This window comes from Eptesicus fuscus, chromosome 1 (genome assembly GCF_027574615.1).
Source record: "Eptesicus fuscus isolate TK198812 chromosome 1, DD_ASM_mEF_20220401, whole genome shotgun sequence".
NCBI classification, from domain to species: Eukaryota; Metazoa; Chordata; class Mammalia; order Chiroptera; family Vespertilionidae; genus Eptesicus; species Eptesicus fuscus.
Genome location: NC_072473.1, coordinates 53,557,112 through 53,624,457, shown reverse-complemented (window position 1 = coordinate 53,624,457; position 67,346 = coordinate 53,557,112). Strand labels below are relative to the sequence as shown.

At 43.0% G+C, this 67,346-nt stretch overlaps 3 protein-coding genes across 3 annotated transcripts; all 3 read right to left on the bottom strand.

Moving 5' to 3' along the window:
• Window positions 1–2,047: 2,047 nt before the first annotated feature.
• Window positions 2,048–2,717, bottom strand: LOC103300704 (ubiquitin-conjugating enzyme E2 K-like). Its single transcript, XM_054716555.1, is given in 2 exon segments — window positions 2,048–2,212; window positions 2,214–2,717. Coding segments are annotated over 2 exon segments (618 nt in total). The 5' UTR covers window positions 2,706–2,717; the 3' UTR covers window positions 2,048–2,086.
• Window positions 2,718–40,815: 38,098 nt separating this feature from the next.
• ITGB1BP2 (integrin subunit beta 1 binding protein 2) lies at window positions 40,816–44,933 on the bottom strand. The gene is made up of 11 exons (XM_008157601.3): window positions 44,868–44,933; window positions 44,394–44,443; window positions 44,250–44,306; window positions 44,032–44,174; window positions 43,049–43,143; window positions 42,657–42,715; window positions 42,447–42,517; window positions 42,231–42,330; window positions 41,859–41,972; window positions 41,549–41,611; window positions 40,816–41,194 (listed from the first exon to the last, which is right to left on the bottom strand). The coding sequence occupies exons 1-11, from the start codon at window positions 44,929–44,931 to the stop codon at window positions 40,970–40,972; spliced, it is 1,041 nt and encodes a 346-aa protein (XP_008155823.1). The 5' UTR covers window positions 44,932–44,933; the 3' UTR covers window positions 40,816–40,969.
• Window positions 44,934–45,521: 588 nt separating this feature from the next.
• Window positions 45,522–62,313, bottom strand: NONO (non-POU domain containing octamer binding). The gene is made up of 11 exons (XM_054717975.1): window positions 62,239–62,313; window positions 56,531–56,692; window positions 54,590–54,783; window positions 51,873–52,174; window positions 50,206–50,301; window positions 49,822–50,018; window positions 49,422–49,506; window positions 48,412–48,514; window positions 47,809–47,848; window positions 47,551–47,660; window positions 45,522–46,508 (listed from the first exon to the last, which is right to left on the bottom strand). The coding sequence occupies exons 2-11, from the start codon at window positions 56,679–56,681 to the stop codon at window positions 46,374–46,376; spliced, it is 1,413 nt and encodes a 470-aa protein (XP_054573950.1). The 5' UTR covers window positions 56,682–56,692; window positions 62,239–62,313; the 3' UTR covers window positions 45,522–46,373.
• Between the last annotated feature and the right edge of the window lie 5,033 nt (window positions 62,314–67,346).

Sequence of the window (67,346 nt, the reverse complement as noted above, 5' to 3'; positions counted from 1 at the left end):
GAGACCATGTATCCCTGGATCTGGGTGAGGCCTCGTGCACCTAGGCCCGGGTGAGGCCACGTACCCCTGGGTCTGGGAGAGGCCAAGCGTCCCTGGGTCCGGGCGAGACCATGCGTCCCTGGATCCGGGTGAGGCCTCGTGCACCTAGGCCCGGGTGAGCCCAAGTGGCCCTGGGTCTGGGAGAGGCCAAGCGTCCCTGGGTCCGGGTGAGACCATGTGTCCCTGGATCCGGGTGAGGCCTCGTGCACCTAGGCCCGGGTGAGCCCAAGTGGCCCTGGGTCTGGGAGAGCCCACACACCCCTGGGTCCGGGTGAGACCATGTGTCCCAGGATCCGGGTGAGGCCTCGTGCACCTAGGCCCGGGTGAGCCCAAGTGGCCCTGGGTCTGGGAGAGGCCAAGCATCCCTGGGTCCGGGTGAGACCATGTGTCCCTGGATCCGGGTGAGGCCTCGTGCACCTAGGCCCGGGTGAGCCCAAGTGGCCCTGGGTCGGGGAGAGGCCAAGCGTCCCTGGGTCCAGGTGAGACCATGTGTCCCTGGATCTGGGTGAGGCCTCGTGCACCTAGGCCCGGGTGAGCCCAAGTGGCCCTGGGTCTGGGAGTGGCCAAAAGTTCCTGGGTCTGGGTGAGACCATGTGTCCCTGGATCCGGGTGAGGCCTCGTGCACCTAGGCCCGGGTGAGCCCAAGTGGCCCTGGGTCTGGGAGAGGCCAAGCGTCCCTGGGTCCGGGTGAGACCATGTGTCCCTGGATCCGGGTGAGGCATCGTGCACCTAGGCCCGGGTGAGCCCAAGTGGCCCTGGGTCTGGGAGAGGCCAAGCGTCCCTGGGTCCGGGTGAGACCATGTGTCCCTGGATCCGGATGAGGCCTCGTGCACCTAGGCCCGGGTGAGGCCACGTGCCCCTGGGTCTGGGAGAGGCTAAGCGTCCCTGGGTCCGGGTGAGACCATGTGTCCTTGGATCTGGGTGAGTCCTCGTGCACCTAGGCCCGGGTGAGCCCAAGTGGCCCTGGGTCTGGGAATGGCCAAACGTTCCTGGGTCTGGGTGAGACCATGTGTCCCTGGATCCGGGTGAGGCCTCGTGAACCTAGGCCCGGGTGAGGCCACGTGCCCCTGGGTCTGGGAGAGGCCAAGCGTCCCTGGGTCCGGGTGAGACCATGCGTCCCTGGATCCGGATGAGGCCTCGTGCACCTAGGCCCGGGTGAGCCCAAGTGGCCCTGGGTCTGGGAGAGGCCAAGCGTCCCTGGGTCCGGGAGAGACCATGTGTCCCTGGATCCAGGTGAGGCCTTGTGCAACTAAGCCCGGGTGAGGCCACGTGCCCCTGGGTCTGGGAGAGGCCAAGCGTCCCTGGGTACGGGTGAAGCCAGATCCTGGATCCGGGTGAGGCCGTGCGCCCCTGGATCCATCCGGGTGAGGCTGGGTCCCAGGCCCGGGTGAGACCACGCACCCCTTGGGTATGGGTGAGGCCACGTGCCCCTTAGTCCGGGTGACGCCGTGCCCCTGGGTTCGGCTGAGACCAAACCAGAGGGAGTCAGACCTCCGTTACCACCATTTGTCCACCATCCAGAGCTGAGGGGTCAGTGCTGACATGTACACATAAGGAACTACTGGACATCGAAATTGTGTCTCAAAAGAACTGTTGGTCCAGGGGGAAGCTCGCTACAGATTGATTCATTTGCCTGTCAGCATAACTATTATTGCTCGTCTCACACTCAGTTCTTATTAGTATATATCTAGTGACATATGATCTCGTTCATCTAGAGGAAATGATGAACAACATAGACTGAGGAACAAGAACAGAACCAGAAGCAAGGAGGCATCGATCGGACTATCGGGCCTCAGAGGGAGGATAGGGGAGGGTAGGGGGAGGGTGGGGGGAGGGGGAGAGTTCAACCAAAGGACCTGTATGCATGCATATAAGCCTATCCAACGGTTAAGTTCAACAGGGGATTGGGGCATGCGTGGGGAGAGGGGTGGGATGGGAATGGGGGGATGAGGACAAATATGTGACACCTTAATCAATAAAGAAATTAAAAAAAAAAAAAAAAAAGAAGGGGCAAGCTTGACTATATCAGCAGCTCTCTCATTATGCCTCAGTTACTCAGAAGCAATTCTGTTGCAGTCTCTACATCCCATGATTTTGAAGACAAGGCCACTATTACAGCATTCCTATCAAAGCCCATAGCACATAGGTTTTCTATTTTTATTATTTTTTTTTTTTTTGGTGTATTCTGGACTAGAAACTGGTGCTCCAGCATACACATGTGCCCAGAGTCCAGCTGTCTGTTTGAACATTTCAGGATTTTGCTTGTACTGATTTGCTACTACTGCATCCTGTGGATCATCTGGTTCTGCAGCTGCCAATAGTGCTTGCAATGACAATAATACCGTATGGAGAGTCATTGCTGCTGCCCATTGATCTTTCAGGATATCCAAACAAATAGCCCCTGTGACAGAACTAATATTAGGATGCCATATTTTAGTGATAAACCGGACCTTAGGGGGATTAAATGGATATGTTTCTGGTATTTTTATCTCTAGTTGATATCTTCCTCCTTCATATGGTGTGTCTGAAGGTCCTGCTATTTCTCCTCTTAATTCTGTAAAATTCTCATCTACAAGATCTACTTTAATTTGATTTTTGCTCGTCTCCTCACTCTTCAGCACCTCCTTGAACTCCCGCTTGATTCGCTGCACCGAGATGTTGGCCATGTCTCCGCCTGCAGCTGATTCGTACCTGCCTCCTCCGCCACCGCTACAACCACCGCCACCTCTGCCACCTCTTCCTCCACTGCCTCCTCCCTCGGTGATTCACACCGGAGCACACGAACACTGCCACTGCCACCCCGGCCGGCCGCCGCGCTCTCTTCAGTAGGGAATCACCTCCGCCCGCTCCAGGCCACCAAAATGGCCCAGTCTATGAGTTTTAACAAATGTATTCCCCATTAGTATCATACAGAATAGTTTCCCTGCTCTAAAAATCCTGTGTTGCCTGGCCAGTGTGGCTCAGAGGTTGAGCCTTGACCTATGAACCATGAAGTCATGGTTGATTCCTGGTCAGGGCACATGCCTGGGTTGCGGGCTCCATCCCCAGTGTGGGGCGTGCAGGAGACAGCCAATCAATGATTCTCTCTCATCAATGATGTTTCTATCTCTCCCTCTCCCTTCTTCTCTGAAATCAATAAAAATATATTTAAAAAAATAAAAATCTCTGTGGTCTGCCTATTCATCCCTCCCTCCATACCCTGAGCAGCCATTTATCTTTTTACTGTCTCCATAGTTGTGCCATTTTAGAATTTTATATAATTGAAATCATACAATATGTAGTCTTTTCAGATTGACTTCTTTCATTTAGTAATATACATTTGAGGTTCTTCCATGTATTTCCTTTTTTTTATTGTTGACAGTATTACAGATGTCTTCCATTTCCCCCGCTTTACCCTCCTCTTCCCAGCCCCTACCCACCCACCCCCAGGTCTTCTTCACCATGAGCTATGCATATAAATATATAAGTTCTTTGGTTTATCTCTCCTCGACCCTCTGCCCCCCCCCATGTCTTTTCATGGTTTGATAATTCATTTCTTCTTTTTTTTTAACCCTCACCAATGATATGTTTTCATTGATTTTTAAAGAGGAAAGGAGGGAGAGAGAGAGAGAGAGAGAGAGAGAGAGAGAGAGAGAGAGAGAGGGAGAGAGAAAGAGAAGAGAAGAGAAGAGAAGAGAAGAGAAGAGAAGAGAAGAGAAGAGAAGAAGAAGAGAAGAGAAGAGAAACAAACATAGATCGGTTGCCTCCAGCATGTACCCCAAATGGGGATCAAATCCACTACCTGGATAAGTGCCCTAACCAGGAATCAAACCTGCAAACTTTTGGTATATGGATGACACTCCAACCAATCGAGCCACCCAGCCAGGGCTCTTCTTCTTTTTTTTTTTTAATGGAGCTTATTTTTTAGAGCAGTTTTAGGTTTATGGCAAATTTTAATTAAAAGTACAGAGAATTCCCATCTATTCCCTAACCCCTCACATGCACACCGCCCCCATAATCAACATTCACCAGAGTGGCAGCTGATGAACCTACAATGATACATCACAGTTTACATTAGGGTTCACTCTTGGTGTTGTACATTCTATGAATTTTGAGAAATATATAATGACATATATCCACTACTAGTGGCCCGGTGCATGAAATTCGTGCACATTAAAAGGGAATTCATTAGAGGAAATATTTTAATATTGCTATTTGCCCTTTCTCTATAATAGAAGTCTCAGAGATGAAAGAAAATTAGTAAAATGTGTATGAAAATCTTTCTCCTGTCAGAGTCTGGGTCATGCCATGGGAACCAGAGTCAAGTCCCTGCCCACCCACATGTGCCTTGAAATCGCACAAGACCCAGTCCTGGCCGGCCCCACCCCCATTGGGCTAGATCCAGACCGGACTGGCCCCACCCCCGTCAAGCCCCACTGGGTGGGTGGTGCGGCCTCAGGTCCCCTGGCCTGGCGCTGGGGTGGTGGATACAGCCTGAGGCCCCCAGCCTGGGGCAGGGGGCACACCTTGAGGTCCCCCATCAAGCCCCACTGGGTAGGGGGCGTGGCCTCAGATCCCCCGGCCCAGAGCCGGGTCAGGGTGTGCGGCCTGAGGTCTCCTTTCCCAGGTCAGGGCAGGGAGCACGCCTTGAGGTCCCCTGTCAAGCCCCGTGGGCGGGGGCACAGCCTGAGGTCCCCCGTCAAACCCCGTGGGTGGGGGGCACGGCCTGAGGTCCCCCATCAAGCCCCACATGGCGGGGTGTGTGGCCTCAGGTCCCTGGGCCTGGCACCCGGGCGAGGGGCATGGCCTCAGGTCCCCCGTCAAGCCCCGCTGGGAAGGGGGCATGGCCTGATGTCCCTCAGCCTGGTGCTGGTGTTAGGGGATGTGGCCTGAGGTTCCCTGTCAAGCCCCACCAGGTGGGGGGCGCAGCCTCAGGTCCCCTGCCCCTGCCCAGCACCACGCATCCTCAGGTACCTGCTGATTGCTCATTAAGGCTAAGGCTCGTTATGGGAACTCGGCCTCCGCTGTGGACACAGCCATCTTGTGTTACTGAATCCCTGCCTCCTCTGTTGCCACAGCCAATTTGCATATTCCCTCTTTATTAGATAGGATTATAATAGCATACAGAATCGTTTCACTGTCCTAAAAACCTTTTGTGGTCTGCCTATTCATCTCCCTCTTCTCTCTAATCCCTGGAAACCACTGATCTTTTACTGTCTCTGAAACAAGCCAGTAAGCCAGGACAAGTGAAACAGGGAAACTAAGATAGATAGGAAAACAAAATGACAGAGCAATTTACAGCATACAGAAGGTCACCTCCCTAGAAATAACATCTATGTATCAGTTGTATTTCAGCTCCAGGCCCAGAAAAGCAGCAAAACCAGGTGGGCAACACCAGGACCAGCTGCAATGACTAATGAAACCCTGCCCTGACACTAACCAATCAATGGAGATCACGACCCTGAAGGAGCACACCTAGAAAACTGATGAATATTCTGTTGAAACCCTCCCCTGAGACCTCCTCTAAGATTTCCACCTGCAAGAAAGAGATAAAGCCTCAAGAAAAAATAATCCAGTGGGTGCTCTCCCTCTGGGGAGCAGCCCCTGCCATTCCCTTTCTCCTCTTCTTCCCCCACAGGAATGCATCTTCTAAGCCCTAAAGGACCCCATGAGGTTTGCAACCAGAGGAGCAATGGGCAACAGCCCCTTGTCTCAGGCTAATCCCTTAACCTGAAGCCACAGCCCCCTTTTCTCTGACTTCCCAGAGAGCTAGGGCAGCCTAGCCTATCTAGGCTCTCCTGTTGCTTCTTCTATGCTAAGCCCTTTCTTGTTTTACTGTCCCCAGCTTTAATAAATGTTCCCTCATAGTCACCTGGGCTCATGTTGTGAAATTACCAGATAGAACTCAGGCGCCAGGACCCCATTCCAGTAACATTTCCACAGTTTTGCCTTTTCAAGAATATTATCTGATATGTAGCCTTTTCAGATTGATTTCTTTCACTTGGTAATATGAATTTGAGGTTTCTCCGTGTCTTTTCATGACTTAATAGCTAATTTCTTTTTAGCACTGACTAATATATCATTGTGTGGGTGTACCACAGTTTATCTGTTCACCTACTGAAGGATAGCTTGGTTGCTTCCAAGTTGGGGCAGTTATGAATAAAGCACTATAAACATTCAAGCACAGACTTTTATGTGTACATAAAGTTCTCAACTCTTTGGGTAAATACCAAGGAGTGTGATTGTTGGACCATATGGTCAATCACCAGCTGGGCTTAATTATCTTTTTAAAACAAGCTTTATTGCCCTGGCCGGTGTGGCTCGGTTGGGTGTCATCCCATGCACCAAGAAGTCACCAGTCAGGGTACATGCCCAGGTTGTGGGCTCGATCCCTGGTTGGGGGAGTGGTGTGGGGTATGAGAGAGGCAGCCAATCAATGTTTCTCTCTCCCTTTCTCTCTCTCTCTCTAAAATAAATAAAAACATATTTTGAAAAAACAAGCTTTGCCCGGTTGACCTGTGAACCAGGAGGTCATGGTTCGATTCCTGGTCAGGGCACATGCACAGGTTGCCGGCTCCATCCCCAGTGCGGGGTATGCAGGAGGCAGCCTATCAATGATTCTCTCATCATTGATGTTTCTCTCCTTCTCCCTTCCTCTCTGAAATCAATATATATATATATACATATATATATATATATATACACATATATATATATATATATATATATGTATATATATATACACACACATATATATATATATATTAAAACAAGCTTTACTGAGATATAATTTATATACCATGAATTCACTCATTTTAAATGTACAATGAAATGATTTTTAGTAACTTTACAATGTTGTGCTACTATCATCACAATCCAATTTTAGAACATTTATATCACCCAAAAAAGATCCCTCAAGCCCAGCTGTAGTCACTCCCTGTTCCCAACCCCCAGACAATCACTAATCTACTTATTGTCTCTATAAAGTTCTCTTTCCTGACTGTTTCACATAAATGGGATCACACATTGTATCTGTCATTTTTTTGTATCTGGCTTCTTTAACTTAGCATAATGTTTTTTAGTTTTCTCCATGTAGTAGCATGTATCAGTACTTCATCCTTTTTCATTGCAGAATTGTATTTTTTCTTTTGAAATCAAATTTATAGATGCATGACATTTAAAAAGCTCATTTTAAGTTTATAATTTGATGACTTTTGACAAAATGTATGCACCCATGTAATTGCTTTTGACAAAATGTATGCATCCATGTAATTACTACCATCACCCCTAAAAGTTCCCTTGTATCCCTTTGCAGTCAATCCCTACCACCTCTATCCCCAGAGGATACTGTTCTGCTTTCTATCACTAAAGATTAATTATGCCTTTCTAGAATTTCATATAGATTCATATAGCATGCACTCTTTTCTATTTCTTTTGCTCATCATAATGTTACTGAGATTTATTCTTGTTGTTGTGCATAACAGTTCATTCCTTTTTATTGCTTAGTAGTATTAAATTGCAAGGATATATAGCAATTTGTTTTCAGTTTGGGGCCATAATGGATAAAACTGCTATGAATGTTTGTATATAAGAATTTTTATGAACATATGTTTTCATTTCTCTTGAGGAATACCTAGGAGTGGAATTGTTGGATCTTTGGAAATTGAACCACTGAGCCATGCCAGTTGAGCTGGAATTTCTTTTTATAACATTTTCTACTTAGTTATTGCTTATATTTAGGAAAGTTATTGAGTTTGTTATTATCTATATTAATAAAAGGCCCATGGCCCTAACACCATAACGACCAAACAAGCAGCAGCTCTCGCAGCGGATGGGCAGAGAGGGGCGAGAGCTACTAGGGGTGGAGAGCTAAGAGCAGCAAAGGGCGGGGCATGAACTACCTGTGGCGATGGGCAGGGCGGCCAGCTGAGGCAAGCGGAAGCGACCAAACGACTGGTCACCAGGAGGTGCATGGAGCACCTCTCAGTCCCTCACCCCCCAGCCCACGAGCCGCTCCAGCTCACGGCAGCGGGGCGGGGCTCGCGCAACATGGTAGGGCTCGCACAGCGCGGTGGCTCTCAGTGGTGAGCTACTCATGCAGGAGTTCTTGTACGCTGGGCCTCTAGTATTTAATAAGTGGCCATTTTGCAATATAGATATGTGTGTGTGTGTTTTTGTTTAATCAACTTGTAAGTTGATTTCTTGGATTTTCATATTAACTAGAAACAATGACAGTTTTACCTTTACCTTGCAAATATTTATACCTCTTATTTTGTTTTGTTTTGGTTTTTTAATATATTTTTTCTTGATTTCAGAGAGGAAGGGAGACGGAGAGAGAGATAGAAACATCAATGATGAGAGAGAATCATTGATCGGATGCCTCCTGCACACCCCCTACTGGGGATCAAGCCCACAACCCAGACATGTGCTCTTGACTAGAATCGAACCTGGGATTCTTCAGTCTGCAGTCCGACACTCTATCCACTGAGCCAAGCCAGCTAGGGCTATACCTCTTATTTTGATTTCTCATTTCACTGTATTGGTTAAGACTTCCAGCATAATGCTAAATGTTAGCTATGTTACCTATGAAGATCAGGTAGACATTACATATTACTAAAAGGTTTGATCCAGCAAGAATATAGAATATATATTAACCTAACAACAGAGCCCTAAAATATATGAAGCAAAAATTAACAGTATTGAAGGGAGAATTAGACAGTTTTACAAGTTGGAACCTTTAACAATCCACTTCAAGAATGGATAATTAAGTCAGACAGATCAATGCAGAAAGAGAAGACTTGAACAAGAAATAAACCAGATGACTGGTGGGTAGGGGCTTCTGAATAGCTTCAGGAATTGGGAGGGGGGTGAGCCAGGGGAACCAACCCTGTGATTAGAGGATTGGAACTTTCAGCTCGATCCCTTGACCTCTGGGGAAGAGAGGGGCTGGAGATTGACTTAATCACCAATGGCATATGATTTAATCAATCATGTAGATGTAATGAAACTTCCATAAAAATTCTCATAGAAGGGGTTTGGAGAACTTACAGATTGGTGAATATGTGGAGGTGCTGAGAGGGTGGCTGCACACTCCTTCCCCCATGCCTTTGTGTACTTCTTCCATATCGTTATTCCCTTTTTTTTTTTTTTTTGGCATTTGTCATTTTTGACAAAAAGTTGCTCTTGCTGTACAGACTTTAAAGAAACAAAATGCCTTGAAGAAAAGTTGTAGTGAGGGGACCACAATCTCACTGGGGGTCAGTAAGGGCTAACTAACTTCAACCCCTGCCCCTTCTTTCCACAACACTTCACACAAGTTCCCAGGTCCCAAACAATCATTCTGCTCCCCCAATCCCAAAACTCAGGGATAAAAGGGGGAACTGTGCCTTCCAGACCCATATTGCTGTTTCTGAGCTTTATCCTTTTATAATAAACCAGTAATATAGTAAGTAAGGTAGATAGTGTCAGAATTGAGATAAATTGTAGACCACCCAGTTGGTATCTGCTGAGATCTGGAGAATTGCTTGGTGTGGGAAAAACATCCACACACTTGGAATACAAAAGTATTCTATGGATAAGCATGTCCCTTTCACACACAGTCTACCAAAACCAACCCAGGAAGAAATAGAAAATCTGAAAAGACCTATAACTAGCAAGGAGATTGGATCAGTAAACAAAGACTTCCCAATAAAGAATAGCTTAGGACCAGATGGCTTCATTGGTGAATTCAACCAAACATTTGAAGAATTAAAACCAATCCTTCTCAGACTCTTCCAAAAAAATTGAAGAGAAGGAAACACTTCCTAACTCATTATATGAAGCCAGCATCATCCTAATACCAAAGCCAGACAAAGACAGCACAAGAAAACTACAGGCCAAGATCTCTGATGAACATGGATGCAAAAATGCTAGAAAACTTATTTCAACAGAACATTAAAAGGATCATATACCACAAGCAAATAGTATTTGTCTCTTGGATGGTTCAACACATGCAAATCAATAAATGTAACATGCCATATCCTATCCTATATCATAAAAGTATAGTATGCAAATTGTCCCCTCCACCGGAGTTCTTCTGGGAGTTCAAACAGGGAGCCGGGTGGGGCCAGCGGGGGGAAGGGAGGGAGGCCCCGGCTGGCCGGCAGCGATTGCAGACAGCCAGGCAAGGGAGGTCCCGGCCAGCGGCAGGCAGCCAGGGGAAAGGAGGGAGTACCCGGTCGGCAGCCAGCAACCACTAGGGACACTACCAGTGCATGAATTTCGTGCACTGGGCCTCTAGTTAATATAATAAAGAATAAAAATCACATGATCATCTCAATAGACACAGAAAAAGCTTTTAATGAAATCCAAAACTCTTGCCCTAGCTGGTTTGGCTCAGTGAATAGAGTGTCAGCCTGTGGACTGAAGGGTCCCAGGTTCGATTCCAGACAAGGGCACATGCCCGGGGTTGCCAGCTCGATCCCCAGTAGGGGGCGTGCAGAAGGCAGCCAATCAATGATTCTCTTTCATCATTGATGTTTCTATCTCTCTTTCCCCTCTCCCTTCTTCTCTGAAATCAATAAAAATATAATTTTAAAAAAAAGAAAAAAAGAAATCCAAAACTCTTTCATGGTAAAAATACTCAATAAACTAGGAATAGAAGGACACTTCCTCAACATAATAAAGGACATATATGAAAAACCCACAACTAACATTACACACAATGGTGAAAGACTGAAACCTTTTTCTACAAGATCAGGAATATCTTCCTTTGCCATGTCTATCCTATATAATAAAGAGCTAATATGTTAATTAGTCTGGATGGCAGAACAACCTTCTGGAATGACCAGTGGGCAGGGAGTGGAGTTGCAGGGCCATGAGGCAGCTGGGGCAGCTGTGGGGGCCAAGGCAGCAGCCGGGGCTGAGAGGGCCTACCTTTGCATGAATTTCATGCATCAGGCCTCTAGTTTAATATAGTAGTGGAAGTTCTAACTAGCAATCAGGCAAGAAACAAGAAATAAAAGGCAACCAGGTTGGAAAGGAAGAAGTAAAAGTATTTCTGTTCACAGATGATGTGATCTTATATGCAGAAACCCTAAAGATTCCACAAAACTGCTTTGCTAATAAATTCAGCAAAGTTGTAGGATACTAAATCAACACACACACACAAATCAGTATATTTTCTATACACTAGCAATGAAAACCACAAAATATTGCTGAACTAAAAAAGACATTTTTTAAAAAATGAAAAGATTGCCTGGCTGGTGTGGCTCAATAGTTGAGTGTTGACCCATGAACCAAGAGGCAATGGTTGGATTCCTGGGCCAGGGCACATGCCTGGGTTTCGGGCTCAATCCCCAGTAGGGAGCATGCAGGATGCAGCCAATCAATTATTCTCTCTCATCATTTTTTTTTCATTTTAATTTCTTTATTGATTGAGGTATTGCATATGTGTCCTCATCCCCCCATTACCTTCCCAACCCCCCCCCCCACTCATGCCCTCACCCCCCTGGTGTCTGTGTCCACTGGTTAGGCTTATATGCATATATACAAGTCCTTTGGTTTATTTCTCCCCTTTACCCCCACCTTCCCCTACCTTCCCTCTGAGGTTTGACAGTTTGATCGAAGCTTCCCTGTCTCTGGATCTGCTTTTGTTCATCAGTTTATGTTGTTCATTATTTCCCATAGATGAGTGAGATAATGTGATATTTATCTTTCTCTGACTGGCTTATTTCACTTAGCATAATGCGCTCCAGTTCCATCCATGCTGCTGCAAATGGTAGGAATTCCTTCTTTTTTAGTGCAGCATAGTACTCCATTGTGTAGATATATCACAGTTGTTGTTGTTTTTGTGTGTTTTTTTTTGTTTTTTTTTAATTACTTTATTGATTAAGGTATCACATATTTGTCATCAAACCCCCCATTCTCTTCCCAAACCCCCCACACGCATGCCCCCCTCCCCGTGTTGTCCATGATCACTGGTTAGGCTCATATGCAAGCACACAAGTCCTTTGGTTGATCTATCTCCCTTGTCCCCACCCTCCCCTACCTTCCCTCTGAGGTCTGACAGTCTGATCAATGCTGTTCTTGTTCTTCAGTCTATGTTGTTCATCTTTTCCCCTAGATGAGTGAGCTCATGTGATACTAGGAATACACTTATAAGAACCGAAAATGAGACAAGCAATAATAGTTATGCTGAGAGGCAAATGAATCAGTCTATAGTGAGTTTCTTTCTGGGCCAACAGTTCTTTTGAGTCCCGGTTTCTATGTCCAACAGTTATTTATGTGTTCATAACAGCAATGATATTTCAGTTCTGGATGGTGGACAAATGGTGGTAATGCAGGTCCGACCCTCTCTGGTTTGGTCCTGGGCAATCTGCAGTGACGCACATCTGCTGACTGCTAGTATGGCAAGGCATGGTCAGCGTCTTCCATCTCTGGACTGTTTCTCTTTTGTCTTCATGGCTGGAGCACTCCTGTCAATTCCTCTCTGTTGCAAGAATCCACATGGTCTCGGAGTTGTTTTCTGAAAATATACAAACATATTCTCGACCAAAAGTTAATAAAGGAATATTTTCTATAAATTTGACTTGCGATCCTTTTTCATTTTTTTGCCCAAACGATTTTCCTTTGGCTTGTTTTGACACCATGTGTTTTGTTTTGTTTTTGTATCACAGTTTTTTAATCCACTCATCTGCTGATGGACACTTAGGCTGTTTCCAAATCTTAGCTATGGTAAATTGTGCTGCTGTGAACATAGGGGTGCGTATATCCTTTCTGATTGATGTTTCTAGCTTCTTGGGATATATTCCTAGAAGTGAGATCACTGGGTCAAATGGGAGTTCCATTTTTAGTTTTTTGAGGAAACTCCATACTGTTCTCCAAAGTGGCTGCACCAATCTGCATTCCCACCAGCAGTGCATGAGGGTTCCTTTTTCTCCGCATCCTTGCCAACATTTGTCGTTTATTGATTTGTTGATGATAGCCATTCTGACAGGTGTGAGATGGTACCGCATTGTCATTTTGATTTGCATCTCTCGGATAATTAGTGACTTTGAGCATGTTTTCATATGTTTCTTGTATGAGTTCCCTGTAAATGTTGGTGATTAAACCCTTATCGGTGATAACATGGGCGAATATGTTCTCCCATGTAGTGGTCTTTCTTGTTTTGTTGATGGTTTCTTTTGCTGTGCAAAAGCTTTTTATTTTGATGTAGTCCCATTTGTTTATTTTCTCTTTAGTTTCCATTGCCCTAGGAGCAGTATCAGTGAAGAAGTTCCTTCGGCATATGTCTGAGATTTTGCTGCCTGTGGATTCTTCTAGTGTTTTTATGGTTTCCCATCTTATGTTTAAGTCCTTTATCCATTTTGAGTTTATTTTTGTGTATGGTGTAAGTTGGTGATCTAGCTTCATTTTTCTGCATGTATCTGTCCAATTTTCCCAACACCATTTATTGAAGAGACTGTCTTGACTCCATTGCATGTTCATGCCTCCTTTGTCAAATATTAATTGAGCATAGTGGTTTGAGTCGATATCTGGATTCTCTATTCTATTCCATTGGTCTGTATGCCTGTTCTTGTGCCAGTACCAGGCTGTTTTGAGAACAGTGGCTTTGTAATACAGCTTGATATCTGGTATTGAGATCCCACCTACTTTGTTCTTTCTCAGGATTGCTGCAGCTATTCGGGGTCTTTTTTTTATTCCAGATGAATTTTTGGAGAGTTTGTTCTAGGTCTGTGAAATATGCTGTTGGTATTTTAATGGGGATTGCATTGAATCTATAGATTGCTTTGGGTAGTATGGACAATTTCATGATATTGATTCTACCAATCTATGAACACGGTATGTTCTTCCATCTGTTTATATCTTCCTCTATCTCTTTTTTCAGTGTTCTGTAGTTTTTTGCATATAGGTCTTTTACCTCTTTAGTTAAGTTTATTCCTAGGTATCTTAATTTTTTTTGGTACGATGGTAAATGGGATTGCTTTTTAAATCTCTCTTTCTGTAAGTTCACTCTTGGTGTATAGAAATGCCATAGATTTCTTGGCATTAATTTTGTATCCTGCTACCTTGCCTCTCTCTCATCGTTGATGTTTCTATCTCTCTCTCCCTCTCTGAAATCAATAAAAACATATTTTAATGGAAATTTATCTTGTGTTCATGGATTGAAAGACTTGATAGTATTATGATGAAAATACTCCTCAAAGTGATCCACAGTACAGATTCAATGCAACCCCAATCAAAATTCCAATAGATTTTTTTTCAGAAATTGAAAAATACATCCTAAAATTCATATGGTATCTTAAGGGACTCTGAATAGCCAAAACAATCTTGAAAAAGAACAAAGTTGGAGGACTAGCACTTTCTGATTTTAAAACATAACACAAAACACCCTAGCCAGTTTGGCTCAGTGGATGGAGTATCGGCCTGTGGACTGAAAGGTCCCAGATTCGATTCCGGTCAAAAGCACATACCTGATTCTGGGCTTGATCCCCAGTAGGGGGCATGCAGGAAGCATCCGATCAATGATTCTCTCTCATCATTGATGTTTCTATCTCTCTCTCCCTCTCCCTTCCTCTCTGAAATCAATAAAAAATGTATATATACTAGAGGTGCAGTGCATGGATTCGTGTACCAGTGGGGTCCCTTGGCCTGGCCTGCACCCTCTTGCAATCTGGGACCCCTCAGGGGATGTCGGAGAGCCAGTTTCAGCCTGATCCCCGCAGGCCCGGCCGTGGGACCTCTCTGGGTCCGGGGTGTGGGTGAAGCAGATTCTGGGTCAACAGTGCCCCAGCAGCAACCTAACCCACAGCCAATTCCGAAAGGAATTGGGCTCCCTCCTCTCTGGGTCTGGGGTGTGGGTGAAGCATATTCAGGGTCGACAGTGCCCCAGCAGCAACCTAACCCATGGCCAATTCTGCGAGGAATCAGACTCCTCTACTGGTCGAAGCATGTGCTCCCTGGTAGTCATTGCATGTCATAGCTACCAGGTGAACAGTTGAACAGTCGGACGGTCACTTAGGCTTTTAAATATTTACTAGAGGCCCGGTGCACGTGCACCAGTGGGGTCCCTCGGCGTAGCCTGTGCCCTCTCGCAATCCAGGACCCTTTGGGGGATATCAGAGAGCCAGTTTCATCCCGATGCCTGCAGGCCAGTCTGAGAGACCCCACCTGTGCATGATCAGGGCTGGGGAGGTACTGTGGGAAGGCTCTAGGGCACATCCAGCCCGTCTTGCCCAGTCCCTATCAGGGGCATCTTGCCCAGTCCTGATCAGGGCCAATCGAGGCCAGCCAGCCAGGGAGGGACCTCCAGAGGTTTGCCAGCTGGGGAAGGACCATAGGAGGTCTCCAGGGCATGTCCTGCCCAACTCGCCCAGTCCCGATCAGCTGGATCCCAGCAGCAAGCTACCCTACTGGTCGTAGTGTCTGCCCCTGGTGGTCAGTGTGCATCATAGCGACTGGTTGAATGGTCAAACGAAAGGTCGAACACTTAGCATATTAGTCTTTTATTATATAGGATATATTTTTAAAAAAAACTTAACACAAAGCAATTATAATCCATACAGTGTGTTACTGGCCTAAGGACAGACATATAGACGAACAGAATAGAATACAGAGCCCAGAAATAAACTCTTACATAGATAGTCAATTGATTTTCAGCAAGGGTGCCAGAAGATTCAATGGGGAATTAACAGTCTTTTCAATAAAACTGCAGGTAACAAAAGAAGAAATAAAGTACAGCAAGGGGAATATAGTCAATAATCTTATATAATAAAACCTTAATATGCAAATCAACTGAACGACTGGTCGCTATGACGCTCAATGCAGGAGCTGCTCCCTGGTGGCCAGTGTGCTCCCACAGCGGGGGCGCTGCCCAGCCAGAAGCCAGGCTCATGGCTCATGGCTGGTGAGTGCAGCGGTGGTGGCAGGAGCCTCTCCCACCTCTGCACAGTGCTAACTACTGCTCGGGGGATGTCCACCTGCCAGGTTAAGTCCGCTCCCCATGGAGGGATGTCCCGGACTGCGAGAGGATGCAGGCCAGGCTGAGGGACCCTCCCCCCAGCCCCTGCAGTGCACAAATGTTGTGCACCAGGTCTCTAGTATTGTAATAACTATGTATGGTGTCAGGTAGCTACTCGACTTATTGGGGATCACTTCATAAATTAAATAAATAACCACTATGCTGTACACCTGAAACTAATATAATATTAAATATCAACTGTAATTGATAAATCAAAAAAGAAAAAAATAGATAAATTGGAATTTATCAAAATTAAAATCTCTTGTACCTCAAAAGATACTATCAAGAAAATGAAAAGAGAAGGGGGGTAGGAACTGGGTGGAGGGGAGATATGGGGGGAAAAAAGGAGAAACAATTGTAATAATCTGAACAATAAAGATTTATTAAATAAAAAAAATTTAAAAAAGAAAATGAAAAGAGGATTAAATAGCTATAGTACATCTATACAATGGAATACTATGCAGCTGTAAAAAAGAAAGAACTCTTACCATTTGCAACAGCATGGATGGACCTAGAGGGTATTATGCTAAGTGAAATAAGCCAGTCAGAGAAAGATAAATATCACATGATCTCACTCATTATGAACAACATAAACTGATAAATAAAAATAGAACCAGAGACATAGAAGCATCGAACAGACTGTACAACCTATGAGGGAAGGTGGGGAGTGAGGGGGTAAGAGATCAACCAAAGGACTTGTATGCATGCATATGAGCAAAACCAATGGACACAGACAGTAGAGGGGTTGAGAGCTTGTGTTTGGGGGAGAGGGTGGCGGGGGGAGAGGTCAATGGGGGGAAAAAAAGACTCATGTAATACTTTAAACAATAAATATTTTTTAAATAAATAAAAGCCCCTTGAAAATTTAAAAAAGAAGAAGAAGAAGAAAGTGAAAAGAGCCCGGCCATGGTGGCTCAGTGGTTAAGTGTCGACATGTGAACCAGGAGATCATGGTTTGATTCCCCGTCAGGGCACATGCCCAGGTTGTGGGCTCGATCCCCAGTGGAAAGAATGCAGCCAATCAATGAGTCTCTCTCATCATTGATGTTTCTATCTCTCTCTCCCTCTCCCTTCTTCTCTGAAATAAATTAAAAAATACATTTTTTTAAAAAGTGAAAACAGCCCTGGCCGGTTTGGCTCAGTGGATAGAGCGTCGGTCTGAGGACCGAAGGGTCCAGGGTTCGATTCCTGGTCAAGATCACATGCCGGGGTTGCAGGCTCGATTCCCACTGGGGGGTGTGCAGGAGGCGGCTGATCCATGATTCTCTCTCATTGATGATGTTTCTGATGATGTTTCTATCTCTCTCCCTTCCTCTCTGAAATCAATAAAAATATATTTTTTAAAAATAAAAAAAGTGAAAAGACACCCAGGTCAGGTGGCTCAGCTAGTTGGAGCATCATCCCCATGGGCCAAGGTTTTAGGTTCAATCCCTGGTCAGGCATGTGTGGGAGTCAACTGATGAATGCATGAATGGGTTGAGCAGCAGGTTGGAGTTTCTCTTTCACTCCCTCAAATCAATAAAAAAAAAAAGTCTCTTTAAGAAAGTGAAAAGACAGCAAAATCTCAGACATATGCCAAAAGAACTTCTTCACCGATACTGCCCCTAGGGCAATGGAAGCTAAAGAGAAAATAAATAAATGGGACTACATGAAAATAAAAAGCTTTTTTACAGCAAAAGAAAATAACAACAAAACAAGAAAGCCCACTCTATGGGAGAACATATTTGCAAATGGTATCACTGATAAAGGTTTAATCTCCAACATCTACAGGCAGCTTATACAACTTAACGAAAGGAAGATAAACGATCCAATAAAAAAATGGGCAACGGACCTAAATAGAAGAAAGTGAAAAGACAACATACAGAATGAGAAAATATTTTCCAATCATCTTACCTAATAGACAAATATGTAAATTGACCGTACCTTCGCTATGCCCACAACCAATCAGAGTGAGTGAGTATGCAAATTAACTCACCAAAGATGGCGGTTAATTTGCATAAGAAGGCAGGGCAGGCAGCACCATGGCCTGCTTCTGGGGGTATGGGTCCATGGGGCGGAGGAGGCCCTGCGGGCAGCGCCAGACACTGACCACAGATCCATGGCTGGGAGGCGGTGGGGTGGGCAGCGCCAGACAGCACAGGAGGGGTCTGGTCCATTACAGGCCCCAAGAGGGGCAGCGCCTTCCTAGCCACTCCCGGGGGTCCCTGGGAAGATCACCGCCCAGAGAGGCAAGGCTGACCCGCCTAGCCGCGCAGGTCCCTGGGAAGATCGCTGCCCCAGGGAGGCGAAGCCAGACCTGCCAAGCCACTCCCCAGGGGTCCCTGGGAAGATCGCTGCCCAGGGGAGGTGAAGCCGGACCCACCTAGCCGCTCCCAGGGGTCCCTGGGAAGATCGCCGCCCTGGGAGGCAAAGCCAGACCCACCAAGCCACTCCCCGGGGGTCCCTAGGAAGATCGCCGCCCTGGGAGGCGAAGCCAGACCCACCAAGCCAGTCCCCGGGGGTCCCTGGGAAGATCACTGCCCAGGGGAGGTGAAGCCGGACCGCCTAGCCGCTCCCAGGGGTCCCTGGGAAGATCGCCGCCTGGGGAGGCGAAGCCAGACCCGCCAAGCCACTCCCCGGGGGTCCCTGGGAAGATCGCCACCCAGGGGAGGCGAGGCCGGACCGGCCAAGCCACTCCCTGGGGGTCCCTGGGAAGATCGCTGCCCAGGGGAGGTGAAGCTGGACCCACCTAGCCGCTCCCAGGGGTCCCTGGGAAGATTGCCGCCTGGGGAGCCATGGCCGGACCCGCCAAGCCACTCCCCGGGGGTCCCTGGGAAGATCGCCGCCCAGGGGAGGCGAAGCCAGATGCTAGCCGCTCCGGAGGTCCCTGGGCACATTGCAGGCATGGGGTTGCTGACATTCATAGCTTCATGGAGTCCGAGGGTAGGGATCTGCCTCATCTGCAGAGAGACAGAGGTTCTGCAGTGGCCCCAAGATGTGGGTGGGCCCAGCCAGGGATCAAGGGGCATGGAAGGACTCCCAAGCAGAGGGGCAAGGACCCTCACCCCTGAGGCGGGGGTTGAGGGGTGGTGCCAACTCATTGAAGGGATGCTGCACTGCAGGGTACAGGACTGACTGATGTGATTCAGAGAAGCTCCCAGTGCTAACGGGCCTCACTCAGGCGGCCTTCACACTTCAGAGGCAGTGACTCCTGCTCCTGCCTTCACCCAAAAGCAAGCCCACGGTGCCCTGCCCCATGGCAGAGCATGCCTAGGCAGTGAGTGTGAAGCCTTCCACCTGCTCCGGAGAAGCGGGGACAGTAAAGAATGGGGGACAGGGGACGGGGAGAGGAAAGAATGTGGAGCATCCACAATGAAGAGGTGCTCAAGAAAGAGGTTCAGAAGCCTGAGTGGAAGGTTTGTTCTGTTTGCCGGGCGGCTGCCCCTTAGGAAGCGCAAAGAGCATGGCTCTGAGGGCTTCCTGTGTGCTGAGTCAAGTGCCACAGCCAACTGGAATTGGCCTGTTTCCTGGTCTGTAAAATGGATGAAGCGTGTCCCAGTGCCTTCACTGAGCTTTGATGGCCAATTGAGATACTATATAAAGAAAATGAGGGAAGAAGTGAGAAAGAAAAGGAAGGACGAGCAACACAAAAGAAAGACGGAAAGGAACCTGTAAACCCATTGTCACTTAAATAGGGAATATAGTCACTATTGTTGTAATGATGGTATGATGCCAGGTGGGTACTAGAAATATTGGGGAACACTTTGTAAAGTATATGATTGTCTAACCACTATTCTGTAACTAATGTAAAACCTGAAACCAATACAAAATAATATTAAATGTAAAGAAATGAAAATTGGAGTGAAATTTTTATAAATTTCAAAGTTTAAATAAAAGCTGTAAAGGAAGGAAGGGGAGAATAAAAATAGTGTTTTTCATTTTACCACTTCATTAAAAAGACAGTTGTCTTTATATGGTGCTTTTATTCTTTTATACTTTTCTAAGTCATTATCTCATTTTAATTTCCGGGCAACTTAAAGACAAGATAATTATTCCCTCCACTATTCAAAGAAAGAAAATCTTGGTGTCTGGTCCTAATGATTCAATTATCAAGCCCTTATTGTAAAGCAGGGTTAGTAAAATTTTCTGTGCAGGGTCATATCTATACTAATAAAAGCCTTGGGGGTGATCAGGCCAGCAGGGGAGGGTATTTGGGGACAATCAGGCCTGCAGAGGAGCAGTTAGGTGTCAATCAGGCCGGCAAGGGAGCAGTTAGGGGACAATCAGGCAGGCAGGTGAGCGGTTAGGAGCCAGGGGTCCCGGATTGTGAGAGGGATGTCCAACTGCAGGTTTAGGCTCGATTTCGGGCTTAAACCTGCAGTTGGACATCCCCCAAGGGGTCCCATATTGGAGAGGGTGCAGGCTGGGCTGAGGGACACCCTCCCCAGTGCACAAATTTCGTGCACTGGGCCTCTAGTATATCTAATAAGAGATTATTATCCAAAACACATAAATAACTTATACAACTCAACAACAAAAAATCTCCAAAAACAACCCAATTAAAAAATTGGCAAAGGACTCGAACAGCTATTTCTTCAAAGAAGCACATGAAAAGGTGCTCAACATCATTAGTCATTAGAGAAATACAAATCAAAATTACAATGAGCCCTGGCTGGTGTGTCTAAGTGGTTAGAGTATCAGCTTGCTGTTTCTCCAGCTCTTCATGCCCCCAATCTCTCCGTCCCTACTTTTCCTCCTCCCTTCCACTATCTTTGAAAAATCAATGGAATAAATATCCTCAAGTGAGGATTAACAAAAATATCACAAGATACTTTATATTAATTAGGATGGCTATGAATAAAAAATGGAAAATAGCCCTAGCCAGTTTGGCTCAGCGGATAGAGCATCAGCCTAAAGACCAAAGGATTCTGGGTTCGATTCTGGTCAAGGGCACATACCTTGGTTGCAGGCTCCTCCCTGGCCCAGGCCCTGGTTGATGTGTTTCTCTCTTTCTGACTATCCCTCTCTCTTCCTCTCTCCCTAAAAATCAATGGAAAAATATCCTCAGGTGAGGATTAACAACAACAAAAAACATCAAAAAATAACAAGTATTGGTGAGGATGTGAAGAATTAGAACCTTTGTGCATTGATGACGGAAATGTAAAATGTTTGCAGTTACTGTGGAAAACAGTTTGGTGGTTTCTCAGAAAGCTAAATATAGAATTACCATAAGACTCAACAATTACACTCCAAAGATACTGAAAGCAGGGACTCAGACAGACAGTTAGATAGCAATGTTCACAGCATTATTCACAATAGGCAAAAGGTAGAAATGACTCAGGTTCATCAACTGATGAATGAGTAAATAAAATATGGTATATAAATGCAATGGGATATTATTCAGCCATAAAAAAAGGAATCAAATTCTGATATATGCTACATAAATATGAATCTTGAAAATAATATGCTAAGTGAAATAAGATAGACATAAAAGTCCAAATATTGTATAATCCCACTCATATGCAGTATGTGGAAAAGGAAAATCAGAGACAGAAAGAATGGAGGTTACCAGAGCCTGTTGGGAAGGGACAATGAAGAATTATTGTTTAATGGGTACAGAGTTTCTCTAGGATGATAAAAAAAAGTTCTAGAAATAAATTGTGGTGATAGTTATACAAACACTGTTAATGTACTTAATGCCACTGAATTGTACACTTTAAAGGGGTAAATTTTATGTTATATATTTTTTTCCATTAAAAAAACTCGACCTGCAAGGCTCAGTGGTTGAACATCAACCTATGAACCAGGAGGTCACAGTTTTGTTTTTGTTTTTTGTTTGTTTGTTTATTTTGTAGGAACAATCTATTTTTTTATATTTTATTGATTTTTTACAGAGAGGAAGGGAGAGGAATAGAGAGTTAGAAACATCGATCAGCAGCCTCCTGCACACACCCTACTGGGGATGTGCCCGCAACCAAGGTACATGCCCTTGACCGGAATTGAACCTGGGACCTTTAAGTCCACAGGCCAACGCTCTATCCACTGAACCAAACCGGTTTTGGCCAATCTATTTTTTTAAATAAATCTTTATTGTTCAGATTATTACAATTGTTTCTCCTTTTTTCCCCCCATATCTCCCCACCACCCAGTTCCCACCCCCCTCTACCCTTACCTCCCCCCCGTTGTCCTTATCCATAGGTGTATGATTTTTGTCCAGTCTCTTCCCGTACCCCCCACACAGACATCCCTTTCCCCCTGAGAATTATCAATCCACTCCCATTCTATGCCACTGATTCTATTATGTTCACCAGTTTATTCTGTTCCTCAGATTTTTAATTCACTTGATTTTTTGGATCACTTGTTGATAGATATGTATTTGTTGTTCATAATTTTTATCTTTACTTTTTTCTTCTTTTTCCTCTTTTTAAAGAATACCTTTCAGCATTTCATATAATATTGGTTTGGTGGTGATGAACTCCTTTAGCTTTTTCTTATCTGTGAAGCTCTTTATCTGCCCTTCAATTCTGAATGATAACTTTGCTGGGTAGAGTAGTCTTGGTTGTAGGTTCTTGCTATTCATCACTTTGAATATCTCTTGCCATTCCCGTCTGGCCTGCATAGTTTCTGTTGAGAAATCAGCTGACAGCTGAAACTGGTTTGGCTCAATGGATAGAGCGTCGGCCTGCGGACTCAAGGGTCCCAGGTTCGATTCCGGTCAAGGGCATGTGCCTGGTTGCGGGCACATCCCCAGTGGGGGGTGTGCAGGAGGCAGTTGGTGGATGTTTCTCTCTCATCGATGTTTCTGGCTCTCTATCCCTCTCTCTTCCTCTCTGTAAAAAATCAATAAAATATATCAAAGAGAGAAATCAGCTGACAGTCGTATGGGTGCTCCCTTGTAGGTAACTAACTGTTTTTCTCTTGCTGCTTGTAAGATTCTCTCTTTGTCTTTTGCCCTTGGCATTTTAATTATGATGTGTCTTGGTGTGGTCCTCTTTGGATTCCTCTTGTTTGGGGTTCTGTGCGCTTCCTGAACTTGTAAGTCTATTTCTTTCACCAGGTGGGGGAAGTTTTCTGTCATTATTTCTTCAAATAGGTTTTCAGTATCTTGCTCTCTCTCTTCTTCTGGCACCCCAAAAATTCGGATATTGGCACGCTTAGAGGCTCCTTACGCTATCCTCACACTTTTGGACTCTTCTTTCTTTCCGCCTCTCTTGGTTGGGTGTTTTTTTCTTCCTCATATTCCAGATCTTTGGTTTGAATCTTTGGGTATGGTGGTCTACAGTTGAGTGTCTGTATATTCTTTATTTCAGACAGTGTATGCATAATTTCTGACTGGTCCTTTTCCATTTTTTTGGTATTCTCATTAAGGTCCTTGAAGGTCTCTCCAAGTTTCTCAGCAGTTTTTAGAAGATTCTTGAGTAACCTTATAAATGTGGTTCTGAACACTGTGTCGTCCATTAGTTTGCTTTCCTCCATCTCTCCCACTCATGACATACTTCGGTGTCTCTGCATTTTGGCTGCCTCCCTGTGTTGATGGAGTGGCTTTGTGTGGTCAGTGACCTATAGGGGCCGGTAGCTCAGCTTCCCCAATCACTCTAGGTGATCACTCTTGGTACACCCCTTTGTGGGCTGAGTGGAAAGACTTGGTGTAGTTAAAAGCCTTGATTGTTGTTTGTACACTGGGAGGAATTGACCTCCAGGCCAATTGGCTGTGAGGACCTGCTGTGTCTATAATGGAAGAATTGCTTTGCTGGAAACACAGTAGGGCTTTGGTGCTCACTGAGTCTGCCTCTTGAATGTGTCCCTTATGAGAGTGGTTGAAATCTGGTGTCGTCCACACCAACTACTAGATACCCTAGTGTCTGTATCTCCAATGGGGTGTAGGTCTGAGGCCTCTCAGCAGGAGCTACAGCAAGAGCTACAGTTTTCTCCTCTTTGCTTGGGTGGTTTTGGGCCAGTCTGACTGGAGCTGCAGTTAATTTGATTGAGCTGCCACAGAACAGGCCATTTATATGTAAAAGCCGCTGTGTGGAGCCTGGGCGGGTTTGTAGAATGTGCGGGGTCTCAGGGTGATACTAGGCTGGGGCATGGCCAACGGCCATGGCTGCCTTCAGCCGTCTCTGCCTTTCCGCGTTTCCAAGTCCCCGTGTCCCGCGCTCCAGCACAGCAAACTCTGGTTGCTGGGTGCACCTCTGCAGAAAAGTCACTCTCACTCTCCCACCGATGGCCGAGAGTCCAGCTTCTCCCCATAGGCATCTGGGTCCCCCGCGTGTCCCCAGAAACTGGAGTTCAGAGTGATAGGGAGTTTGTCTCCCTTCGGTTTGAAGAAAAGCCGCGTGCCCCGTCGCCCGCCGCCAGCCTGATTCACGCGCGCCTCCGTACCTCAGCTCTCCAGCGTTTGCACTCCCTTCTCTTCTTAGTTGTAAATCTACCACTCAGCCAGCTTTCTCGTGGTTCTGGGTGGTAGACGTTTTGTTTTTTAGTTGTATTTTTGAAATTGTTGTGCGAGGCGGCAGTTTAGTTGTTTAACTTTGCTGCCATCTTGGTTCCTCCTCTGGCCAATCTATTTTATTGAGAGCCTTCAGGGAAGGGTCGAAGAGCTGGGAGGACAATGGATCTGATGTCCTTGGCCGGCTGGGTCTCGGGTCTCCCAAGCTTTACAGCTGCTGAAAAAAAAAGGTGGGAGGTCACAGTTTGATTCCCGGTCAGGGCATATGCCTGGGTTGTGGACTCAATCCCCAGAGTTGGGCATGCAGGAGGCAGCTAATCAATGATTTGCTCTCATCATTTATGTTTCTTTCTCTCTCTCCTTCTTCCATCCTCCCTGAAATCAATAAAAATTTTTCTAAAAAAAGTCAAAAGTTAAAGAAGAAACTCAGAAAATATATTTCAACCGATATGATAAAAGCCTGGGTTTTGTAGTGTAAAAAGCTTTTACAAAGCAATAAGAAAAAGATAAATTGAAAACTAGGCAAAGAACAAGAGCAGGATACACACACACACACAGGAAATATATATGAATTAAGCATATTAGAAAGCTTAACCTAAAAAAAAAAAAAGAAAGCTTAACCTTATTCATGAGAAAAATTGTGCTAAAAATATGGTACCACTCTTTTCCTATAAAAATGACAATATCAGAAAGTCTGATAATGTATTGTTTTTTAAAGTGTCTGGAGAAACAGACACTCATTTTATTGAATTGTAGATTAGTATAACTTTTAGAAGGCAGCTTGTCAAAACATTTTAAAAGTAAATATGCCTTTTTTATTGGTAAGTAAGAGAAAACCCAACTCCAATAGGCTTAAGCAATAAAGAGGATTTATTGGTATGTACAACTGGAAATTCCAGGGTATGAGCAGGCTTTGCAATTGGTTTAATTCCTTGGATCAACAATAAAACCAAAGACCTAATTTTCTTCCATCTGTCAGTTCACCCTTCCACAGTGAAAGCTTCAAGATAAATTTGACTCCCTTCTCAGTAGCAAAAAGGCTGCAGCATTTGAAGACTTCACATCAGCCAAAAGATGAGACAAAGCTAGCCTTCTGTTATGTCTCTCAAAGGAGCAAAGAACTAAAACAAACAAAAATTCTTCCTCCAAATACTTCAACAAATACCCTCTAACATTTCAAGAATTTTAATTGGGTCAGTGGCCCATTCCTGAACAATCTTCTTCACAGGACAATGGTATGCATTTATTGGCTAAGGCCTGGGTTGCCTAAACCAATCACTGAGGCATATAGGGATAGACTTACACTGATTGGGTTACATGGTGGTACCACTTGCCAAAAGCTGGGGGTGAGATCACTATGATGGGAGAACTTCTGTGCTGGAGACACTCTTATGGGGCAAGACTTGCTTCAGTGGGGCTTTGGTGCTCACTGAGTCTGCCCCCTGAGTGTGTCCCTTATGGATCTGAGGAGTTGTAATCTGGATGGTCCCACTCTGACCCCTAGGTACACTGGCTCTTGGATCTCCAAGGAGGTGCAAATTTAGCTCTGCCTGAGGACACCCAGCAGGAGCTGCGGAGAGATCTACAGATTCCTCTTCTTTGTTTGGGATTTGTAGGTGCCCAGATGAGGCCCAGCTGTGAAGCAATGCAAGCTGCTGTGGAGCCTTGGGCCTTCTTTTGGAAATTCTGGGCCTCTCTGACCCAGTAGCAGTTTGTTAGGTAATTTTAGATTGCAAAGGGCCAGGCCACTCATATGCAAAGGCCTCTGAGTACATCTGGGGTGAGGTTGTAAATTGGGTGGGGCGGGGTCTCAGGGAATCAACAGGGCGGAGCAAACAGCAATGGCTGACCCTCAGCCCTGCCCCAAGAGGCCCCGGGGTCTCAGTGTCCTGCGGTAATCGCTGCAAGCACCTCTGAGAGAAAGCTGCCCTCGTGTTCCAGCCTGATGCCAGATAGTCCAATTTCCACGCCCAGCCCCGCCCCCCCGCCCCCGCACAGCCCCATATGAGTCTGGGTCCCTAGAGTCTCACCTGGGACTGGAGTTCAGAGCAGTCGGGAGCTTGTGTCTCCCTCCCGATCTGAAAAAGACAACTTCAGAGAAACCAAGATGGAGGCATAAGTAAACACCTAAACTGCTGCCTTGCACAACAATTTCAAAACTACAAAAAAGACAAAACGGACATCATCCAGTACCACAGGAAGCCTGGCTGAGTGGAAATTCTACAACTAGAAGGAAAGAGAAAAGCACACTGAGACTCAGAGGAGCTGCAGGAGGCAGAGGTACTAAGACGTGTGCGCGGAGAGGACTGGCAACTGAGTGCATGGCTGCCTTTCTCAAGCAGGAGGGAGACAAAGGCTCCCGACTGCACTAATCTCCAGTTCCGGGCGTGACTCTGGGGACCCAGACTCATATGGGGTGAAACTGGACTGTCAGGAAAGGAAAACCACAAAGACCAGAGGAACTGTGGAAGGCAGAGGTATCGAGGCACGTGTGTTAAGAGAGCGAGCAAATGAGTACGCGGCTGGCTTTCTCAAACAGAAGGAGACAAAAGCTTCTGACTGCACTGAACTCCAGTTCCGGACGAGACTCTGGGGACCCAGACTCATTCAGGGAGAAACTGGACAATCTGGCAGCGGGCGGAACTCGAGGGCGGCTTTCTCTCAGAGGTGCTTGCAGTGATTACCACGGGACACTGAGACACAGGGGCCTATTAGAGTAGGGCTGATGGGAAACCAATGCTGTCTGCTCCACCCTGAGACTCCGCTCATCCAAGCTGAGCACAGAGGCTTTTGCAAGTCTTGTCTCATAAGGGTGTCTCCAGCACAGAAGTTCTCCCAGCGTAGACACAGCTGATCCTCACAGCCAATTGGTCTGGAGGTAAATTCCTCCCAGTGATACCAACAACAATCAAGGCTTAACTACAACAAGACTGTGCACACAGCCCACAAAGGGGTGCACCAAGAGTGTCCACCTCAGGTAACTGGGGAGGCTGAGCCACTGGGCCCTATAGGACATCTAGCACACAAAGCCACTCTATCAACTCAGGGAAGCAGCCAAAATGCATAGACAAAGAAACAGATCACAAATGAAAGAAATGGAGGAAAGCAAACTACTGGATATAGAGTTCAAAACCACGGTTATAAGGTTTTTCAAGAATTTTCTAGAAAAGGCTGATAAATTTAGTGAGATCCTCGAGGATATGAAAAGGGACCAACTAGAAATTAAGCATCACTGACTGAAATAAAAAAATAATAATATATAGAGATCTAACAGCAGACTAGAGGATCATAAGAATCAAGTCACAGATTTGAAATACAAAGAAGAAGAAAAAAAAAAACCCACTCAACCAGAAAATCAAAAAGAAAAAAGAATCCAAAAATACGAAGATAGTGTAAGGAGCCTCTGAGACAACTTCAACCGTACCAACATCAGAATTATGGGGGTGCCAGAAGAAGAGAGAGAGCAAGATACTGAAAACCTATTTGAAGAAATAATGACAGAAAACTTCCCCTACCTGGTGAAAGAAATAGACTTACAAGTCCAGGAAGTGCAAAGAACCCCAAACAAAAGGAATCCAAAGAGGACCACACCAAGACACATCATAATTAAAATGCCAAGAGCAAAAGACAAAGAGAGAATATTAAAAGCAGCAAGAGAAAAACAGTTAGTTACCTACAAGGGAGCCCCCATACGACTGTCAGCTGATTTCTCAACAGAAACTATGTAGGCCAGAAGGGAATGGCAAGAAATATTCAAAGTGATGAATAGCAAGAACCTACAACGAAGATTACTCTACCCAGCAAAGCTATCATTCAAAATTGAAGGTCAGATAAAGAGCTTCACAGATAAGAAAAAGCTAAAGGAATTCATCACCACTAAACCAGTATTATATGAAACCCTGAAAGGTATTCTTTAAGAAGAGGAAGAAGAAGAAAAAGGTAAAGATAAAAATTATGAACAACAAATACATATCTATCAACAAGTGAATCTGAAAATCAAGTGAATAAAAAAATTTGATGAACAGAATAAACTGGTGAATATAATAGAATCAGGCGCATAGAAAGGGAGTGGACTGATAATTCTCGGGGAAAGGGGGTGTGGGGTATGGGAAGAGACTGGACAAAAATTGTACACGTATGGGGGGGGGAGAGGAACACCTGTAATAATCATCTGAAAAATAAAGATTTATAAAAATAAAAATTAAAAAAAATCGTACACGTATAGATGAGGACTTTGTTGGGGGTTCTGTGCACTATTGGGTGTGGGTAAGGGCAGAGGGTGGGGTGGGAACCGGGTAGAGGGGAGCTATGGGGGAAAAAAGAGGAACAATTGTAATAATCTGAACAATAAAGATTTATTAAATTAAAAAAAAATTTTTAAAGAAAAAGACAACCGCATCCTCTGTTGCCAGCCCCTTTCCACACATGCGCGCCTCCGTACCTCCGCACTTTACTTCCGCACCTCCTCTGAGTCTCAGTGTGCTTTTCGCTTTCCTTCTAGTTGTAGAATTTCCACTCAGCCAGCCTTCCTGTGGTTCTGAATGATGTCTGTTTTGTCTTTTAGTTGTAGTTTTGAAGTGGTTGTGCGAGGCAGCAAGTTCCGGTGTTTACCTTTGCCGCCATCTGGTTTCTCTGAGGAATGAAGATTTGAACCTGGGCAGCCTGATGTTATAGTTTGTTCTCTTAATTGTTAATGCTATATTGCTTCTTATGTAGGGAAAACACGGTTGATATGGGCTATAGTAAAAGTCAAACAGGGTAATATGATAGTAACTTGGATAGTAGGTGCCAATTTAGATATCAAGGTCAAGAAATGCCTCTCTGAGTCCTGACCAGGTGGCTCAGTTGGTTAGAGCATTGTTATGTGCACCAAAAGGTTGTGGGTTTGATTCCTGGTCAGGACACATACCTCATTTGGGGGTTCAATCCCTGGTCAGGGTGTATACAGGAAGCAACCGATCAATGTTTCTCTCTCACATCCATGTTTTCTCTCTCTCTCTCTCTCTCTCTCTCTCCCTCTAAAAATTAAAAATAAAAAAACATATCTTCAGTTGAGGATTTAAAAAAAAAAAAGGCCTCTCTCAGAGGTAATTTTTTGTGGAAGAACTCAGTTTCTCACTGTGGATTTTGCTAATTGCACAGTTATTATGCAGTTCCTCTACATTTCCTACAGATTGGCAACTGGATCCAAAGACTACATCCCTTTGGTATGCTTATATGATAGATATAATGTTTGATGTCTCTCTTTCTGTAATCTTAGAAGCTGTTGATGCTTACTATCTATATCTATTTATCAAGGGTTGCAGAATGGTGATATTCTAATTTTACCATTATTTTTTATTCACTGGAATAGTTCCGTAAAAAAACATGTCCCCTCATCCTAGTATTTTGTAACTTAGTTCATCTAGGAAAGGCAAGATAAATGCTTGATTCTTTCCCTTTATTGATACATTTTCAAGATAATGAATTGGTTTCCTATCATGAGAGGTGATATTTGAGTTGAGATGTGATGACAAGAAGGAAACTGAGTATTCAAAAACCTGGAGGAAGACTATCCCCAGGCAGAAGTATCAGATAGTACAGAGTCACTGAGGAAGGAGTGAGCTGCATTAAGTTCAAAGAACACAGGAGACCAGCATGATGATCCTAGTCGGGTAGCTCAATTGGTTAGAGCTGTGGTCGGCAAACTGCGGCTCGCGAGCCACATGCGGCTCTTTGGCCCCTTGAGTGTGGCTCTTCCACAAAATACCATGGCCTGGGCGAGTCTATTTTGAAGAAGTGGCATTAGAAGAAGTTTAAGTTTAAAAAATTTGGCTCTCAAAAGAAATTTCAATTGTTGTACTGTTGATATTTGGCTCTGTTGACTAATGAGTTTGCCGACCACTGGTTAGAGCATTGTCCTGGTACAGCAATGCTGGGGGTTCAATCCCTGGTCAGGGCACATACAAGAAAACCAATGAATACATAAATAAGTGGAACAACAAATTGATCTCTATCTATCTATCTATCTAGTCAATTTGTCAATTTAAAAAAGTTTTTTAAAAGACCAGCATGGCCACATTTTTAAAAAGGTCAGCATGGCCACATTACTTTCACTCCTACCTATGGAACTATCTTGTTATAGACTGAAGTTGTCTCCCAAAAATTCATATGTTGAAATCCTATCCATTATGATGGTATTAGGAAAAAAGGCCTTTGGTAGGTAATTAGGACTAGGACTAGATGAGGTCATGAGTGGGATTTGTGCCCTTATAAGAGACATGACAGCTCTAGCTGGTTTGGTTCAGTAGATAGAGCATCGGCCTATGGACCCGAAAGGTCCCGAGTTCGATTCCTGGTCAAGGGCACATGCCTGGGTTGCGGGCTAGATGCCCAGTAGGGGGCATGTAGGAGGCAGCCGATCAATGATCCTCTCTCATCATTGATGTTTCTATCTCCCTCTCCCTTCTTCTTTGAGATCAATAAAAACATATTTTATTTAAAAAGAGTCACGACAGCCCTAACTGGTTTGGCTCAGTGGATAGAGCGTCGGCCTGCGGACTGAAGGGTCCCAGGTTCGATTCTCATCCAGGGCATGTACCTTAGTTGCGGGCACATCCCCAGTGGGGAGTGTGCAGGATGCAGCTGATTGATGTTTCTCTCTCATCGATGTTTCTAACTCTCTATTCCTCTCCCTTCCTCTCTGTAAAAGGTCAATAAAATACACTAAAAACAAAAACAAAAAAGAGTCATGACAGAGCTTGCTTTCTCTGCAGAGGGCCTTCACCAGAACTCAACCATGCTGGTGCCCTGATCTTTTACTTTTAGCCTCCAGAACTGTAATAAATAAATGTCTGTTTAAAAAAAACACCCAGTCCATGGAACTTTATTATAGCAGCCTGAACTAAGAAATATATATTTACATATACATTTTTTAAAAAATATACACGGAGTGGCCAGATTATTATGATCTCTGAACACATAATAATCTGGCCACTCAGATTATATATATATATATATATATATATATATATATATATATATATATGAGGCTCAGTGCATGAATTCGTGCATGGGTGGGGTCTGGCAAGCCTGGCCAGGGGAAGGGGACATGGGCAGTTGGCCGGCCTGCCTGCTGGTTGAACTCCTGGTCAAGGGGACAATTTGCATATTAGCCTTTTATTATATAGGATATACACTGAGTGGCCAGAGTATTATGTGTTCAGAGATCATAATAATCTGGCCACTCAGTGTATATTTACATATATATTTTTAAAGAAATATATCTTAGCCCTGGCCGGTTTGGCTCAGTGGATAGAGCGTCGGCCTGCGGACTCAAGGGTCCCAGGTTCGATTCCGGTCAAGGGCATGTACCTTGGTTGCGGGCACATCCCCAGTGGGGGGCGTGCAGGAGGCAGCTGATCGATGTTTCTCTCTCATCGATGTTTCTAACTCTCTATCCCTCTCCCTTCCTCTCTGTGAAAAATCAATAAAATATATTAAAAAAAAAAAGAAATATATCTTAAATCAATTACTCTCTCCTCCACTCTTTCTACCACACCAACTTAGTCTGGTGTCTCATCTTTCTCCCCTGGACCACAGCAATTATCCAATTATCCAACTGGTTTCACTGCCTGCAAGCAGTTCTTCCAACCTACTCAATTAACTTCATACTTGACAAAGGTTTGCAATTCTATATATATATATATATATATATATATATATATATATATATATATATATATTGGGAATGCATTTGTAAATTTATAACAGATGTCATTGGTAAAATAAGATTCATTTATTAGAGGGAAGTGTTTGCTTGAAAGTATTGCTGGACACCAAAGATCATAGGCTTTGTGGTCCGATTTGTATTTGAGTCCCAGCTCTGACACTTGATAGGTATATGACCTAGGAAAAATTACATAACTTCCCTTAGCTTCAGTTTCCTCATCTATTAAAAAAATGATAATAAAAGCCCTAGCTGGTTTGGCTCAGTGGATAGAGCATTGGCCTGAGGACTAAAGGTTCAATTTTGGTCAAGGGCACATGTCTCGGTTGCAGGCTGGATACTGCCCCTGGTCCGGACACATGTGGGTGGCAACCAACCCATGTATCTCTCTCACATCAGTGTTTCTCTCTCTCTGTCTCTCCCCCTCCCTTCCACTCTGAAAAATCAATGGAAAAATATCCTCGGGTGAGGATTAACCAAAAAAAAAAAAAAAAAAAGAGAGAGAGAGAGAGAGATAATAATGCTTTTAATACATGGTTGTGAGAATTAAATGAGAATATATATTCTCTCTCTCTCTCTCTCTCTCTCTCTCTATATATATATATATATATATATATATATATATATATGTATATATATATATATATATCAGAGAGAAGAGAGAAAAAATATGTCTTTATTAAAGTTCTTGGATCATAGTAAAGGCTCAATAAAGAATAGTTTCTTTAATTTTTAAATGACTCCTTACACCAAGCATATCAAACTCGTGGCCCACAACGAATATTTTTGCAGCCCAGTCAATATAATGGTATGTAAGAAACATTTTAATAAAAATCTTGTAACTTAATTTTTACAATATCCTGTTATACATAATTATTAATAACAAAATACAACGTTCGCTAATGACTAATTACTATAATCGTGTTGCATTCATTTCCCTTATGCGCTTTACACACTGGTGCGCCATTTCTCTCCACTAATACTAGCAGCAAATATTTTAGCAGCCGATTGCCACATCATTAGTCTTGTACTGACTTGTTTGGTGTGAGCAACAGGAAATATTTCGTTTTCAGAGAACAAGAAAAATAGGCTTATTTGTGTTACGCTTATTAACTTGTGCAGTTATTCAGTGTCTGGTAAGTTAATGTTCAAGAAAAATATTAATTTTTATTAAAATGTTTCATTATCTAATATTAACAATTACTCATTTATTTTTTAATATATTTTATTTATTTTAGAGAGGAAGGGAGAGAGGGATAGAAATATCAATGATGAGAGAGAATCACTGATTGGCTGCCTCCTGCACACCCCCTACTGGGGATCGAGCCCACAACCCAGGCATGTGCCCTTGACCGGAATCGAACCTGGACCCTTCAGTCCGCAGGCCGACGCTCTATCCATTGAGCCAAACCAGCTAGGACACAATTACTCATTTATTTCAGCTCTTTGTAGTCAGCATGTCTCTATCAAAATAAACCTATGTTTCTATGAAAATTGAAGCTTTTGTTTTTTTGCAGCCCACATAAACTTAAACCTTGTTTATTTGGCCCATGTTAGCATTTGAGTTTGACATGCTTGCGTTACACTGCGCTGGTTGGGTTGCAGGTTTGATCCCTGGTCAGGGCACGTGCAGGAGTCATGTGGTGAATTCATGGATGGAACAACAGATCGATGTTTCTCTCTCTCTATCCCTCCCTTCCTGTCTCTCACTAACATTTGTAAATTAAAAAAATTTAAATGACCCCGCAAACTACAAATTTCAATCTCCATGCTTCTACTTGCACAGACTTCATATTAGATACTTTCATTAGATGAACTGTCCCTTCTGTAACAAATAAGTAATATCTTTCTCCCTTCTATCCCTGTCCTCTGGTCATCCAGTCCCCTTCATGGGGAAGCAACCAATGATCTCTTATTTATCCTTTCAAAGAGCTTTTATGACTCTACAAGCAAAAATATAGAAAAGAGGGAACTAGCACTGGTCATTAGAGATAAGTAGGATTTGGATAGGTAGAGAAAAAGGAGATGACATTCCAAGCAGAGGAAACATCCTGGGCAAGAGTACACAAGTGGGAATGAATAAGATATATTTAGAAAACAGGGTACAGCAAACAGAGTAATTCCCCTGAGAAATAATCCCAGCTGCTGCCTCAAATGCTACCTCTCCTTTTCCAGTTCTGACTTCAGCCTGATCATTCCTTCCCTGCTTGTCCTGCTCTACATACCAGCAGAGTGGAAATCTGACACGACATGGTCCCTCACCCATCCTATCTTGCCTGGACTTATGTTACTATTTATTGAGCTTTGACCCCAACCATCTGTTTCAGTCCTGATAAAGAGGTCCTAGTTCCTTCCTGAGTCACTCTCCAAGCCAGAGAACTTCCATTTCTTTGGTCACATGGACAAAAGAAACAGGACAATAAATATAGAGGATGCAAAAATGTATATATATAGAAAATGCATTGTACAGATATTATTGATTTCACCAATATATACAACAGAGGTCAAGAAAACATGTAAACTATACAACAGAGATGTAATCAGCAAAACCCAGACTTTGTGAAACTCTACTGAAAAACAATCCAATTTCCTCAACCAAAAAGTATAAGGAAAAGAAAAAAAATGAAGAACATTTAGTTTAAAAGTGGCATATAATATGTATCCACCCATCACAATATGTGGATTTTATCTGGATACTGACTCAAACAAAAAAGTTGTAAAAACTTATTTGGACATTTATGAAACTATTGGAAATTTAAATACTGACTTGGTATTTGATGACATTAAGGAATTATTGCTTGTTTATGTGCTAATTGTATTACTTTTGTGCTTTTTTAAAAAAAATATGCTTATCTTTTAAAGACACATACTGAAATATTTAGGTATGGAATGATATGTCTGGGAATTGCTCCAAAATAATATGGAAGGGAGGAAAGAGATGAAACAAGAGTGGCTAAGAGCTGATACTATTTGAAGCTGAGTGGTAAATGGGGATTCATTATATTATTGTTTACTTTTGTACATGTTTTAGATTCTCCATAAAAGGTTTTAAAACAATGTTGTTTGTCAAGCAACTGATGAAAGTGTGCGTGTTATTCTGAGGGAGTAGAACAGGAGGGGCTGGAATTTGAGAAGAGGAAGGTCTGAAACAGCCTCAGTGGGAAGTGCCAGGGAATGTATGAGACAAATAAAAGGGTTGCTGAGCAGCTGCAAAGTTCATACTGGACAGCATGAGTTCATACTGGTCTGCTTGGTTCTCCTTCTAGCAGTGTTTTGGGACTTTGGAAGCAGAAAGGAAGAAAAAGTACAGTGGGGGCCCAGAGACAGGAACACCAAATCTGGTATAACTGGGAGATAGTTATTGACCTGGATGAAGTAAATGGTAAAGTAGCTAGGAGTCCCACCAAAGTTAGAGATGAGGTGATCAGAGACATAAAAGTTGTTTGGTAAAGTGTTATGGGCCTCGCTGGTTTCCAGTTAGGCTTATCAAAGGGACTCTGCTTGACTAGATGATGTGGTGTCAAGTTCCTCTTCTAAGAGCCCAGTCCTCAAAGGGCTCTAGGACCTGGGACAGCTCTTTGCAAACACTGAGGTTTTAATCAGTAGCTTTGTGTCCACAAGCAAGCTATTTCCTTTTTTGAGCCTTGGTTTCCTCATCTGTAAAAAATTGGGAAAATACCTACTTCACAGAGCAGGTGTGAGGATTAAGTGAAATAATGTGGGTAGAAGTGCTTAGCCCAGTGGTATTCTATTCATGCGACTCCACTCACTCATCAGGTGATTACAATATCCATTAATCCTGAAGCTGATGCAATGTTATGGTGAATATGTTATCCCTACATAGGATAGCAAGACCTGACTGTCAAGAAAATGCTTTTTCCTTTCCAAAACATTATAAAATTGGATATTGGAGGTGTGCCCTGCCAAAGAAAAAAGCACCCCAACTTTCCTAATAGTCTGAGGTGAAAGTTTTTGGGTTTTCTTTCTTTCTTTTCTTTTTTTTTTTTTTTTTTTTGAGGTGCAAGTTTTTGATGAAGAGACAGAGGAAGAGTAAAGTAGTACTAATAATAGAAAACACATATATAGTACTTACTATATGCTAGACACTGTTCCAAATATGTGCTACCTATTAGTATGATAATACACAGATCTGGACCTAGAGATAAAATTGTGTGAGACATCTGCATATGGTTGGTATTTGAAATCATGTGCATAAATGAGTGTCTAGAAGAGTTATATATAAGAGAGAAAGCCTAGGACTGAGTCTTCAAGAACTTCATAATTGAATGACCAAGTAGAAAAGGAGGAGCCTGAAAAGGAGACTGAAAGGAATGGCCAGTGATGTAGAACAACCAAGAGGAGCAATGGGTCACAGAAGCCAATGTATTTCAAGGAAGAAACCATTATTGGTGTCAAATTTTACTTGAGAGATCAAGCAAGATGAGGACTAAAAGTATCCATTGGGTTTAGTAGCTTCATAGCCAATGGTAACCTTATCAACACAGATTGAGGGCTTTGGAAGACAGAATGAAGTGTGCTGTGAAGGGATCAGGAAGAAGGAATCAGAAAAAGTAGTTATTTCAAGAAGTTTAGTTATAAAGGAGAGAAAAGAGTTAAGTAGTAGCTAGGGAAGGATGTGAACTCAAGGGAAATTGTTTTTGTAAGATTGGAGAGACTTGGACATGTTTAAATGCCAATGAAAATATCCAACAAAAGGGAAAGGTTGAATAAACAAGAAAGAGAAAGGATAATTAATAGTGTAAGGTTTCTGGGAAGGTGTGAGGGGATAGGATACAAAGCACATTAGGAAGAAATGAGAAGTGTAAAAGGAGATATGGAGAGGATTTGTGCTAATGTGAATATATATATATATATATATATATATATATATATATATATATTTCATGGTGGGAAGTGGAGGATTAAATTAGATAATGCATTTAAATTAGATAATGCATGCAAAGCACTTAGCACACTGCCTGGCAGGTTACTTTGTATCAGAAATAGTGGCTATGGTTATTGTTGTTATTATTAATGTTATACACCTGCCTGAAAATTTGTTACATTTTAGGCTTTGGGCTATGTAAAATGAGCTAGTACACTACTTTATTTTTTTAATTTTTATTATTTTTAGTACACTACTTTTTAATGCTGTAAATTTGAAGTTTTATATATCAAGTTTATATACAACAAGGATTACTTGAACTTTCTGATTCCTCACCTCCATCCTCTCCAGGATTTCTGGGTAATTGCTGGTCCCCTGATTTTGATAAGATAGAAAAAAAGTTGTACATTTAAGGTTAGTGCCCTTTATGTATTTTTCTATATGGATTTTTACTTCTATATATTTTTAATGTTTACCAAAGCCTCTATGGATGACAACTCTCTCACAGAAAAATGACATTAAAAGTTAACTGCTGCCCGACTAGCGTGGCTCAGTGGTTGAGCATCAACCTATGAACCAGGAGGTCACATTTTGATTCCTGGTTAGGGCACATGCCCAGGTTGTGAGCTTGATCCCCATTGGGGAGCGTGCAGGAAGCAACCAATCAATGATTCTCTCTCATCATTGATGTTTCTATCTCTCTCTCTCTTTCCCTTCCTCTCTGAAATCAATAAAAATATTTTTAAAAATAGTTAACTGCTGCTAGGGTTAGAAAGAATCTGAAGGGTTCAGTTCGAGGGGGACATTTTATTTGCATTTCAAATCCATAGAATGAGAGAATACTGAGTATTGTCGAATATCCTGGAGGTCCAGGAAGCCCCTTTACCTCTGATATGTGAGGTATCCCTGAACTCATTCCCTAATATCCCCTAATCTTGCTTCAATCTCCAAATTCTCAGCCAAACTATGCTGTGATCCCTCACCTTTGCTGCCCATATCCATTCTCCCATCCCCATCTTACTCCTAGCTCCCAATGAGACCCTATGTTTCTTGAATCTGAACTGAGAGGGAAGGTTGCTATGAAAAGAACTTGAGGTCATCTGAGGTTTGGTGAGCTTCCTAGTTTGATGTTTCTTAGAGTTTAAATCTTCCAGATTCTTGGCCATGCTGTTGAGAAAGTAAATTTGACTCAAGGCAGACTTAAGAGAGTCCTCTGATTAAGAATATACATTTTAAAAGGAAAAGCTTATAATGCCTTTTTAACTCTCTTTTAAATCATGTTCAAAATCCTTGATCTAGTATTTTAGGCTCCTCCCAATCTAGTCAGATGCCATTTAACTTTTTTATGCCCTCCCTTAAACATGCCTTTTTATATGTTAGCAGTGGTTACAAACAGCAAAGGAACTAAGATTGGAGAACATCTGAAGAGGAATATTTACGTTTTACTCTACATACTTCTATACTGAGTTTTTCTACAGTGGCAATGTATTACTTTTGGAATTAAAATTAAAACACAGCCCTAACTGGTTTGGCTCAGTGGATAGAGCATCGGCCTGCAGACTGAAGGGTCCCAGGTTCGATTCTGGTCAAGGGCATGTACCCTGGTTGTGGGCACATCCCCAGTAGGGGGTGTGTGCAAGAGGCAGCTGATTGATGTTTCTCTCTCATCGATATTTCTAACTCTCTATCCCTCTCCCTTCCTCTCTTTAAAAAATCAATAAAATATATTTAAAAAATAAAATTAAAACACAAAAAGTAAAATAAAACACCTTCTAGCCCCATCCTGGCTCTCCCTCTCTTCCATACCCACCCAAATTTCTCATTCTTCAAATTTCCATTCAGAATGTATTTCTTAATCCTCACATTTATGGTCAATTGATTTTCAGCTAGGGTACCAAGGCAATTGGGACAGAAGAGTCTTTCAAAAAATGGTGCTGGGACAACTGGATATCCATAAGCATAAATGTAAAGTTGAACCCCCTACCTCATACCACATAAAAAAATTAATTCAAGATGGATTGAAGACCTCAATCTAAGCTAAAACTATAAAACTCTTAGGAGAAAACATAGAAGCAAATCTTCATGACCTTGAATTAGGCAATGGTTTCTTGGATTTGACATCAAAAACTTAAGAAAACAAAGGAAAAATAGAAAAACTGGACTTCATAAACATTAAAAACTTTTGTGTACCAAAGAACACCACTAAGGAAGTGGAATGACAACACACACAATGGGAGAAAGTATTTGCAAATCTTATATCTGACAGGAGACTTATCTCCAAAATATACAAGGTGTCCCAAAAAATGTATACCCACTTTAACACCTGAAGCTCAATCTTGAAAATGAAATTTATTTTAATAAACACTGCCTTTAATAATTATTCAAAGTGTGTGTATACACTTTTGGAGATACCCTATATTTTAAAACTTTTACAACTCAATAAAAAGAAAACCCAATTAGCCTATGGTCAAAGGATATGAACAGACGTTTTTCCAAATAAGAGACACAAATTACCAATAAGCACAAGTAAAGATGGTCAACATCATTAGCCATCAGTGAACTGCAAATTAAAACCATAGTTAGATTGCACTTCACACCCTCTAAGATGGTTATAATAAAATAAGACAAATAAGTGTTATTGAGGATATAGAGAAACTGGAACCCTCTTACATAGCTGGTGGGAATGTAAAATGATGCAGCCTCTTTGAAAATAGTCTGGCAGTTGCTCAAAAGATTAAAGTTACCATTTGACCCATAAATTACACTCCTAGGTATATATCCAAGAGAAATGAAATCTTATGTCTGTATAAAAACTTTTACATGAATGCTCATAACATCATTACTCATAATAGGCAAAAAGTGGAAAAGGACCCAAATGTCCCTCAACTGATGAATGGATATACAAAATGTGGTATATCACACAGTGGAATATTATTTGTTCATGAAAAGAAGTTAAGAGCTAATACATGTTACAACATGAATGAACTTTGAAAATATTATGCTAAGTGAAAGAAGTCTGTCACAAAAGACCACATACTTTTTTTATTCTAGTCATATGAAATATCCACAATAGGTAATCCACAGAGGCAGAAAGTAGATTAGTGGTTGCCTAGGGCTATGTGTTTGAAGGAAAATTGGGAGTGACTACTAATGGGTACAGACAAGGTTTCTTTTGGAGTGATGAAAATGTTTTAAGTTGATTGTGGTTGTACAACTCAGAAAAACATTGAATTTTATACTTTAAATGGGTGTTGTATGGTCTGCAAATTGTATCTCAATAAAGCTTTAAAAAAATTACCTCTGCCATGGAGACTTCCCTTTCTTTTTTTTAGGAAAAGGTTAGATTTTATTCTGAGCCTTCCTTTTCTACTGCAGTCCACATTAATCTCGCCATTCTCTCAACTCCAATAGCTCTTAAAAACTGTACTGCACAAAAAAAAAAAAACTGTACTGCACAATTTAGTACTCAGTTTAACTACCTAAAAATATTTATTATTATTTCATGTCAATTATCCATGACTTGTAAGCCAGACTGTAATTGTCCTGAGATGAATGAATAAGTAGTCTGTTTCTCAAATATCTCTAAACTACCTAAACACATAACTGGGCACATAGTAAGTACTCAGTAAATAACTGATGGTTGTGAAGAATAGATTGAATGTGCATGTGCTTATTTTCACACATGTGTCAAACACACAGAAGTTGGGGGAAATGAATACAATCTTAGATAGTGAGGTGAGAGAACAACACTATGTGAAACTGTAGAATACCAGATTTATTTAAGAGAAAAAACAGCATGGTTTGGATGTTTTTGTTCTCCCCTCCTTCAGCCTCCTGCTGCTCAATATCACATGGCCAACCATATCCTGGTCTCTGAGATCCTATGAAATTTATTGAGGTCCTGTCTAGATCCTTGATTGTTTGGTGTCACTATTCCCCCATTGCTTCCTCCTCGTCCTCCTCCTCTGTCCAGCTCAGATCATCTGAGTCCTCAGATTCTTCCTCATCCATCTCTAACCCAACCCCTGCCTTAGCCTTCTCAGCTAGTGCATCAGGGTGCTCCAGCTGGGCCCAGGATCCTGGGTCAGCCTTCACCAGGGAGATTTCAACCCGAGATGGCATCAAGGAGACAGAGCTCAGCTCCACGTTTATGACCTGAGGAAGAGGGAAAGATAAAGGAACACGGGAAAAAGAGAAAATGAAGAAATCAACGTTGTTGGGGTCAGGGTCAGGTGGTGATAAATGACAGGGAGAAAATAAAAATGTAAGGCGGAGAAAAGATGGAGGAATAAGACAACATAGTAAGGGAGAGGGGAAAAAAGAGAAAGGGGATAGGGAAGGGGGGAAAAAAGGAGGTGAAGGGAGAGAATATAAAAGCAAATGAAGAGAAAACCTCCACTTCTTCCCATTACAACTCCTTCCCCCTCAAGACACCCTCTATTCATTGCAGTCTGGCCCTTCTTTTCACCCCATCTGCCCTCCTTCCTGTGCTCCCTTATCTTCACTTACCCCCCAGAGCTTCATCTGTGCTTGGAACACACGGTTACCATCAAAAACAATGTGGACATGAAGCTGAGAGAAAAGAATTATGGGGGTAGTAACAATCCAGAAGGTCAGAACAGATCATTATGACACAGAACCAGGCCAGAGGTGTGATCCATACATGCACAGGTCAGTCAGATAACCCTGACCTAATATCACTACCTTCCTCTCAGGGGACTATGGAGTCTACATTTTAACTACATAAAGCAACACTGCCTGTAATATTGTAATAACACCCAATTCACTAGCCTCCCATCCAGCATCAGACATTCCTTACCTCAGTTTGACTGGCCTTCACCCAGTTGAATGCAGGAAGTGGAATCTGGCCATACACAGTCACCACTACTAAGGAATCTGTCTGGTGCCAATCGTGACGGCAAGATGCTGGTAGCTAAAGATATGAAATGTGGGTGATAAAAATGAACGCTTAACCCAAGAGGAGTTCTCATGGTTTGTATGGAGAAGATACAGTTCAAAAAGATTAACACTAACTTATATTGACTGCAAAGATTCTGGGTTGTTGAGGGATAAGGAGTAGAACCTTATTTGGTCCATACAAAGGGAGATAGAGAGCTTGCTATGAATTATGGGGAGGAGAAATTATTTCTGGAATTGGCTTCTAATCGAGTTCAGGGAAGTTGGAGCTTACCTGCTTCCCCCAGTCATGTCTACCAACTCTGCATCCTGGCTGTGCCAGGAAGGCCCCAAAATCCAGGGTCTGGATGCCACAACAGCTCCACGACTTCATCCTGAAATAGGAAGATAATTCATCTGAATCCCTTTCCATTCCCACAAGCCCCTACTCCCATCTATGTTCAACATTGGGAGAAACCTCTCCCACAGCCCACCTAGTACCCTCCCTCACCCCTCATGGAATCGAGGTGCTCCTGGGTGGTAGGTACATGGAGTAGCATCACTCTCAGGGTCTTGGTAAACCTAAGACAGATCAAGGAGAAAGGAAAGGAATCGGGTCATTCTAAAGTGTATTTCATGGAACTTCATATCTACACCTAATCATCTCTTGGGTATAGTATCCCTCAGCCACATGCTTGAGCCCTCATAAACTCTCACTCACAGCGTCACATCCTGGGTTCTGGCAGCTGGAACCAGTCTGGATCAGACTACTGTCAAGTCCTGGTCAAGGGAGGAAAATAGAGTCAGAAACCTATCTTTTATTTTTAAATACATTTTTATTGATTTGAGAGAGAGAGGAAGAGATAGGAACACCAGCGATGAAAGAGAATCACTGATTGGCTGCCTCCTGCATGCCACTACTGGGGATGGAGTCCCAAACCGTGCTTGTGCCCTGACCAGGAATTGAACCAGTAACCTCTTGGCTTATGGGTCAATGCTCAACTGCTAAGCCACACCGGCTGGGCATTCAGGAACCTATCCATTACATCCACCTAACTGCCACTTTCACTACATTCCAGTCTGTGAGGTCTGTCCAACTAAGGACCCACTTACCTGCTCCAGATTCCTGGTCTAATTCCTTTTTTTCCAATGCCATTTCCAGGGCTTGGGATATATTTAGTGGAAGCAGCTTTGGAGGCAACTCTGACCTAGGGGGTAAGGGTGGGGTGATTTAATTCTGACTCATTAACCATGACCGACAGCTCCAACACTCCCACCAGTTCTAATGGAATCCAAGATGTCTGGTGAAATTGAGGTCAGGTTTGGAGAAGTTGCATAGAAACCCCGTTGCCAATTTTCTTCTCTATGGACATCCCAAATCCCTGACCCTGGGGAAATCACCAGGACTTACCTTGCTCATCTACTCAGTTGCCTTAAATCTCACATTTCTCTGTAGAAACATACCATTTCTCCTTCCTCTAATTGTGGGCCTAATATGACTTTCTTCTATTTCCATAAAATTAACTTACTCTTCTCTACAGCCTCCTGACTGCCAATTCTACTACATCCTTTTCTTGATGTAAAACTATTTTAAAGATGTTTTCCAAAAAGAAAAAAAAAATCAAGATCTTCCCAATTACCCCTTGTATTATAAATACGTATTCATGAGGGGCTATCTGCTCTGTTAACTCAAAATACCCATCTATCACCCATATCACCTTACAATAAGGGACATTATTTCTGGATAGATTTCCCTTACGGCACAAAATATACACTAAGCCCTGACATCTGGCCCTCCTCGCATCTCTATGCCCTAGCTTCCAAACCCCAATGACCCTAAGCTCCATGAATATAGAAAAAACCCTGGGATCTCCTCCTTTTTAAATATTTTTATTGATTTCAGAGAGGAAGGGAGAGATAGAAACATCAATGATGAGAATCATTGATCAGCTGCCTCCTGCATGCCCTCTATTGGGGATCCAGCCTGCAATCTGGGCATGTGCCCTTGACCGAAATCAAACCCAGGACCCTTCAGTCTGCAGACTGATGCTCTATCCACTGAGCCAAACCAGCTAGGACTGGGACCTCCTCTTTACTTGGGCCTCTCCCGGCGCAAAGTCTCTGCTGACTTTGGAATCGTAGTCAGTTTTTGCTCCTGAAATGAACTGCTTGTGCCAGGGCCCTCAGGTTGAGGGGCTTCAGGGAGCTTCTCAGCACAGTGTGGTCCCACAGTACAGCCCTAGTACAGATAAGGAGAGGAGGATTAGAGATAGAATCTTTCTATTAGGGGCAGAATCTAAGTAAAAGAATTTACCTTGATGTTTAAGAACTCAGAGAAATCTACAGTTCGCTTCCGGCAACAGGACCAACCCTGATAATGAGACCCAGCTCAGCTTAGACTCCTGAGTTTATTTCCTTTGGGAAATGTTCTTGCTATCCCCCCTCACTTATACCTCACCTTAAGTGCATCATGGAAGATTGGGATCCCAGTGTGATGGCAACAGGAATCTGTGGATATGGGTAGAAAGATCAAGAAAGGAAACTATACCAGATGTCACTTCTTACCTCTTCCATAGGCCTATATGCTTTGGTTTTTACATATAATTTTGGTTTTTACATATAATTTTTTTAAAAAATTTTTATTTTTTACATAGAGGGAGAGGGATAGAGAGTTGGAAACATCCAAGGTACATGACCTCGACTGGGATCGAACCTGGGACCCTTCAGTCCGCAGGCCAACGCTCTATCCACTGAGCCAAACCAGTTAGGGCTTTCCATATAATTTTTTAAAAGTCCAGTAAAGAGTGAAGATTGCCCAGACGTTAAACTAGGGCAGGTACACTAAATTTCTTTTTCTACTCCTTTAGCAGACTATCCACAGATGACCATTCCCCAGGATCCGGATCCCCCTGGCAAGACCAGGCTTACTCACCAGGAAGATTTGTATTGGGGTCAAAGTGCTGCCCACAGCCTTTGTTATGGCAGAGTAGAGACATGGAAGCGTTGGTAGAATTACTGAAAGGGTATTTCAAGGAGTCTGGCTGCCGAGTGGGGAACACCTCTTAGTCTGGAAGCTTTTAGCTGCCTGGAAGGGCCAGCTGTGTCTATCTTTAGTTCAGGAGGCGTACACCTCCTAACATGGGCAAGGGAACTTCAATTGGTCTTCCCAGCCAATAGGAAAGAGCTCAGGAGTATTTTAGCTCTGAGGCTCAAGAAAAGGATCACGCAGAGTAGGGTTTGGAACTTGGGCGAGGTCAGCTAATCACAGCTGAGACTGTTTTAGATTTACCATGCCAATTCTAAGCCTCAGACATATTAGCAGCTGCTCAGAAACATATACCAATTTGAGAACCCTCCCAATGAGAATACCCCTATCCCCCAGCCCATTTTCTTTCAAAGAAGCTTTCCTCCCATCCTTATTACTTCTGTGTACCAATAGCACAAATCTTTTGTCAACCACTTCAGCCATAGTATGCACCCAATCCCTGACGTTTGCCACATGGATACTTGATAAAACCTACTGCTCATCTCCTGAGACAGAACACCCCTCCCTCCCTTCCCCTTCAAAAATAGCACAGAAAATGAAAAGGATTAAAATGTATTTTAATAAGTTGATGCTGCGTTACTGCTTCATTTTCAGAAAAAAACTCCGAAGGTATCAGGAACAAATCAAACATGGTACACCAATAAAAAATAAAGCATAGCATAACTACTTAAGATAGGCAATGCTAAGAGCTACTGTTGGACATTCATCATACAGCAACCCTGTTCCAAGGTTGTTATTAGGCCTATCAAGAAAAGCTGTTAACAGCAACATCAGACACAAAAGGGCCATTCCTGGGTTGTCCTTACCCAAGAAAAAGATGGAGGCAAGTTAACACAAGATTTTTTTTTAAAAGATACACTAAAATGAAAATCTCTAAGAGAAAAATGTCTTCCTTAGGGTATGAAGGGATAATATATGGGGTATAACAGAACCGTATGTATGTTATCTGTGACCTCTGCAGACATTTGCCTGAATTCCCACCTGGGAGTGAATAAAGTAATGGAGGATGTTTGTGGTTTTTGTGGTACATGTGGCAGTGTCTCCGGGGTCGGGAAATTTAAGAATGAGAATGCAAATAGAACAGGATAAACAGAATGGAATGATCAAGATTCATGGGGGCATTAACTGGATCCACTTTGCCATTGCTCCCCACCCCTGGCCTTCAATAATCGAGAGACTTCAGGAATGCACCACACAGACACGATTCAACAATATACCACACAGAAATTATTTAAATATCACCCCTCCCTTGACCTCTGGCCCTAGAGTAGTACAGGCAGGGAAGATCTAACTATTGGGAGGAATCCTAACACTTTTCCAGGGTAGAATTCTGGCTAGTCCAAAAAGGGTCCTTCTCTTAAGGGTTTTGGGAAACTAGACACTGCAATTTTATTAGTATCGGCGACGTTTGTTTGGAGCAAAATCAGCTCCAGGAGCTGCACGGTTGAATGCAGGAGGGGTGCCACCAATTGCCCCTATTCCTTCCATTGCAGCAGCTTGGCCAAAGCGTTCGGTAGTTGGTGGGGTCTTAAAGAGAAAAAGAGAGCAACATTACAAAAATAACCTATGTCCTAAGCTTCCCACCCATCTGTAGTCCCTCCCTTGGAGGCCATTTCCACCCAATTTTTCAAGGCTCCTGATGCTGGGGGTGCCTAATCGTATTTAAAACTCTAGTGGAGCCTAGCTGGCATGGCTCATGCTTGAACAGTGACCTATGAACCAGGAAGTCAGTTAGATTCCTGGTCAAGGCACATGCCTGGGTTGTGGGGCTCCATCCCCATTGTGGGCATGCAGGAGGCAGCCCATCAATGATTCTCTCTCATCTTTCTCTCTCTCTCCCTTCCTGTCTGAAATCAATGAAAAGAAAAAAAAAACAAAACTCTAGTGGATAGTCCGGCCGGAGTACACAGTGGTTAAGTGTTGACCTATGAACCAGGAGGTCACCGTTCAATTCCTAGTCAGGGCACATGCCCAGGTTGTGGGCTCAACCCCGTGTGGGGTGTGCAGGAGGCAGCCAATCGATGAGTCTCTCTCATCATTGATGTATCTCTCTCTCTCTCCTTCTCCCTTCCTGTCTGAAATCAACAAAAAAAATACATTAAAAAAAAAAAACTAGCAGAGATGTCCCTGAAAGGAAGGGTACCTGAATTACGGACCCACCCAACCATCTCACCTTTAACTTTTTATCCCTATTCTTTCTTCTTTTTAATCCCTATTCTTATTAGCTAAGCAATATTACATACTAAATTCCTAAGATGGTTAAGTTCTGATGAACTAGGTACATGGACAAGGGCAGGCCATCACTTTCAAGCAACCTGAAGCCTATCCAGTTTTAACATGTTGATATAAGAACTAAAATCACCTCAGGATTATATGGACCATAAAGTATATTTTGACACTCAAGTTTACTCAGGAGTCCAAAAGAAAGATCTTGAGGTTTCATTGGATAACAGTGGTTCTAATACTGTCATCTGTAGCAAAATCATGGCAGGTCAAGGGAATATGGAAGCAAAGTCCTTTCTCCTCCCATCACCATTCAGGGTTACTATTAAGGCCCTTCAGTTATTACCAATCCCAAGGTTCCATCTGGCATCATAGTGGCAGGTCCTGGAGGAGCTGGGGTACCAGCAGGCACAGGAGCAGGGGGCATGGCACCTCTGTTGTTTATGCCCATAGCACCTAAAGCAGAGTAGTGTGATCAGTACAGGAGAAAGATGCTCCCAGAAATGTGAATACCTTAAATCTGGACTATGTAAAATAAGCTACATAGTTCACAAGAGACAAGACAGGAAAGAAAATCTGATCCATTAATCTCCTGAGTCCTTACCTCCCATAGCCATCTGGCCCATCCGTATCTCCTGCTCTCTCTGAAAAACAAAAAAACACTAAAGACAGTCTAAGACAGAACTGCATTCTCCCACAATCCATTGAAGACCACACACTAAGGAAAGTATAGAGTGATAACACATCCCAAGTACACTGAGACCAAGCTGACGAACACCAACAACAGTTCCTCACAGTGAGTTCAAGATCAGAGCTACTAGGACACAAGTCAGTCGTACAAGAGAGTTATGAAAGGAAAGGGGAAAGACAGTCAATTTTTTTCTATAGCTCCAACCTGTACAACTTTAAGGACAGCAATGGACTAGTCAAGGCTGCTATGGAACTGGATATATCTCATCCTACAGTCACTGAGTATAAACAGCATATACTGGTCCCAGCTTTTCACTTTAAATAGCCCGTGGAGCAAAAAGAGCTCTCCTTCAAACCTTACCTTTCCTTCCTATGAATTATTTCTAAAAGGAGTTTCACAGAATGGAAAAATTGATCATAACCTGGTATGTTGTATAGTCCTAGTGGGCAGACAATTCATGGTGGGTTTGTCATATCACGACTGGACTGGTACATCATGGGCACAAAGGAGATATACCGCATCAGGGAAGGTTCCCTTGAATCCTTCCTGCTGTCTCCGCATCATTTCTTCCTGCTGTCGCCTCATCTCTTCCTCACGGCGCCTGCGCTCTTCCTCCTGCCTACAGAGAGTCACCAAGGTATTTAAGCAGAGGTATTTCAGAACTTAAACCAATTATCTTTTTTTAAAAATATATTTTATTGATTTTTCACAGAGAGGAAGGGAGAAGGATAGAAAGCTAGAAACATCGATGAGAGAGAGACATCGACCAGCTGCCTCCTGCACACCCCCTACCGGGGGATGTGCCCGCAACCAATGTACATGCCCTTGACCGGAATCGAACCTGGGACCTTCCAGTCCGAAGACCGACGCTCTATCCACTGAGCCAAACCGGTTTCGGCTAAGCCAATTATCTTAATAGGGGACTCAGCCAAGAGGATTAAGAGCCTACTGAAGCCCTAGCCAGTTTGGCTCAGTGGATAGAATGTTGGCCTGCGGACTGAAGGGTCCCGCAGGTTTGATTCTGGTCAAGGGCATATGCCTGGATTGTGGGCTCAATTCCCAGTAGGGGGCATGCAAGAGGCAGCTGATCAATGATTCTGTCTCATCATTGATGTTTCTATCTCTCACTCCCTCTCCCTTCCTCTCTGAAATCAATAATATATATATATGTATGTATATGTATATGTATATATATTTTTTAAAAGAGCCAACTGAAAACTATCATAGCTCTCCAGGAAGCTCAATGTTAAATGTGCCCAGTCCTAAAGCAACCCAGATGTGTCCCTTATGGGAAAACGTTCTTTCTCACAGGAGCCTCATGAGATCAGCACTCAGCTATTTTCTCTTTAGTGTAGCCCTGGGTAATTCCCAGAACCACTGGCAGCTGAAACATCTCCCATCCAAAGGGAGAACTTCAGAAACAGCCAGGAAATGTTTGCCAATATATTTACAAATGCATGAGGTAGCTCAGTGGTAGGAAGCAGGAGTGAGACATTGTGAGAGAAAAAAGGGTTGAGAACAGTTACCTGAGCTCCAGTTGCTTTCGTTTTTGCACTTCTTGGTTGTGCAGCTCTTCCATCCTCCGAAGTTCTTCTTGACGCCTCATCAAATCTAGAAAAACAACAGACTTGATTGAGAGTATTCTTCATTCTCCTCAATGGGCCCAATAATTTTCTATAATTAAAGATCCAGAAAGCAAAGGGGATATATAATCCCTCAGTGGCCATCCGAGGTATCCAGATTCCAAAAATACAGCCAAACCTATTATTTGCCACGTCTCCAAGCTCATTTGCCTACCCAAGATCAACAAAATATTTTAGAGGATAAAAGTAGAGGTTTAGGCCTTTCTCTACTGATTAATACTAAGAAACTCTGGAAAAACTTATTTTGTTCTTTTAGTTTTAAGACTTAGAGGCCTATACTCACCCTGCCTCATTAGCATGACCTGGTGCTCATGGCGAGCAGCCTCCATCTCCATCTCCAGTTTCTCACGAGCTTCCTTGATGTTGCGGTCCACTTGGTCCTGCTGCTGTTTCTCCATCTCAATGAGTGCCTTCCAGCGCATGGCATATTCATACTCAAAGGAGCCAGGCTGTGCAAATCTAGGTGGCTGCTCCCTCTCCCTAAAGAGAAGGTTCCTGGGTTACTAAAATTCTAAGATGCCAACTAAGCAATGTATTCCCCCTGAGTGCCAAAATAATGGCTGCTAGTAAATACATATAACAAAGACCTGTCTCTTTTACACATCCCTTTACAAGCTTCCTTAAGAATAGGCAAACAGCTAACAGGGAATCTGTCAGGACAACATACTTGTGAAATTGCTGGTTCTTTATAACCAGCTTCTCTGGAAGTCCTTCTTCATCATCTAACTGGTCCATGGGCTCCACAGTCACAGGTCGAGGAAATCTGGGAAAAAGAAAGATCAAATTATACCCTACACTAGGCTTGCTCTCTACACCTGCCACTGACACATGAACTAGTTTTAGGGGTCAGGACAAGACAAACTTATGAAGAAGTTTTATACCCAGTCCCAAGTAACCAATTCCTTTTAATGGCATTATGTGGAAATGTGTAATCTGGGGTTGATAGGATCAAGTCAGGCTTCAGATCTCTGAATACAGCCTTTAAAAAGATGTTCAGCCTGGCCAGTGTAGCTCCATGGTTGAACATCAACCCATGAACCAAGAGGTCACCAGTTCGATTCCTGGTCAGGGCACATGCCTGGTTTGCAGGCTTGATTCCCCAGTGGGGGTCGTGCGGGAGGCAGCCGATTGATGTTTCTCTTTCTCCATCCCTCTCCCTTCCTCTCTACAATCAATAAAAACATAATTACTTAAGTGCAGCCTAAATATGTATTATCTATAGAACTCCAGACCACAACTTGGGATAAATTCTAAGATGTTGCATGCACAAAACAACTTTTCAGAGTTATAAAACCTCAAAGGGGAGACTTAACACTGATTAAATGACCCACTGAAGGACTGAAAATTTTTAACATAAAAAAATACATATTCTGCCCTAGCTGGTTTGGCTCAGTGGATAGAGCATTGGCCTGTGGACTCAAGGGTCCCGGTTTCAATTACAGTCAAGGGCACATGGGGTACATGCCCGGGTTGCAGGCTCGATCCCCAGTAGGAAGCGTGCAGGAGGCAGCCAATCAATGATTCTCTCTCATCATTGATGTTTCTCTTTCTCCCTATCCCTTCCTCTCTGAAATCAATAAAAATATATTTAAAAAATCCTCACCCAGAGGGTGGGGGTAAAGGGGAGAGATCAACCAAAGGACTTGTGTGCATGCATATGAGCCTAACCAATGATTAAGGACAACAGGGGGGTGGGGGCATGCGTGGAGAGGGGTGTGGGATGGGAATGGGGGGATGAGGACAAATATGTGATACCTTAATCAATAAAGAAATTTAAAACAAAACAAAACAAAACAAAAATCCTCACCCAAGGATATTTTATTTATTTTAGAGAGAGAGGGAGACAGAGAGACAGAAACATTGACGTGAGAACCATTCGACTGCCACCCGCATATGCCCCAACCAGGGAAACCTGCAACATTCTGGTGTACAGGATGATACTCCTATCAACTGAGCCAGGGCTATTAAAGTTTATTTTTTAATCCTCAAACTATACTTGTGTTAATTTAAGATTATGTTAACAACTCTACTAGCCCAGCCAGCGTGTCTCAGTGGTTGAGCATCAACCAGGAGGTCACAGTTCGATCCCCGGCCAGGGCACACGCCCTGGTTGTGGGCTCAATCCCCAGTGTGGGGTGTGCAGGAGGCAGCCGATCAATTATTCTCTCTAATCATTGATGTTTCTATCTCTCTCTCGCCCTTCCTCTCTGAAATCAATAAAAATGAATTAAAAAAACTTACTAGAAAGCTGAACTAGTATGAACAGTATTTAAATGAGCACAGAACAGGGTTTCTAAAGGCTAACTTCCCAGACAACAACGGGCCCTCACTCACGTGGTTAGCAGGAAGGAACCTTCACTGCATCTGTCCAGAGCTTTCCGAGCAGCTGGCTTTCCTGAGAATTCAACAATGCCTTTTCCTGAGGGCCTTCCTCGGTCATCCACAATGACTACGGCCCTCTCCACCTGGCCGAACACAGAAAAAGCTTCCTCCAGCAGTTCGTTGGACACATACTGAGGAAGGTTTCGGACTGTAAGGGATGCACTATGGCAGGCAAAGCGCACACGCAGCTGCTTTCCACGGAGTGGCATGTTGTCCAGCTCTACTTTAGCAATCTCCGCTAGGGTTCGTGTTTCCTAGGAAGCAGAGGAAAGTTAGAATAACTCAGTTTAACAGACCAACTACACAGCTATCAATAGTTTAAAGTAGCACCTGGCTGGCATGGCTCAATGGTTGAGCCTTGACCTATGAACCAGGAAGTCATGGTTCAATTCCTGGTCAGGGCACATGCCCAGGTTGTGGGCTCGATTCCCAGTATGGGGCATGCAGGAGGCAGCCGATCAATGATTCTCTCTCATCATTGATGTTTCTCTCTCTCAAATCAATTAAATATATTTTTAAAAGATTCTAAAGTAGCATAGCTCAATACAAAATACCTAAAAAAAAAAAAAAAAAAAAGAGCTTGGCCCTAGGTGGTTTGGCTCAGTGGATTGAACATCAACCCATGATTCTGGTCAAGGACATGTACCTTGGTTGCAGGCTCGATTCCTGGCCCTGGTCAGGGCATATATGGGAGGCAACCAATTGATGTCTCACATCAATGTTTCTCTCTCTGTCTCTCCCCATCCCTTTCACTCTCTCTAAAAATCAATGGAAAAACATTCTCGGGTGAGGATCAACACACACACAAATAAAAAACCAACAACAGCCCTAACCAGTTTGGCTCAGTGGATAGAGCGTCGGCCTGCGGACTGAAAGGTCCCAGGTTCGATTCCGATCAAGGGCATGTACCAGGGTTGTGGGCACATCCCCAGTGGGAGGTGTGCAGGAGGCAGCTGATCGATGTTTCTCTCTCATCCATGTTTCTAACTCTCTATTCCTCTTCCTTCCTCTCTGTAAAAAATCAATAAAATATATTTAAAAAAACAAACAAAGAAAAAACAACAGCCCTGACCAGTTTGGCTCAGTGGATGGAACGCTGGCCTGTGGACTGAAGGGTCCCGGGTTCGGTTCCGGTCAAGGGCATGTACCTTGGTTGCGGGCACATCCCCAGTGGGGGGTGTGCAGGAGGCAGCTGATCGATCTTTCTCTCTCATAGATGTTTCTAACTCTTTATACCTCTCCCTTCCTCTCTGAAAAAGAATCAATAAAATATACACTGAGTGGCCAGATTATTATGATCTCTGAACGCATAATATCCTATATAATAAAAGTGTGTATCCTATATAATAAAAGGCTAATATGCAAATTGTCCCCTTGACCAGGAGTTCGACCAGCAGGCAGGCCAGCCAACCGCCCATGTCCCCTTCCCCTGGCCAGGCTGGCCGGACCCCACCCATGCATGAATTCATGCACCGGGCCTCTAACATACACACACACACACACACACATATGAAATTTGTGCAAGGGGCTTGGCCCTTGCAGCCCCAGCTTCATCCGGAAGGTCGTTCTGCTGTTCAATCTAATTAGCATATTGGCTCTTTATTATATAGGATACACACACACTGAGTGGCTAGATTATTATGCATTCAGAGATCATAATAATCTGGCCACTCGGTGTATACTTTAAAAAAAAAACCAACAACAAAAAAACAAGGAGCTTGACAACAGCATATAAAGAAGCATGGATAGAACTGAAATAATGGAATTGTGTTTCAGATCACTCTTTGGTTAGCCTAACTGTTTTTTTTTTTAATCTGGTTTATTCTCCTAACTGTTCTTATGGCCCTGAAAAACCAATTGGAAATCCTAAAAGGTAGTAACACTTACATGGTTATCAGTATCACAGGTTATTCTCCCAAGGGTAACATATCATATAGACAACAATGATCAGCATAAAACCTACCCTTACAATACAGTAGTGCTAGAATATTTAAATTTCAGCTAACTACAAACAACTTAACCAGAATCTCTTATGTCCTCCAAGAGACCTCTTTAGAACCACAAACCTTGATTGGACTCCCTTCATATTACTAAAGAGGAATCTGAGCCCCAGAGAAAATGACTTGCCTATATAGTCTTGAGTGAGTGGTACACCTGGAAGGAATACTAGTTCTGATCACATCAAGTTCCTCATTTATGGAGATAAATAAAAATATATATATTAAAAATAAAATTTAAAAAATAATTAAGATAATAAATTTTATCTTATGTGTATTTTAGCACAATTAAATTTTTAAAAATATATACAGCCCTGACCGATGTGGCTCAGTTGGTTTAGCATCATCCAGTGCACTGAAAGGTTGCCAGTTTGATTCCCGGTCAGGACACATGCCCAGGTTGCTGGTTGGATCCGCGGTCAGGGTGTGTGTGGGAGGCAACTGACCGATGTTTCTCTCTCCCTCCCTTCCACTCTCTTTCAAACCCAATAAAAGCAATATTTTTAAGAAATCTATGAGGAAAAATTTTTAAATCTGCATTTTTTGTCCTATTCCATTAACTACAACTACAAGCTTTTAGCAGACCATCTGAGAATTATTTATTGCCTTATTTTCCATATCCATCACTCCCCAGCTTCCGCACCTTTGTTCTATAAACCTACAGTTGCTTACCAAGCGGATAAAGCCAAAGCCCTTATCCTTATGAATGAAGACTTCGCCTGCCTTCCCATATTTCTCAAATAGTTTCCTCATTTCCTCCTCAGTGATGTCAGGAGGAAGATTGCCCACAAAGAGCCGGCTACGTTGGGTGAAGGTCTTCTCTCCTGGTTTCCTAAAATTCTTCAGGTCAATAGTCAAGCCTTCATCTGAGAGAAGACAAGAGATTTACAGTCATTCTCAAACAGCTACAACTACTGCTATATTAGGAAACCTAATTGCTATAGAAAAGCCAAACACCATTTCCCAATGCAATCTATCCATTAACCACTTATCACTAAATTGCACCTCAGAATATGAAAGCAGTATGCAGAGAGTGGGGCGGGTACTGTGGGCCAGGAGCCAACTAGGACTAAATCAAAGGCAGAAAGACAATACAGGAGCTATTGGCCAAAGAGAAAATTAAGCAAGTCAAGGAACTCTATGTAAGAAGGGACAGATTTTTGAAGTATAAAGCACAGTTGTTCCATTTCCCAATCTCACTCATCTTCATAACCTTACAGTTCCCATTTTCTCAGGCTTGGGGGGGGGTAACATAATAAAAAGAAATGAGTTGGGCCCTAGCCAGTTTGGCTCAGTGGATAGAGGGTCAGCCTGTGGCCTGAAGGGTCCTGGGTTTTATTCTGGTCAAAGGCACATGCCTGGGTTGTGGGCTTGATCCCCAGTAGGGGGCATGCAGGAGGCAGCCAATCAATGATTCTCCTTCATCATTGATGTTTCTATCTCTCCCTTTCCCTTCCTCTCTGAAATCAATAAAAATATATCTTAAAAAAATGAGTTAGGAAAAAGTATTCTTGCCCTGACCGGTTTGGCTCAGTGGATAGAGCGTCGGCCTGTGGACTAAAAGGTCCCAGGTTCGATTCCAGTCAAGGGCATGTACCTGGGTTGCGGGCACATCCCCAGTGGGAGGTGTGCAGGAGGCAGCTGATCGATGTTTCTCTCTCATCGATGTTTCTAACTCTCTATCCCTCTCCCTTCCTCTCTGTAAAAAATCAATAAAATATATTTTTTTAAAAAAAGAAAAAGTATTCTTTGTAGAAATCTCAGGAAATTAAAAAGGTTTGAAGTAGGTTCTAGTCTCCCCCGCAACCGCCCCCGCCCCCCGTCGCCCAAAACCATTTAGTCCCTCTATGCCCTTTCCCACCTCCACCCTCTGCCACAATCATCATATCGTTGTCCATGTTTGTGAGCCCCTCCCCCCTTTTAGGTTCTAGTCTTAGAGGCACACAAATAGGCGTTCAAAGTTTGCTGAACAAATGGAAACATACCTTTAAAGACTTTTCACTGATTATAAGTGGGCTGGCACAGGCCCCAGGCTAAAAGTGTAATAATACTCAGTACCAGACTACTTCTCCATTAAGTCTTAAAGACTTGTTCTATATGTTCCCTAAGTATCAGTCATCTGATTACCTCTAGGAAACCAAGCTTTGAGGCAAAACATGCAGACATCTGTTTAGCCAACACAGCAAAGCAACCTAGACTCAACTGCTATCCCTACATGCCTGCTTTTTGGTTTCAGAGAATCAGCCTTTTTCTATCTTAAATATTAAGAGGTAAATAGAACAAAGACCTATTCCTTTATAATCCCAAAAGACTAATCTAAAAATCAAGAACCCAGCCCTAGCCGGTTTGGCTCAGTGGATAGAGAGTCAGCCTGTGTGGACTGAAGGGTCTTGGTTCAATTCCGGTCAAGAGCACATGCCTGGGTTGCAGGCTCGATCCCTAGTAAGGGGCATGCAGGAGGCAGCTGATCAATGATTCTCTCTCATCCTTGATGCTTCTATCTCTCACTCTCTCCTTCCCTCTCTGAAATCAATAAAAATATATTTTAAAAAAATCAAGACCCCATTCCTAAGAGGGAACCTATCTCGACCCCATTACTTAGCATGCACTCACTTTGGCTGCTGGCTTGTTGTCCATTTGCAGGTACTGCTGGCGGCGGTGGCTGCTGCTGTTGCTGCTGGTGGTGCTGCTGGTGGTGATGCTGATGATGCTTTCTTGGAGCATGGTTTTGCTTCTCCAAGTTAAAGGTTTTATTGCTCTGCATTTTTTTGTACCCTAAGAAGAAAATGTGGACAGTCAAATACATTCACAGTGCTAAGAATGCAGTCACCTTCCTGATGACTCATACTGTATGTCATCAATCATCGTTGGTATCCTGACTTTTGCCAGATCTTAACAACTGGTTATTTTGAACAAGTATGGCAAAGGAATACAATTCAGAAATATAAAACAACCAGGCATTAGCAGTTACGTTGCACACAGAAACTGGACAAGAATCAGACAAGAACAGCTTGCACTAGAATGACCTGAGGAATCTTCTAGTTCAATAATTTTACACATAATAGGAAACTACTTTTCCAAACAGATCTACCCCTTAACTGTTAGCCCTATCATAAAATTATTAAAGCACATTTTAAAAACACGACGACTGCCCTAGCCAGTTTGGGCTACAGGGGCTGCAGTGGGAAGGGCCGGGTGGGGGCATGAAGGATGGGCCAAGACCCACCTCTATGCCCACTGCAGCGTCAAGGCCCACAGTTCCTTTCAAGGTGCACGAAGTCATGCACTGGGCCCCTAGTATAAACATAAAATGTTAAATTCTGTCATCTAAAAATTAAAATAAGATTAAAAGAAAACAAAATGAAAATTTCCGGCATAATCCAGAAATTGGCAATTGGTGGTTTTAAACTGACATCCAAGGACAGTTCTTTAATGAAATAAAAGGGCAAAGTCAATTCTAAACACAAGACCCTCTAGTCAGAATTTAGCTGAAGATACAAAGAAAGACCTTATGGTGAATACATTATATGATTCCTTTAAAACAGTGCAAGCTATATTTTAGATGAAGAAAATAACTGTTAATTTTTGGATAATGGACATTTAAGAATACTTTTATGTGTATAAAAATCCTTAATATATTTTGTATCATATCCCACCAAAACTGGGAACATCATTGCAATTATGAAATACTATATCCAAAAGTTGTTTCATAAGACAATAGGTAACAAGAACTATCAAGATGTTCATATTCTTTAACTCAGGAATTCTGTTCCTAGAAATTCATCCTAAGAATATAATATTTTAAAATTTAAAAATCACACCCATGAAATATTCACTGCAATGGCCTTTATGGACAATAAAAATGGTAAATAATAAAAATGACTTACATATCCAAAATCAGAGGCCTAGTTTTTATTTTTTATTTTATTATTTATTTTTTTGAGGCCTAGTTTTTAATTATGATACATCTATACAATGGAACATTACACAGTATTAAAAATTATGAAGACCATGTAAGCATGAAAAATGTTGATACTTTAAGAGGGAAAGGGTTTTTTAAATTCATAAATGTAGACAAGGAACAGAAGGTAGGCAAAAATAAAAATTGTCCTGCTTGTTATAGGTTATTGATGATTTTTTTACTATTATTTCTTTTTTACTAAATCAATCATTCAACAAATAAATATTCACTGAATGCCAACTATTTGCTAGGCACTATTCTAGGTGATTGGGATGTATTAATGAACAAAGCAAATATTCTTGCCTTCTGGGTCCTTTCCTTCTAGTGAGAAGACAAAACAATATACATAATAATTTTATCACATAGTAGTTAAGAAGAGGTGTTACTGGAAAATAAAAAAGGGGGGGGGGAGAAAGAGTTATGGGAGTGGAAGGTAGTAATTTTAAATAGAGCTGTGAGGAAAAATGTCACTGAAAAGTTGACATTTAAGCCCAGACTTGAATTTTCTCATTTATGTCAGTTCATCAGTTTTGTTTCTCATTAATAAGGCACCTACCACAAAATACATCTTTGTTATAAAAAACTCAGAAATAAAAATCCAAAGACCCAGCACTAAAAAATAGTCACTGTTAACATTTTGGTATACCCTCCTAGTCACTGATTTATATATTTGTAGGTACTCTAAATAGGATATGATAAAAATTATTTTATAATGCCTTTTCTACTTTACAACACATATCTAACAGTTTTCATGTTACTAAATCTTCTACATTGTTAATGCACAGTATTCAGCTGTCAACCAAGCCACTGTAGTGTTGGACACGGGTTGTTTCTAATTTTTCACCATTATAAACAATGCTCAAGCTAAATCTTGGGGCATAGCCCTGAGTAAATATTCCTCTCACAATTTCCATTTTTGATTCTTTAGCTTTCAGAAAATAATTATCAGTTCAATGACTATAATCATAATGCACCATTGTATGTTCAGGTTTTCCTCATCTCTATAGTGAACATAATTATAATTTTTAACAGCTACATAAAGCCCATATGGATTTACTAAACTACTCTCTACTATGAGACATTTAGGTTGTTTTCAATATTTTCCTATTATAACACTTCAGTAAATATCTTTGTGCTTGTAGCTTTCTGCTTAATTATTTCCTTAGGATAAAAATAGTATAACCGAATCTGTGACTCTTGCCACATAGTGCAGCACTGTTTTCTCAAAAAATTGTAATAACTTTAAATGCTATGAATAGGTGTAACAGTTTCACAGCAAATAGGTTCAGATTGCAGTCACCTCGGTTGCAGGCTAGCCTCCAACCCATCAGGGGGCGTGCGGGAGGCACCAGTAGATGTGTCTCTCTCATATCAATGTTTCTCTCCCCCAACCCCTTCCACTCTCTCTAAGAATCAATGGGAAAAAAAATATCCTGGGGGAGGGGGGATTAGCAAAAAAAAATAAAAATTTAAAAAATTAAGAAAAAAGAAATCATTATTTTAAAATAAGATATATATAAAAGAAATAAAAGCATATAAAATTTAAAATCTACCCCAGCAACAGTTGGGAGCAGGTTTAAGTTGGGCATTAGAATCAAATATTTTCCTATTTGATACTTTTTTACACAGATACTTTTTTTTAAGAGTCCCAGCTATTAAACATCTCCCTTCCCTGACCTCAAAAGTGGCCTACAACAGAAACTTGAATGATTTTCACAGCCATTTCTTCAACTAGGTCTTATCTCTTGCTAGAGCCCAAGGACCCTCTTTTCCTCCAGCCTTTAACTAAGGCCCTAGCCTCAGTACCTTGCATCCCATTAAGGAATCTACAATTTATAATTTACATGTTAATAGAAATCCTTAGAGATCCATTCAAAACTGAAATATTAAAAACTCTTATCTTTACGTCTTACCCACACCTCATCATTCCATTTCAAAAGGCCACTTTACAACTTTTTAATAGAAATGGCCTACCTTTTTGAGGATAAAGTGCTAAGATGTTCTAGACCATTTAAGATTACTTCAAGGGAGGTTATTTTATTTATTTAAAAAATTCTTTATTGTCGAAAGCATAACACGTCTCTTTCCCCCTCATTGACCTCTCTCAGCCCACTCCCATCCCCCAACACAGGCCCTCACTCCGCTACTGTCAGTATCTATTGGTTATGCTTATATGCATGCATACAAGTCCTTTGGTTGAACTCTTACCCCCCTCTCTCTCCCCTGCCTTCCCTCTGAGGTTTGACAGTCTGTTCCATGCTTCTATGTCTCTGGATCTATTTTTGTTCATCAGTTTATGTAGTTCAAGGGGAGGTTATTTTTTATTTTAGAAAGTATAGCGTGGCAGTTAAGGTGGTAATACAAAATATTGATCAACCATTATGTCAGGTACTGTGCTAAGTCTGCATTATCTCCTTTAGTAATCACAATTATTATTATTCTGGATAAGAAAAATGATGCCCATCCAAGGTCACACAGTGTGATGGAGCATGGAGTGGAGAATCCCATACTCATCTCTATACTACAGGCTTTGTAATTACTCATTTCAATTTCAGAGTTCCAAACTAGCCATGTTACCTAACTTGAGCCTTAATTTCCTCACCTGTAAGATGGGGATAACAATACCTACTTTATAGGGCTGGTTATTTTAAGGACTAAGTGAGGTAATGTACATAGCAGACACTTGTTCCTGCTGGAAGCCACTACCCTTATTTCTACATATGGTAGGTGCTTCAATTAGACAAATGTCACTAATTACATTCTACCTCCACTCTTCTGGATTCTAGCAAAAATCACTTGTATAACCTAATTCCCTACCTTTGTGTTTTTAAATAAATGTCTCCATAATGCTCATCTTTATAATCTTCCCTTTCTGTTTGTTCTTTCCCAAGCAGGCATTCAATGAAGACTACGTAATATTGTATAAATCCCTTAAAACAGTGCCCACAGAGTAGCTAAGTACTCAGTAAGTATTGTTCCTATCACCTACTTCTGATGATGACTACCAATATAATTTGGAAATATGTGCAGAAATCACTGTCCCCTAACCATGGGGCCTCTGAGAAGAAAACAAAGTACAAAGATCAGCAGCAAGGATTTCTATCTGCAAGACTAACCTTGATGAAGGACTTGCTTGAGAAAATATGTATTGCTGATTTAGAAAGACTGGGGCTACTGAGCATGAGGTACAATTGCACAAGTGTTTAGATACAGGACCAAGTACATTACTGTATCACATATCTGAAAACTAAGTAAATGTCCCCTTAATTTTCAGGATAAGGATCAACTTTTTAAGTGGAAACATTCGGAAAATCTGGTTAAAATCTACCAGACCAAATGGCCGCCTGGATCTGGACCAGCCTGAAAGCTGTACAAAGCACTAACATGGTAAGGTCCTTTTTTATTTTCTAAGAGTTTGTTAGGACCTTTCATTTGATAACAAAGAAAGTATAAATCAAACCAGTGTACTCCGAATAGAACTGACAGATTTATCAAATAAAAATACACAACAGAGTAAAATTTGAATTTACGATTAGAAAGGAATGATTTCTTTGTGTGTAAGTCCCATGAAACGTATACTAAAAAAATAATTCGTTGTATGTGTCAAATTCAAATTTAACAGGGCGTCCTATATTTTATCTGGCTACCCTACACCTACCTCAACCTAGATTTAAGATAGCAAAGTGCCTCCCAGTCTTCTCTAACCTTGACTTCTCTGTTAAGAACACAAAGAAAGGTGTCACCTTACGACAATCGTTTCTCCGAGTGGAAAATAGCCGATAAAAAAATCCATAAAATTAAGTTTCATTTTTTAAAAGTGATGCTACACGTGGGTTGAGCAGCTAGGCAACAAGACTAAAAGTAAGGGCATACAGGAACCTGAGGACGAAAGCGGAGGGGTCTGGACGAACAGATGAACTTCCCAGCTAAGAGTTCTGACAAAGAAACATCGCTCGGGGTGCCCCAGTTGCTCATTCAGAATTCATGGCCTCGCGAAGCCGAAGGGAGGAGCGCCCTACAAAGCGCCTCCTCCTCCTGCCGCGACTCCAAGGCTCTGGGATGATAGACCCCACACCCTCAGGCCCAGGAACTTATTGACAGCGCTAAGATTCCAGGCCACGTCGCACAAAGAAAGGCAGCGGGAGAGGAAGCGGGAGTCAGGTTTGAATGCGATGCCCGCCCCCCCCCCCGCGCGGGTGGGCTGGGAAGCCAGTGGGATGGCGGGCACAAGGCCTCAAGGGGCCTTGGAAAGGGCCAACCTCCCTCCAAACCGAGCCTTGCCCTAGCCTCTTCCTTCACCGATTGTCGCGAGAAATCATATTCCCCTCTCACAGGAGAACTAAGTCGTCCCCAAACTCACCCTCTACCGACTGTTCGCTCCTCAAAGTAACGGCGACGCTACACGGCCTCTACCGTCCCAAGAAAAGAGCGCGCGACCGCCGGAAACGCAACGACGGAGCTCGGTGCCTCCCCAGGGGTACAAAGTGGCATTCTTGATTGGTTATCTGAACTGCCAATCAAGATTCTTCTTCAGAGGCGGAATCAGTTTTCCGCCATTTCTACGATCCTATTGGCTGACGAATGCGAAAGACTTGGGTTCGTGTGAACGACGGATGGGGACAAAGAGCGAGGCTTTGTACCTAATGCGCATGCGCTAGTTTCGTCCGCTAGAGACCCAAAAGGAAGGGGGAGAGGGCGGATGGAGGCTCGGAAGGCGAAACGTAAACCAGCTAACGGAAAGACTGGAAGACCAAATGATTGCGAGGGGGGAGAGGGAGAAAAGGAGGAGAGAGGAAAATGGAAAGAGAGAGAGAAGGGAAGGAAATGTGCGCGTAGGCGTGCTCTGAGGATTCCTGCACTGCGCCTGTGCAAGAAGCAAGAGCAACAATGTCGTTGTATTCAGTAGTAGATCTAGTCTTTTCCTACTGAAAAAAGGCCCCGCCATGTTTCTTTTTCACACTTCCTCATTAGGGCTTGCACTCTGATACTCCATACTTAATCAGATGTTTATTTGCGTCTCCTGCCAGGTCTGCTCATGAAGCCCACCTGAAATAATCACTATGGTTATGGTTATAAAAAGGGCTGGGGGAGGGGAGGGAGGGTTGATACCTTATTCTCTGTGATTACACAGAATTGTAGCCAGGTACTCGTTTCCATGGTAACCAGGAAAACCAGCAGTCCAAACATCACTATTGTTCCTAAGGTTTACAGAGATTCAACAGGTGTCATCATTACCATGGATACGTTGTAGACCTCTAGATTCTAGATTCTGTAGGACAACAATCAGGTAATCCCCTTTATTTTTCAGTAACGCCTAACTAGCTCTAGCCCTGTGGTGAATCAAGGCTACAAGGCTCAACTGATAGCTCTTTGTAGTTATTCCCACTAATTAACAAATTCATGCTCAGGTTTTCAGGGTGTCCCAACTGGCTCCACCTTCTGTGGGGACACAGCGAACAAGACCTGCACTGTCCAATAGAGGCTTCTGCAATGATAGAAATGTTCTGTATCTATTCTGTTCAGTACAGTAGCTACTGGCTATATGTGACTGACCATTGAGGGCTTGAAATATGACTAGTGCAACTGAGGAACTGAATTGTTAATTCTATTTTGTTGTTGTTAATCCTCACCAGAGGATTTTTTTTTCATTGATTTTCAGAGTGGAAGGGAGGGAGGGAGGAAGAGAAAGAGAGAGAATGAGAGAGAGAGAAACATCAATGTGAAAGAGACACATCCAATGGTTTGCCTCCTGAATGCACCCTGACCAGGGCCAGGGATCGAACCTGCAACCCAGGCATGTGACCTAGACCGGGAAATTGAACCCGAGACCCTTAGGTTCAAGGACCGATGCTCTAACCACTGCTCAGTGGCAATTCTATTTTATTTTAATTAGCTAAAATTTAGTCACTTATAGCTAGTGACTACCATATTGGGTGTATCTGGACCAGTGTTTCCCAAACTCTTTAAGAATTAGCAGCTCTATTATGAAAAAAGATATTTTATGTCTACTTTTCTAAAAAAGACATTTTTTCCTGCTTGTGGAAAAAAAGTCAAACAATACTCAAGAGTATAAAGAGAAAAGTCTCTTTCTCTACGCATTCCAATGGTTACAATTATCACCACTTTCTTGCATTACTATTTTCTGTGTTTGTACTGTCCTGGTCAAACAGAAATATTTATACTTTTTTATATATGTAGGATTAAGCTATATATACTTTTCTGAGTCATGATCTCACTAAAAAAAATACCTTAGCTATCTTACTATATAAATATAGAAAGATGTATGAGGACATTTTAATATTAAGTACCTCATGATGGTTTTCAGTATCTGTTGTGGAGGAAAATTATTTTAAAGGTACTATAGTACATTCGTGTATCTCCTCAAGGCAATCACAACATAAGCAGAGAAATCCTATCTAATGAAAGAGTAATATGAAAATTAACCACCACTCAGCTATACCCACAAGCCACGCCCACCAGCCAATCAGGAGCGAATATGCAAATTAACCCAACCAAGATAGCTTCGGCCACTGAGCGAGCAGGAGGCTTGGGTTTCCCCGGCAATGGAGGAAGCCAAGCTTTCCACCCACCCTGGCCAGCCCGGGCTTCCACTCAAGGCTACAAAGTTTCAATTATAGAAGATAAATAAATCCCAACAAAAATGGCGGCAGCCGCGGAGCTGGAGAGAGCAGGAGGCTTGAGTTGCCCCCGGCGAAGGAGAAAGCCAAGCTTTCCGCAGTCCTGGCCTGCCTTGGTCTCCGCTCAAGGCTACAAAGTTTCAATTATAGGAGATAAATAAATCCCAACAAAAATGGCTGCAGCCACGGAGCAAGCAAGAGGCTTGGCTCCTCTCAAGGCTGAAAAGTTTCAATTATAGAAGATAAATAAATCCCAGATACCAGGGTCTCTGCTTGGGTCACCAGGGGGTGTGGCCAGCCTGCAAACCACCACAGGCCCCTCTCCCAGGCCGTCCCATACCCCAAGGGAACCCCCACCCTGATCTGGGACACCCTTCAGGGCAAACCACCTGGCCCCCACCCGTGCACCAGGCCTCTATCCTATCTAATAAAAGAGTAATATGCAAATTGACCATCACTCCAACACACAAGATGGCTGCCTCCATGTGATCAAAGATCCTGTCCCCATGTGGACACAAGATGGCCGCCACAAGATGGCCAGCAGGGGAGGGCAGTTGGGAGGGACCAGGCCTGCAAGGGAGGGCAGTTGGGGGCGATCAAGCCTGCAGGGGAGGGCAGTTAGGGGTAACCAAGCCAGCAGAGGAGGGAAGTTGGGGGTGACCATGCCTGCAGGGAAGGGCAGTTGTGGGGACCCAAGCCTGCAGGGGAGAGCAGTTGGGGGGACCAGGCCTGCAGGGGAGGGCAGTTAGGGGCAAACAGGCTGGCAGGGGAGCAGTTAGGCATCAATCAGTCTGGCATGGGAATGGTTAGGGGGTGATCAGGCTGGTAGGCAGAAGCGGTTAGGGGCAATCAGGAAGGCAGGCAGGGGAGCAGTTGGGAGCCAGCAGTCCTGGATTGTGAGAGGGATGTCTGACTTACCATTTAGGCCCGATCCCAGTAGGGCAGTCAGACATCCCTTGAGGGGTCCCAGATTGGAGAGGGTGCAGGCTGGGCTGAGGGACACACACCCCTGTGCATGAATTTCATGCACCGGGCCTCTAGTGTTAATGAAAACAATTAATTTCAGTACTGTCAGCAAATAAAATAACAATAGCATATTAGAGGTAAACTGGTAACTTAAAGGAAGCCTGGCTGTGCTTGAGTGGATCAGGAAAGAGCACCTTTGAATTTGGTCTTAACCAAGAGGCAGAATGGCCTGTTTTAGGTAATTTGTCATAGCTGAAGAGAAGTGGAAGGCTAAGTAATTGGAAATTAGATAGAGAGACAGGCATGGGCCAAATAATCAAGGACCTGTGCCATGCTTAGAAGTTTGTACTTTAATCTCTAGATGATGGGGAGACATTGAAGGTTTTCTTTTTAAAAAAAATAACTTATGCCCTAACCAGTTTGGCTCAGTGGATAGAGCATCGGCCTGTGGACTGAAGGGTCCCAGGTTCGATTCCGGTCAAGGGCATGTACCTTGGTTGTGGGCACATCCCCAGTAGGGGTTGTGCAGGAGGCAGCTGATCGATGTTTCTCTCTCATCGATGTTTCTAACTCTCTATCTCTCTCCCTTCCTCTCTGTAAAAAATCAATAAAATATATTAAAAAATAACTTATGTTGACTTTTCTTGTTATAAAAGTAATATATGCTTATTGAGGAAAGAACTTGAAATACACATAAGTATAAAAATCATCATAATCCCACCTTGTAGAAATAACTGTTAACATTTTGGTATATTTTCTTCCTGACTATATACCTCATATATACATTTGTGTGTGTGTGTGGGGGGGGGGGAATTGGGTTCATATATATAGATAGATACCGATAGACACACAGACTGAAAGAGATAAAGAGATTAAAATTTTCCCATATATGATAGGTTTGAACTTCAGGAAGATCACTGTATTCATGCCCTAAGGTTGCTGTAAAAAATTACCACAGCCCTAGCCCATTTAGCTCAGTGAGTAGAGCGTCAGCCTGTAGACTGAAGGGTCCCGGGTTTGATTCTGGCCAAGGGCACATGTCCGGGTTGTGGGCTCGACCCCCAGTGGGGGGCGTGCAGGAGGAAGCTGATCGATGATTCTCTCTCATCATTGATGTTTCTCTCTCTCTCCTCTCCCTTCCTCTCTGAAATCATATATATATATATTTTAAAGTGTGTGTTTAAAAAAAATTACCACAAACTCAGTGGCTTAAAACAACAGAAATGTATTCTCTCATAGCTCTGGAAACCAGAAGTCTGAAATCAATATCACTGGGCTGAAATCTAGGTGTTGGCAGGGCCATAATCCCTCAGGAGGCTCTAAGGAAGACTGTTTCTTGTTTCTTCAAACTTCTGCAGTGGTCGGCAAACTCATTAGTCAACAGAGCCAAATATCAACAGTACAACGATTGAAATTTCTTTTGAGAGCCACATTTTTTAAACTTAAACTTCTTCTAAGGCCACTTCTTCAAAATAGTCTCGCCCAGGCCGTGGTATTTTGTGGAAGAGCCTCACTCAAGGGGCCAAAGAGCCGCATGTGGCTCATGAGCCGCAGTTGCCAACCACGGTTCCAGGGGATTCTGGCATTCCCTGGCATGTGGCTGCCAGGAAGATCTTCCTGAAGTGATTTTCCAGGGATCTTCTCTGCTTTCATGGTCACATGGCCTTTTCCTCTTTGTGTGTCAAATCTCCCTCTGCCTCTCTTTTTTCTTTAAATATATTTTTAAAAGAGATACAGAAACATCAATGAGAGAGAAACATCTATCACCTGCCTCCTGCATGCCCCCCACTGGGGATTGAGCCTGTAACGCTGTCATGTGTCCTGAACGGGAACCTAATGGTGACCTCCCTGTTCATGGGGCAGC

Bases quoted from the DNA above. Each gene is read 5' to 3' on its own strand.
- ITGB1BP2 (XM_008157601.3), bottom strand. From the start codon at position 44,931: ATGTCTCTACTCTGCCATAACAAAGGCTGTGGGCAGCACTTTGACCCC. The intron at 44,444-44,867 runs GTGAGTAAGCCT...CCATATCCACAG, and splicing joins CCCCAATACAAATCTTCCTG to ATTCCTGTTGCCATCACACT. The intron at 42,518-42,656 runs GTGAGTGAGAGT...GATCTGTCTTAG, and splicing joins AGAACCCAGGATGTGACGCT to GTTTACCAAGACCCTGAGAG.
- NONO (XM_054717975.1), bottom strand. From the start codon at position 56,681: ATGCAGAGCAATAAAACCTTTAACTTGGAGAAGCAAAACCATGCTCCA. The intron at 50,019-50,205 runs GTATGTTGTCCT...CCTTCTCTTTAG, and splicing joins AAGAACCAGCAATTTCACAA to GGAGAGGGAGCAGCCACCTA. The intron at 48,515-49,421 runs GTAACTGTTCTC...GACTCTCTGTAG, and splicing joins CGAAAGCAACTGGAGCTCAG to GCAGGAGGAAGAGCGCAGGC.